The 72,089-nt window shown below is 32.3% G+C and overlaps 1 protein-coding gene and 1 long non-coding RNA gene across 2 annotated transcripts; one reads left to right on the top strand and one right to left on the bottom strand.

Moving 5' to 3' along the window:
- The first annotated feature begins 20,005 nt into the window (after positions 1–20,005).
- LOC121125745 (uncharacterized) lies at positions 20,006–45,062 on the top strand. Its single transcript, XM_040720945.2, has 3 exons — positions 20,006–20,368; positions 39,603–41,061; positions 42,543–45,062. Exons 2-3 carry the CDS (start codon positions 39,697–39,699, stop codon positions 42,732–42,734), a joined length of 1,557 nt encoding a protein of 518 aa, XP_040576879.1. The 5' UTR covers positions 20,006–20,368; positions 39,603–39,696; the 3' UTR covers positions 42,735–45,062.
- LOC121125746 (uncharacterized) lies at positions 44,569–45,715 on the bottom strand. The gene is made up of 2 exons (XR_005866746.2): positions 45,551–45,715; positions 44,569–45,499 (listed from the first exon to the last, which is right to left on the bottom strand). It is a non-coding gene; the product is annotated as an uncharacterized lncRNA (long non-coding RNA).
- Positions 45,716–72,089: the final 26,374 nt, after the last annotated feature.

Raw genomic sequence — 72,089 nt, 5'->3', positions numbered from 1 at the left:
CTGCAATAGTTATTTATTTATGCTTAGATGTTCTGTCTTCAAGAATAAAAGACCAATAGTAACAGCTCTAGAAAAAATAATCTAGAGTCAGGTTGCAACTACAATATGTGACTTTTTGGATTTTATTTGTTTTTAATCCTTAGCTATTCACCGAAAAAAATACTGAAATGCATATCCACTATCCAAACATTAATTTTTTTTTTTTTTTTTAAATTAAAAAATCCATTCCAATTGTTGGTAAAATTAAGATTTTTGGGGAAAAAAGAAGGAAATCGACATCTGTTTATAAAAAACATCGGGGAATACTTTCTTTGGTCTCAAAGACCATCAATAATCCCAAGTGCGTAAATGAATTCTCTAGTGGGGGGGGGGATGGCATAAAATATTTATTTCAACAGTAAGTGGTGTGGTTTCTATTTAGTCAAAGCAAATGCACCAAATATCAAATGATTGCCTTCTTTCAGGCAATCATTAACGTCTGTAAGAATGACTTTTATCCTCTCCTGTTAATTGGTGATCTTAATGTAGATCTATATAAATCAAATTTTCGCTACCCTAATCTTGAAATATTTACGAAACTTATCATGGAACTTGACGTATGTGATATCATTGGATTTTTTAACGCAAAGGATAGTGTGTCTTGGAGAAGTGGGAAGAAGTCCTCACGGATCGATTTAGCTCTTGCTTCTTCTTATATCCGGTCAAAAACAACTAATGCACTCTATCGCCCTCATCCTGGATCTGATCATAAAATGATTGAAATTGATATTCAAGAATATCATTCAAAGAAACGTTTTAAGACCTCAATGTGGGTAGTGATAGATAATATTTTTATCAAAGAACTAAAGTCAAATTAGACTCATCGTTTTAACTCTACTTTTCATCCAGCAAAAATAGCAAATGTGTTGGCCTCTACTGTTAAATTCACAACAATACAATTTATTATAAGAGAGCTGTATCATTTGAATAGGGGTTTCGAAGATGTTTTATATAACGGATCTCTCTTTCTACGCTCAATTGTAGCAGAAACTGCCAACTTATATCGTACTTCGGAGATTGCTGAGATGGAGTTTAAGGAACAAATTGTCTTAGAAACAAACGCATCTAAAAGATTAAAAAAATTGTTTCCGAAAAAACCGATGAACTACCTTAATCAAGAAAATAATTGACGAAGGCCAAACTATCACTTACCCACAGATAATTTTAAAGCTCTTTCATAGGCGCTTCCAAAAGCTTGTTGGGGGTGAAAGAACAAATTTTCCTCTTTCTAAGTTAGGAAAACATTCAATCTTCACAAAAAATGTTATATCAAATTACATAACAAAGTATTTTAAGGATGGAAAAGCTTCTGGTCCAGATGGCATTGGTCGGAATGTGTAGATAAGGTTGTTCCCTATTTAGTTGAACTGTGGAAGTCTATGGAAATTCGGGGAAAGCTTGCACAATCCATAATAAGAGGCCGGATAGTTATGATCCCAAAAAAAGGGAGGGGCCTGCCGATGTCAACAATTGGAGACCAATCACGGTGCTTAATGAGAGCTATCGCATTCTTTCAGGTGTTCTTCCCAGTAGAATAGAATATTCGTGAGATTCCGGTCACAATGCTCGAACGCGTCGTCGAAAATTGGTGGGAAAGAATGGACCATTAAAGGCCAGTTGCGGCCAACATATGAAGGGGATTATTTTCTAGAAATAGCTGTAAAGGATTGTTTTTTCGGTTCATAATAAAGTTTTGACATAATATAATATTTTATGTGTTTTATTTCTACAATCCAAAAACCGCTCGTTTTGAATCACCCTTTATTAATTGAGGCCCGGTTTGAAAATCAACTATAAAAAGACGGTTGTTCTTCCTATTGGTAAATGGAACCCAAGTAAGACTATTCAAATTGTCAACTATTTAATTAAGGACACAGTGGAGATATTGGGAATTGTATGGGATTCAATAGGTGCCTCTATTTCAAACTGGACATTCCTAAAAAAACATGTGTGTTCTTCCATTAACCAATGGATAAGTTTCAATCTTCAAAAGGGAATTGACCTCTATAATGTCTTAATCATTCCTAATGTCCTATATAAGGCAACAACTATTCCCTGGCTCGCTGAGAGAGCAATTGAAGAAGAATACTCCTGCCTTAATATGTTTTTCCATAGGATATATTTATCCTCAATCAAACGACCTAGATCTATTATGCGTGGATGACGACTATCTCTGCTCTCAAGAATACTGCCTAAAGTCTATCAAAAAGTTCTAATTGACCTTTTAAGACATCCAGAACCTGGTTGGGTAGCTACTATTTCCTCAAACCCGATGTACACATGGGTTATGCTGGGAACAGATTTTATAAATGATCACTTGATGGAATTATCTCCATCTTTAGTGGCAGTACATAGGATTATTTGGAAAGATACACCCTCATTTTCATCCACTTCCACCATTGATGTGGTGCGACAGAACTGTAAGATGAAGTTTTATTTTAAAAACCTCGTGGAACCAAAACAATTAGAATGGTTAGCCTTATCGAGAGGAATTATCTCCTTTCACGATTTGAGCGACGACTCAATGTTCAACTCTGGGAAATTTTTTTATCCACTAAAGAGAGCTGCAGACAATCACATGATGCCCATTCCATGGCATTTGAGAAAGTTTAGAGCATTAAATTATAAGGAGGAAGCTGACAGAGTTTGCGACAAGTTTTTAAAAATATTGGGTCTGTCCATGTTGTGGAAGAAGAGAATAATGTGTTCAATTTCTAAAGTAAAAGATCGAAAGCGATTCACTTTGCAACTTCAAAACTCTTCAGGATGTATATTCTTCAATGCTCCTTGCAAGGACTGTGGAAAATTGTTTAATACAATTATTCATGCTTTTTCGGACTGTCCTTCACTACATACACTGAAAAAAAAATCATATTGTTTAACATAGCAGGAATAAGTGATAAATTCGTGACTGCTATTCTTTTATTCGGGCTCACTTTAAATATGTCGAGTGCTCCTACAAAAACTCGTGCCATAGAGTTGGCTCTCTCGAGCTGTAGAAGTAGGATATCAGAGAAGCTGACAGAAGGCGGCGTCCCTATCCAAAATGAAGAATTTAGAGCTATTTTTATTTCAACTCCTGCAAGATACTCTGTCTTTGCTATTAAAATTCAGGATTCTTCTAATCTAACGTAGAAGTACACGGGGGATTTGATACGCTACTGCCCATATGGTTCGAAAGACAATATGACATTTCTTCGCCGTCTAATACACATCCACAGACGGTGTAAAAAGTTTAGTGTATCTAATGCTTAATTGTTGTCTTTTTGTCTCCATCCTAAGTTTTTTTTTTAGTTGTATGATTTTGATGATTTTTATTCATTTGTTTTCTACCTGATTATTTTTCAAAAATTCAAAATCCACGGTTGTTCATAAAAAATTTAATTAGTATTGAAGAAAATTTCAAAAATCCACGGCTATTCACAACAAATTCACTTTTTTTGAAAAAAATTTCAAAAATACTTCCCTATGCCATTCTCAAAAAATTAGGATTCTTTGGAAAAAAATAAGAAAAAAAAATTCCAAAATCTTTCTCAATTCTCAAAAAATTAATTTTTTTTTGGAAAAAAAAAATTCAAAATCCACGGTTGTTCACAAAAATTTCATTAGTATTGAAGAAAATTTCAAAAATCCACGGCTATTCACAACAAATTCACTTTTTTTGAAAAAAATTTCAAAAATACTTCCCTATGCCATTCTCAAAAAATTAGGATTCTTTGAAAAAAAAAAATCAAAATCCACAGCTGTTGACAAAAAAATTGAATCATAAAATTTTTTGGAAAAAAAATCAAATATTTTACAGGTGTTTTTTATATCTAATTGGATCAAATTGAAGAATTTATTATAATCCCCTAAGAAAATTATTTAAAATTCATTATTTGTCATATTTTGAAACTTACGAGACATTTTCTCTTAATCAAAAAAGTTACAGGAATAATTTAAAGGTTTTTTAAATCTGGAAAGAAGTACCAAAAAAGTACATTTCATGGGGGATTTTTTATTTTATTTAAATCTTTCAAGGCAAAAAAAAGACTAAATTACGTAGGTGTTGTAAACAAATTTTATAAAAACTACATTTTATACCACAAAAATATAAATTTTGGGCTAAAAAGATCCTTTTCATGTTTGGTAAATTAGCTATTAGAAAACGGGTTGGGCTAATGCAAGGTGGCCTGTATTTAGCCTGTTTGGCTAAGTAATGCCGTACCTTTCCCCATTTTTTTTTTTTTTTTTTTTTATAAACCTAAATTTATTCATGTAAACTACAAATTATATATTAAAAGGCATAGTTAAATCATCCAGCAATACTTCAATTAATTAAAATGTTTATAGGATCACTATTTAAAAAAACTATAACGAAAAAAAAAAAAAAAATTCAATAAAGAAATTTCAACATTCTACTTTTTTTTACGCTTTTATTTGCCTTTAAAACTAATACATTTGATTCCCGGATCAATGCTTAAAAACAGTTGTCCCTGTTAAAACATAAAATATATCCAGTACAATAATAAAATAACTGAACTTAAAGCAAACCAGAACCAATACATGTAAAATAAAATAAAAACGTTATGAAATAAAATTAAAATATTGGGAAATCATAAATAAAAAGATAAATGTGTTAGATTAAAAAAAAGTTATCATTACAATAATTTCATTCTTATAAGGGTTATGAATTAGTGGGAAGGGAGACTTTATAGCATCTCGCTGAATATATTGCTGTTTGGACCTTGGAAATGATTGTCTCTATCTCCATTCTGTTGAGATTGTTGGCTCCCGTTGAGACAACCAATCTCAACCTTGGAGAAGAAATCTTCATAGTTTTCTGCTACGATCACATTATCCGCAGAAATTAGAGGGACGATGAAGGAACATTAGAATAATAGGTGATTTGAGGTTTCTACATCCTCTTCACAGAAGGAGCACAAAGCTGAATCAGAAGTCGATTGTGAAAATGGACGATGTGGCCACTCAATATTGCCGCCATTTCTCATCCATTGTGGAAAAAGGATTCTTGTGAATCATCTACAAGCTAACAGGATTAAGTTGAGTTCCGAATCTCGAACATCTTCTCTAAACTATTTTAGAAGCAGAGTTCTTAATTTTGTTTGCTACCAATTTTTCCCTATGCAGGCTTAAGGCCATTCCACTCAGAGCAATACTTTACTCCTTGAAATATTTTTCACCAGTATCATATTCTCATTTAAACTCTCCATCATTGATATTGATATCTTAACTATCTTTTCCATGCCTTGAGGTATAGCTATTTATGAGGCCTTGCCTTGTACATGACTGACTGTATTTTTGTCTATCAAGGCTTCTATTTTGAAATTTTCTGGATGACTTGATGCCATTTTACTACAAAATATTACCGAATAAAGTTGAAATGTGGTATTTTCTTTAGTAGCATATATAAAAATGTTCTCAAAATGTTAAATTGAATGAAAAAAAATACTACTTTCTAGTTTAAAATATGTCTGCATTTGATTTAATATTCACTTTTTAACCTAATTCGGACGAAAAAGCTTAAAATTGCGGATTTTTACTTTTAACATAGTTCAAAACGTGCTCAAAATGTTAAATTGAATTATTTGAACACTTACTTCCGACATAAAAGCATATATTTTGCATTTATTGAATAAAATTTACACTTTTTAAGGCCTTTCTCAACCGAACTTCGCCCAATAATGTTAAAATGTGGAATTATCTTTTATAGAATAGAAAAGAACATGCTCAAAATGGTAAATTGGTTCCTAACTAAATACATTTTTTTTTAAATATATACCTTCTGACGATAAAGCTTGAAATAGGGAGTTTTCATGTTTAAAATTCTTCAAAGCCTGATTCTTTTGGTAAATTTAAAGATTTGAGCCCTTATTTTCAACATAAGACATGTATTTTTCATTTTTCCTGCTACATAGGTTAGACGATACCAGCACAATTACACTGATTAGGTATGAAAAATATGTTAAGTGACTATAAGCCAACTGACCCTCCTACAAGTGTAGTTTAACTTCAAATGTCGTGATGTGGCCGTATCTATATATGGTGTTTGGAAAAGTCTTTGACCACCTATATGACAATAATTTAGGAGGTTTTGTAAAGTTATAATATAATTTTCCAATTATATGAGGTAAAGCAGGATTTTTTAGCTAACAGAACACAGTGCTATAATTATGTTATAAGTCGAATAAGATTAAAAATATTAAATATTCGTACATTGTTCTGCACCAGCCATAGCAACTCTGACATTTTAAGAGGCTGAAGGTTAACTGTCATACAGTATATAAGGGGAAAAATCTTGTGGAGGATGGAAAAAGTCTCAGGGATTGGCCTAGAACTTGTGGACCAATAAAATAAACAGTATAAAAACATGAATTTCTAGCCCAAATACTTGTGGCCTCTTCAGTCCTTTCCAATATGGTGGCATATTGAGGCCAAAGCCGGTAGAGTCCACTACAGCAACATCAACAACCTAAAAGCGTCTGTATAGTCACATTGGTTTTCCAGGACTTACATTCCTAAATTATGATGTACTGCTTTCCGGCTGTAATTGAAGCTGTTGGACATCAAATTCATAAATAATAATCTTGATAATGTGTAAATAAAAAAGTATTCTTAGAATTTTCCTGTACAACCTCATTCTGATCTATTGTGCATGGTTATTTGTAGCACAATCAAAGTGGTCAAAGGCTTTTTGAACACACGGTATGCACATGAACAGTAGGTACTTTCACCATAAACAGTTATGCCTCAGGAAAGTATGCCTTAAACAATTTTGCCTAAGGGCACTTCACTTTAAAGCCATTTGACCTCGAGGATATTTCCCCTTAATATGTATATAAGTAAATGAAGTTTATACGTCGTTATGGTTTATTTTTGGTTAAAATTGATGTTCCCTTTGAACTTTTTAATCAAAATATGTCATATATATATTACTATAAAAAGTATTAAATGGTAATATTCTCTTGGTATAATGTTGAAATTTCAAATTATAGTATCGAAATCTCACTATGTAATGAGTTTGTACCAGAGACAAAAAAGATAATATACTTATTAATTAATATAATAAGAAAAATAAACAAAAACGACAACGATTCCAACGGAAGAAGTGATCAAATATGATTCAACATGATGAATAATTCATATGTTAACAAAAAAATCAAAATCATGGATTAACGAAAAATCATAAATATGAGGCAGGTTTATATATTATTAAAGCAAAATATCCTTGATGCAAAATGGACAAAGAGCAAAATGGTTTCAGGCAAAAGTAATTAACACTTATTTACCTCGTGCTTGACGTTCATACTTTCAAGTGTGCCGTGATATCTGTTAGAAGATACCGGTGAAAGAGTCATTGTGGGTCATAAAACTTATCAGAATATATCCATTTTTGGTTTTATGTCCATCACTCAGAACAACATGGCTTCACGATCTTTCCATAATTCCATAGATAGGAAGAATTGAGTAAATAACAACTGATTGTGGACAGTTTTTCTCTGTCTCATTTCGTACAAAAAGTTGAGAAATAACTTAAAAGCAACGCCGTGTTGTAAATTTAAAAAAAATAAAAAATGAAATATTGACACTCCAATGAGTACATAATTTTCAAATTCATATGTATGTTGATATTAATAACACAGGTAGTAAGTAAATGAAACATTGGGACAATTATGTATAAAAATCTCTTGCTATACCTATATGTACATAGTAAATTAGGATGGGTTGTTTTAAGGGGTATTTTGATCAACTTTTTTGAATATTGAGAACAGGATATTAGTAAAAGTTGAGGATTTATTTATTTTGTGAGGATGGCTAAATCCATTTCTGTCTCCATCGTATAGGCAATATAATCCAATTCGTTTTATTAGGAATAACTATATACTATCAGACCCTTTCTGATGATTAATTATAACTATTATGCCAGGAAAAATTGATATATCAATCTTTCGCGGTTGTACCATACCTGTAGATAAAAATAACACAATATTTACAGAAAATACAAAGTATTATTTACGGAACGCAACATTTTCTTTTCAATGATGACAAAACTTAAAACATTTGAATATTATTATTGGCTAAAAATACAAGTCAAATTTCTCTAGTAAACAAATATTTAACCACAATGGGTAGTAATTGTAAAGCAAAATATTTATTGCTAATAAAGCTTCAACTTAATTGGAGAGCCTTCAAAATGCATTCAATCATCCTGAAATTTGCATGGAGGAGCATGGGATTTTTGCAGAGACAAACACAGTTTAGTAATTCGAAAAGGACAAAAGATTATTGTTAACTATTCAATTAGGATTAGAATAGAGGATTAACATAGGAGTATTTCCTGTCTATATTCTCCTCAAAATCCCATTCTTAGGCATGAAATAGTCTTTCATATTATTACGATTTCTTCATCATGGGTTTCTCAAATTCTGATTTTCGACCCACTCATCTGTAGATTCAAAATATGATAGACGGATAAAATATTAACTAATTGATATAATGAATCAAATATACACAACTAAGTTGCAAAATTACAGCATATTTTAGATATATGTAAAATACGATTTGACATATATCTACGATTGCATGCTAATAGAAAGATGGAAACACTTTCCAGGAATTAGACTAATGACATATTATTCAGTGCGAGTTGTAACGAAAATTATATATAATTCCATCAGGTAATTGTTTTGAATATAAAATCCCTTCTGGCCCTCATACAATCGTAGATTTCATCCACTTGGTGTTTGTTCCATTCTTCCTTTCCTCACATGTCATCAAGAAAAGATTATATATATACATATATTGTGAGAACTAAAAAATTAGAAAATTTTAAAATCCGTTTTCACTACTACATATTTTCATTTTGTGCCACTTTTAAAACCAAAATTTTGAAGCCATTTTATTCAATATGTCCCATTCTGAATGATGGCTTCAATATGGGGACGAACAGAAGCACAGCTGGCCTTGATGAAGTCCGGCGACAAGTTGTTCCACTCCTCTGGGATCACAGCCTTCAGGGCATAGACATAAAAGTGAGAAGTCTTGTTTATCTTGCCCTCCAAGATGCACCAAACACCAAAGTCCCAGGGGTCACATCGGGTGTGGACGAAGACAAAAAGTGTACCGGCCAGGAGGCAACCATGTTGGCCCTGTAGAAATGCTGCCCTTTCTAGAACATATGTGCCGTAACGCTGCCTTAGATAAACACATAGTTGTCCCTGGGAACGTGCTCTTCAACCAAGGCAAGACAGAGTACCTTAGGACCTTGTAGTGTAGATGTCCGTGTTAACTTTCTTATTGGCCTAGAAGAAGTAGGGAGGCATCTTGCTGCCGTCAGACGCCACGACCCCGAGGACCATGGTCTGAGCCGCAAGGTTCCCTCAAACTGAGCTATTGATTCATCAGAACAGCGTCCACTGTGAAGATCTTCTTGTCAGATATCTACTTGTGCGCTGATGCACACCCTCTGCCGTTTTTCTTGTGTCCGAAAATTTTTGATCGTACAAAAAGAAAGCAAACATCAATTTTTAGCCTTTTGTCGGCTCTTTTTAATGGCGCCAAGTACCAAATTGTCAGACTTTTAGAACTGATGATAGACGCCCTCGAAGAGGATTCTAATTTTGAGTCCTCACCCTGTATATTGGTATTATAATTAGTAAAAGTCATACGAAATCGTCACTACCACTCAGCTGGACATGAACCATAGGGGCCATTTCGCTGTTGACACCACTAGATTGTACCATGGAACATAGCTTTAGGGCATCGGGATACTAATGTCCTGTCTATAAAGTATAAAGTTCTGAGTAAAAAATTAATAAACAATAAACTTTTATCATTATAACAATTACATTTAGGAGACATTGTTCACAAAAAATAATAATATTAGTCGGAGACAGGGGACAGCTGAATCACCGGACGCTTGCAATAGTCCCTTTATCTCAAACATACAAAAAAGAAGCCCTTCCCATAGAATGGAGGTTTCAATTTTATACTAAAATGGGCACTCCATTGGATGTATCTACCCCCCAGCATCAATCACGGGCTTGATTCGGTCCCGGAAGGAGAAGTAAGCATTGGCAAGGTGGTTCCTTTGCATGTTGGTCACTGTCTCCTTTCTCGAGGCAATCAGAGAATCATTGATGCATTAAATGTTCGACTTGTTTTAAACTCAACGTAGCCTGAGACAAAACAATCTACCCAATTAAGATCCAGACTTCTGGTGGCCACATTTTCTTCCCAATGTAGTCATAGCAGAGCTCACCCAGCCACTTCAGGGACCTATTTGAGACATAAGAGCCTCCAGAAGAGCCTCACCAAATTTTTGCACGGTCCAGATAATGTCACCAGTCACATTTTAAACCTTAAACATTTGAAATATCCAAGTTATTGTGTACGCAAATCATCGTCATAACGGATACCAGTTTCTATGGAGCAACTGTTGCCGTTATGCCCAAAACTTTACTAAAATTTGTTGATGCAACATCCTGTCTGATGCATCATAGCAATATAGCCGGCGCATGCAAGGGCCGATTTGATCTTAGCACCCTATAGAGCACTCAATTTTTTTAAACTAACACACAATAAAGTATAAAAAAGTTAGTTTCAATAAGTCGAAATAAAATATGTCTATTGATCGGAACTTAATTCTTATCTTTTTCAAAATTGGCTCCTTATTTCATCTTTTCATATCTATGTGCATGTTGGCTGATATATCGATTCAAAATCGAAAAAACAATATAGTTGGTATGATATTCCATATTATCATCGTAGCGGTATCGGAAAAATATCTTAGAAACGTTGAAAGTCGCTCCGATATGATACAATCAGACAAAATGAGGGAATGGAGAAATAAAATGTTGTTAATTTTTGTAGCCAAAGAGTGTTTGATTCTACGCGCGGACACTTTGCCAAAAACCTTTTTACCTTGAGCCACTTTTTTGGAAAAAGTAATAAATATATATTTGATTAATGGATTAATGCTTCAATACTATGTAATTATTGCAATGATTAAGTGTTCATTAATTAATTATAGTCTCTGACTCTATAATTATCAAGAGGGGTTTGGTATTGATCAAAAAACGTGTACTATACAAGCAATACAAGTCCCTACTAAAAGAAATATTAAAAATAGTCACCCCAGAAATCTAAACATCGATAGCTGACAAAAAAATCACCGTATATTTATGTGTTAGCGAGATAATGCTGTGACTTATTGGGCGATTGTAATGATTTATGTTAGAGTAGTTCTAATAGCAGGCTGAGTCAACTGAAAGTGAAATGAAATCCCTATCAAATTTATACATATTGCTTTCGAACTCAGCCATTTTAATTCTGTATTAGTTTAATCTCTGGAAACCTCCAATAATAAAAAGTAGTGATGGGTCATAAGCTTGTTTTAGAGCTTCAGTATATGATTTTTATTTAGTAAAACTCATAGAGTAGCTCCACGAGCCGATTTGCCTCCCGAGACGTCACTCATAAAAAGCGTAAGTGAATGACATCTCTTAAGACCGATAGTAAAGCCGGCTGAGGTCTACGTATTTGTCTGTTGTTGCTCATTTTAGCCAAAAACATTCAAAGACTAGAATTTACGGTAGAGCACACAATCTCCGCCTAATTGAGTTGTGTATTTCAATTTGTTCCAAAATTATGGTCAATTATGTATTTTCTACGTGTTGTGTCACCTTGAGCTTCATCTCTCAAAATTTAATGCCCTCTTACTAAGACCATATATAATCAACCTTCATACTAAGTTTGATCAAAATCGATCTGTAACTTTTGGCGTAATCCTTGAGACTGACAAACAAACAAACAAACAGAAGCAAAAACATACTTCGTTGGCAGAGGTAATTATTAAGTTTAGCGGGGGAAAAAAAAACTTACTTATTCAAAATTTTGGAATAAGAATTCAATTAATTTACATTCATGTAGAGATGGGGAAAAACTATATGGAGGTGGAAATATACGCGATACGGAACCGATATCTTTTAAAAAAAGGATACCAAGTTCGAATACATTACCAAATTACACTACTAATATCTCGATCGCAATCTCCTAGAGCCCCTTAATTTTCAGATTACTTACATCATTGAAGTATTCAATTATTGCATGATTTAAATCCTTGGTACTGTAGATTCATCATTTAAAACTATTCATCTCATTTTTGCTTGTAACTTGTACAATATGTTTATATAAGTTAGAACATTTACAAAATCCCAACAGTTACACAACATACACTTCTTTACGAAATGTTAGGAACGGAAAACTAGAGGATACGAATTGAAAAATAGGTAGCGAAACTACCAAATGGATGAAACCTTCGACTGTGGGAGGACCAGAAGGGATTTTATATTCAAAAACATGACCTGGCCAAACTATGTAATCACTCTTTTGTAGACCAAATAGATAAACATTAGTAGGAAATAAATCCGTTCAAAGTAATGGATTTATTTTTAGTATACCTATTGGATTTATTGTGAGGATGACTAAACCTTATTATTCACTCGAACGTAGAGACAACATCACCTTTCTTTTATTTTTATGGTGAATAACTATATATTGGATATTGACAAATATTAATGGCTATTATGTAAGTGATAATCCAAAATATCTATAAATAAAAGTTTCACATGAATTGGAAAAAACCTCCAAAATAACCTCAATTATTCTGTAATTTTCCATGGAATAGTCTTTCACATTATTCAAAAGTTCCTAACTTTCCTATTTCCCTATCATCGATTTCTTTCATTCTGATTTGTCAGAAACAAAGTAAATAATATCTCCATCTGATGAAAGCATCCTCTTGAGAATAAAGTGAGATACTTCATCAAATCTCGATGCTTATTTCTTCCTACATCTTCAGATGTAGGAAGAAATAAGTATCGATGTTACATGAATTGATGCTGGAGGGGTTGTTACACTTTATTATATGTATCCACTACAGGTTTCCTTAGTCCTAAATGAATTGAGGAATTAGTAAAAATTTAACCTGTTATGAATATGATATATATATCCCCTAAAATTAACGACCAAGTTCTATGAAGAACAACCTTATCCTCAGCTTTTAAATCTACACCATCCATGGCAAATGCCTTTGTAATTTTTATTTAAATATATATATAAAGTTTATAATACAATTTGTAACTGAAAATATGGTGAAATTGGGATGGTTATAATGTCCGTCCTGATAAAGCATTATCCACATATTGTTTTAATTTAGGGGGGCTTTTGGGGTGTCTGACTTAATTTTTCTAGACATAAATTGGTTAACGGTTTTTTTTCATATAATGTTCAGAAAGAAATAGTACTATACATTGATGCAAGTTTTGTCTATGCAATTTATGGGTTGAAATAAACTGTAAATTCAAAGTCTTTGGGGCGATTTGGGGAGGGGGGGGGGTATGACCCCATTTTTTGGTTTTGGTTTCTTATGATGTCCTGACATTTTGACATTTTTTTAAAAAAACGGTGCAGGGGCGTTCAGCCATGCAAAAAAAAATCAATTTTCTAGGTGACATAATTAATGTCAGGTGGTCAAACCTTCAGTACCTTATGGGGTGAAATCTTCCTTCACTCACTAGTGTTGTGTCGATTCCTATTGTCTCCCTCCAGTTCAGTCTTAAGACGGGTCTATCTCTCCTTGATTTTTTCTTTAAAATGTCGCTGGTTTATCATTCCAAATAATAGATATAAGATATGTATTAAAAGCATTGACCCTATATTGAAAAAATATTCGTTATATAATTCAATATATGGGAATTTTGGAAACTTAAATGGAAATGTGAGGATATAATGAGAACTTATGACTAAAAATAGTGTTGAATCAAGAATTTTCAATATTGAAGGCTAGAGAGAAAAATATTATAGATGAAAACATATTTTTTAACGTATCTAGGTATGTTAATAAGGCAAAGTTTCTCTGGATGAATGTTCGGATGAAAATAAGGGTTTTGATCTAAAAAATAACATTATAGTCACGTTGATGAAATCTAGAAGTCCTTATGCAAGCCTGTATACAAGGAAAGCTGGTTTGATTTGTATTTGTGAGTATGTATTTATAAAAAAATAAAAAATACTCAATGTGAAATATAATTAAGTTTAGCAAGGAGCGTGTGTGTTTAAGTTGGTATGGCATAGCCAGTGAGCGCTCTACTTCCTTGCTCATCATATCATATTAAATCTTAATATTAATGAGGTAAATCATTATTGTATTCTTGCTGGCCCATGTTTTTTTTGTTTTTTTAATTGGTAGTCTGAATTTTCTTTTTCTGACCAGTTGTCATTATTATTTAATGCCTGAGTAGTGAACTTCCTTACTTACTACATTCAAATATAGTCAAAACTGGATTGAACGTTGGTTTGTCCTCATAAAAGAACACTGAAGATTTGTTGTGGATTTACAATTGTAAGTATTTTTGGACTCAGAGTAGAATTGGGGATCGAGATTGGAGAAATTATAGCAAATGTACTAAGTCCTTGTTCATATCCTTTTCTCCTTCCTCCCTTGTCACAGCTGATTGTAGCTGATCTAATGAAACGTAACGAACATTATTCTTTCTCTCCTACAAAACATTTTTCAAATTGTCAGGGTTACCATGTGGATTTACGATTTATTTTTTAAACATGCCCATTCTACACTGGATTTTTATAATTACTTATTATAATTCTTTCATTCTTGAGAAGAGAAAACGTCGTTGATGTAAGTGTTGAGTAGTTACGTGTGAGTGTGATAATAAAAAACAAAGGGTAACACTGAAGATTTCTTGGGGAGTTATATTCTATATAGTTAAAACTAAATTTGTCATTAAGCCGAACACTAATTACTTCAAGTAATGCCAAGTCGGGGGCGTCTGCAGGAGGAGGAGGGCTGTATCCCCTCACATTGCCTCCAAATGGATAATTTTTTTTGAAAAATTATCGGTCTGTAAGAAACAAAATTAATAAAAAAAAATGTAATTCGATCAAATTATGTAGCAGAGGCAAAAAATTGAGTTTTTTCCTAAACAATTCCTTATAGAATTCCATCTTGTAGATAAAAATTAAGAATTAGAATGGAAAAAATTAGATATTTTTTCCATTCTAATTATCGTTATTGTGTTGTCCATGATCGATAAAAAAATTGTAAATATAAGAAAGTAGGAGATTTGACCCTGGTTAAACTGACAAAAGTGTGAAAAGAATATATAGGCTAGAAACTAAGCTTTGATTATTGTTTAATAAGTCTTTTCTAGGGTTAAAATGTGTTTTGATTATGATTTTTAAAGTTTTAATCCTTTGTCTTGTGTCGTTTAGCTGAGAAATTTGAATTTTTGAGCAATTTTGCCCAAAAATGACCGTTTTTGCGTGACAAATTTTTTGGAAATCCCGATTTTGTAGACCTTTAGAATCTACAATGTACATTTAAAAGATCATTATTTATGTTAAAAATGATAGAAAGTGGGCAAGACTTTAAAATAAAACTGCCATTTTAGTTGTTTCTTCCATAACTTTTGTGCAATGCCCGTTTAAAAAATATGTGTCAAGTGACATTGACTAAATCAAGTTCCAATTTGTCACAGAACAACTGTAAACTCTCAAAACCATAGATGTTTGACTAATTAATTCATTTGTAGAGCTTGAAAATGCTGAAGATATTTGTCATTTCCATCAGATTAGACATATCTTTACAAAAATGAGTATATCTAAAAAACCATTCCATATTTTTTATTTCTGACTTCAGATTTGAATTAAGCATAAAATTTTGGTTTATGGATATGTATTACTTTTGTATTAATTCGAGACTTGATATTTTCCCAATTTTGACAGTTAAACCGGGGTTGAATCTCAAATCATGTAATATTTTACTATTTTTAAAGATTAATAGTACATATTACATAGATTTAATTTAAATATCTGTTTTTATCATTTGTATCAAGAAGTTTGACTGTAGATGTTAAGTTTTTTTTGTGTTCTTAAAGCCATTTGATGAAGTTTCATGAAGATTTATTAGAAATTTGTACATTTTATGTAGTAAGAATATCAACATTGAGCCCTCAAAAGTGCATCTCCTTCAAGTATGATAGAATTTATAGCATCAGGGAAAAAGGTCTATAGAAAATATTTTACCTTACCTAGTCGGGTAGTGATCAAATACTAATTTCCTCCACTGTATGTGTGACTGGAGAAACGGTGATAGCCAGTGTACTTAGAAACTCAGTATCTAATAAATAATTAAGAATATTTGCAGTAAATATTCTAAAATATTGTCCTTTTAACGTCTACGCAACATTTAAAAATCACACAACCTACTCCTTTGAAAATTCCCAATGCAAAGTACAATTTGAAGTATTTGTCATTGGAAATATATAGAGTGACAAAGTTTTAGTTGATTCAGTAGTTGATTATGAGTCAACTGTTGTCGGGGGCAAAGTTATCTTATGAATTGAATCTTGTTAACTATTAATATTTATCGCTTATTAGTTATCTGTAACAACTAAAATGTTTAAATATCGCAAGGATAGTTAATGCCATCCTTATGCAATTTTGTCAGATGATAGATGAAACATTCTGGTTGAATCTTTACGCTTCAAACAAGCGCTAAAAGTATTGTTTTAAAGAATGAATACCGTTATTTGATAATTGTAATAATACATACATAATGTTATTTATTTTTGTATCTCAAAAAAATACGTAGAAAATAAAATTAAAAAAATAATTAATAGAAGTTGTTGCACATACGTAGAACTACAATATAAAATAAACAAAAATATTTTTATCCAATCCTAGACCAAAATTCATGATTTGTTTGAATGAAAAAAGATGCGATTATTATGTCCATAGAAATAAAGGATTAAATATGGCATAGATGTTTAATGCTAGCTTTATAAAATTTCATCAGATGATAGATGAAATATTTTGGTTTGGTAATTTATGCTTAAAAAATATATATATATAAAAAAAATGAATTTTATCTTTGAAAAATATCAGCCTTATTTTGGAAAAAAACCAAAAGCAGAACAACTATGAGCCATTTTGGACAATAATTTGAATTATTTAATTAAATCACGGATGGATATAGCCTAAAGGGCTTCTTTTAAAATATCTGGGCAATACAAAATTAAATAAGCGAATAGATAATAATAGTAAACATAAATGATAATTGCCTCCACGACCTTTTCACTCAAAATTATAATACGTCATAACTCAAATGTACGTCATACATAAAGTTATTGTACTATTATATAAGTATAAAGTTTTGTAAATGTATGATCCCTTCATGTTTTCTTCGCTTATAATCAAGGTTAATAGAAATACAAGGTTTGACCATCATGTAATCGGACTTGCTTGAATTTTCAATCTGATGTATTCTACCGACTGCTGTAGATTTTGACAAAACACGCAACCACTCATAATCTATGACGTCACTATTGCTAGAATTTTCAATTTAATGTATCGTACAAACTACTGGGCAAGAAAAACAGGTTTTGACAAAACAAGCAACCACTCATCTACTATGACGTCAATATTAAAAGCGTGGTGGAAGTCAAACATCAGTCCTACACGCATTATGGTAAAACCTTGTATTTCTATTAACCCTGCTTATAATAATAAAACCCTTCAGCAATCTATAGTTATCTATTGTTTTGGTCAGCTGTAACGGCCTCACATCTTCATATCATGTTATTTATCTCTATGTCTTTAACACATTGATACTAAATTGAATCACGCAACTTTATCTCCGAAATGAAGATAAAAAAGACCCAAAGTCAGTTGGTAGTTTTGTTATATAATTATTGGTATTAACCGGCATTGACCGAAGTACTTAGCCGTCTGCTAAAAGACAAATTTTGCTTTTATGATTTATAATATAACTCTTCAATAAATTTTAAGTGTTACTCCCCGTTTTTTATGAGCATATTCACACGTAACTACTCCAAACTTATACAGCAACAATGGAGTACCAATATTAAAAGTTTAAAGAAAAAAATATATAATATGATGTGATGACTGATGTACGCTTTAGTTTGTGAAACGCTCACTGACAAAAACATTAATACGACTATATTGGTATTCCTTAAATCAAAATATGTTTCTGATAAACAGCCCCTGATTGTTTTTCAGACAGACAAATTTTGCTCCATTAAAAGATTTAAACAAAGGGAAAAACCCCTCAACGACTTAACGAGGGATCAACTTTACCTTATTTAAGTAGATACATGTGGGATTGGACTAGACAGCGATCAACGGTTCTAAATAAGAACTGACACAACCCTAATCAGACCCCCCTTGCAAGTTGTACTAAAACAAAACATTAAAAACTATTTTGTAAAAAATAAACATTTTAAATCATGAATTATGAGAGAATAACAACTACGTATGCGTCGGTGCAATAGCTGTCGATGATTTGACCTTATTTCTTTCCCTTATATTTTTATTGTTGTTGTAGATCCGACTCCTCTTTCCTACAAAGTGTGGACATTCAAGACGAGGAAGGAAGGTAAGGTTTAGTAGTTTTCAATTCTGATTGGCTTAAAATTAGAAGCTGCTACATGTTCCTCAAGCTAGTCACACAGCAAGGGAGGGGGGTGAAGAGAAGGAGTGAGTACCCTTGTAAAAAGAGAGGAATAGGGGTGACTACGTTAGGAACATATTCCTCCCTGTGTTTTAGATTGAATTGTTTATTTTCCCCTTGACTATAGAGACTAAATGGAAAAGAGGAGACAAGATGGTTGAAATAAAAAGTAAACAAGAACTATGTATATGAATGATGTTCAGGATTCACGTAACCTCGATCCAAAAAAATAGTATATTCATTTGTTGATGATTAGGCTTATGTACTTTTGTTTAAAATAACTTTTATCATTTTTTTTAGAGCATAATTATACTTTGGATATAATGAATTATTGTTTCAATTAATAATAGTTTAGGTTTCTAGTTAAATCTGAAGAAAAATACATAACCTTATCCAAAACGTTGACTTCCACTAAACTAAATTAGATGAATCTTAGTATAAATTCGTGATAATAATGAACGGCGCAAAGGAAGTTGAAAGTGCATTTACGAAGTTTTAGACGAATTAGAAATAAGAAAAAACATTCTTGATTGATATACATTAATCCTTTATAGTCTCTTGAGTAGTAGCTAGTTACATACAATATGCAGAAGAGAAAAAAAACTCAAGTGAAAGAGAACAGTAGAAATAATAGTGAAAACCAAGGTTAAAAGAAGTACATATATATTTCTATTAACCTTGCTGGAAACAAAAAACAGCAACATGTATATAAATTAAGGTAACTCACGCAACCTCGATCAAAAAATTGATTAACAATCACGCGAGAGAAAAGATAAACTAAGCGCAGTAAAGAATGTTATAATACCTAGAAGGTTTTTAATTACTGACGTATAAATATAAACTATGTTTTAATATTATAATTTATTAGTTATTAATCTTCGCATTCCTGCAGCTAATCGCTAGGTATAAATTGTACAGTGCGTGGATGAGAGAAGTCCATTGACTATTACGTAGCCCTTAAACATCCACTAAAGTGATAACTTGCAACTTTTTTACTTTTGTAGTGAGAGCGCTCAGCCAGAGACTGCGTTTCTCCCACAACATCAAACACGCCACACAGAGTGCATGACAACATAAAAAGCACAATGTAGCATAGATAGGAAAACGTGGAGCGCCTTGCTGTATGAGACGCACATTCTCATATTATTCAATTGATGTATTCTACAATGGAATGATTTGTTGAACATCAAAAGAACATTTTGATCTTTTCGTGACTGGATGGGATCCCGACTGGGATTGTATCATTATTCTTCAGACAAAATCTCAATAGGTGGAATATGGAGATATTAGTATACAAAAAAATATGAAAAAATATTAGGTGGAAAACGAAGAAGAAGAATTATGAGGGCGTGTGTTTCCTTTCCTTTTTTTATCATCTCCCTCTTTTCCATGTTTTTACACACACTCGCTTCAGCAGTTTCCCTTCAAAATAACAAGCTCTGTATGCTGTGTCTATGTTGATCTCTCTCTCCCTCTGTCCCTCTCTTTGTTCTTTGCCTCCTCCCTCTCCTCTATGCCTCGCATTCAGATATATGAAAGCTGTAAAAATGTGTGTTTATATTCCTTCAGTATTTCCTTTTATCTCAATTGGACAAGTCGTTCATGGAGTGTCTCTATGAGCACACAGCCTCAGTGTCGATCTATAATTTCATCCGTGATTTGATTTGATGAAGATATATATTTAAAATATTATTTATTATATTCATCATAAATAGTAGTGGAGTGATGTTATGATTCAACATCAAGAATTACATTCTAGAGGTCTCTGATAAAAAAAAAGTAAGTTGATTTTTTTATACTGGGAGAAAAATAACCCCTTATTTTTATAAAATACATATATACAATAATGACTCATACTGGGAACCATTACAAACTCAATTATAAGAAGTTTCACCCATCTCTGAGAGAAGAATGTGTCTACTACTATTATGGGAACCCATTCAGGATGCAGTACGGATATTTTGGTATTAATTGATTTGCTCTGCAATACAGATAACTTTCTATGGCTTATGATTTCATTAAGATTTAAGGAGCACAGGGAATCAGTTGTTAAAAAACGACCTATAGTGAGCAAACTTGTGAGTCCTTGTTTTGGGGATTCTCTGCCTGCTCAACAGTTTTGAATTCCCATTGCCGTACTTTGTAACCAGTTCGTAGTTTATAAATATGGAAGCTCCTTCTCCATAAGGGACTGTAAGGACATTTCCCACCCTCTTCCACAATAGCACCTATTTTGTATAGGCCATAAGTTAAATTTGTAATTTGTGTCTTCAAATCCCTTCTCCTGTGAGTTGTGGGATTACCTAAGGCTTTAAAAAATGTATGAAACCAAACAGGGGCGTCCATGGGGGGGGGTAAGTTGAATCCCTTCGACCTAATACTGTAGCAGATGAAACAATATAATTTTTGTTTTAATAAAAACAACGCCTATGCCGAAGGTCCTTTTTCGAGTAAGGATTTAATTTCATAGTTAAATGAGGAATATGAAAACCAACATGTGTCATTGGTTTTATCTATATAACATTGTCCTTATAAATTTTCAGATATTTTGAAGTCAAATTTTATATATTCACACTTTTGGGGGGAGTTCCATCCGTATTTGCATGGGTCCCAAAAATATAATTTGTCCAATTTCTTATGTATTTATAAACTTGTCAAGGGGATATGAAATTTAGTGATGGACTTTTGAGTTATCTAATGTGTAATTTCTCTACAAATATCTTAGTTTACTGATTCATTCATACTGCTCTATATTGTAGTTATATGTGTAAACATTGCGTAATTATTCGATAATATTATTTTTTGGATAAAAAAGTGGTTGATAGAATCTTTGTCGTAATATAGAAGTTTCAATTGATAAAACATATTTTTTGTGTGTTACAAACACATTTTGCCAATTTTTTTTTACTTTTGTTCTCTCTGAAGAAGAAGAAAAAAAAATCGTGTACGTATTTTAACAATGGTAAACTTTGCAATTTCAAAGAAAAAGAGTCATCAATTATAGATTTCCTTTATATTATTTAGAGATTATTATAAAAGTTGGACCTTGAACCTATATATATAATGTAATATAATTATTTGACATTGCCATGCACCTAATAAAGAACGATTTCAATACATTTTGATTGTGTTTACTGAGTGCTACCTCTATTTATCAACCAACTCGATTTAAAATAAAAATCTGATTTTCTCATAGACTTATCACCTGATTCTAATAAGAATTAATGCCAAATTAAACCACAATAAATATTATTGACTAAACTGCGTCCCACTCAAAGAAGTCAATGGTGTTGAGCTCCAGTAGGCTTGAAGGCAAAATCGTGGCCCAATAATGTGAAGAAAAAAAAAAAAATTTTATCATCATCCCCAGACTCTTCTAGTTCCTTTCTGACTCTCCAGACAAAGGACCTGTGAAGTTTGCAATCTCAACCTTTTCTTGTCCTGTGCAGATTGCAGCAAATACACCTTTCCTAGATTGTGGAATAAATACTCCGTTGATCGATGCCAATTTTTTTTAAACTGACACTTCTGGCTAGCTGCCAAAACAAAAAACAACGTCCTACCTGGGCATACGCTCAAAATTCAATATTAAACAACATCCGCTCCCTGTACATATTAGGGTTTCTCTCTGGGGATCCCAGGATTTTTCTTGGGTTTACACCTTTTCCCCGGGAAATATCGCATTTAATTATCAAAAATTAGCTGTTTGATCACTTAGTATTTCATTTTTATTGTTACGGAATTCAAAGAAGAGAGAACCGGTGACTCTAAAAAACCAACCCGTGTACTATTAGTAAAAATAATTAAAATGAAAATTGATTGTATATGAGTAAAACACGTTTAAAAGGGAAAATCTCATCTTAAAATATAAAGATAAATACTAGAATATGACATAATTTATTGTTTACTAATGGGATCCGTAAACTTTAAAATCTGTGCGTGGTGATCAAGTTCTTTATATCCTAGGCGAAGTTACTTTGCATTTAATTTTTTTTTAAATGTCTCTAAAAAAGGTTGATTTTGATTGATTTTTGGTTAATTTAGTTTCTAATATTTATTAAGATATTTAAATAGAATATGCTAGAATATAGATTAAGATAATATTCCGAAGAATAAAATTTAATCGTTTGTTATGTTTTTTTACAAAAATAAATAATAATACTTTAGATTTAAGGGGGCTAAAACAAGTTTATAGATACTTCATTATTATAATTGATTAATTGATCTCATAAGCGATTCATTTTTTTCCTCAAATATTATTGTAATCCACATTCACGAAACTCAACAAGCATATTCTATTTAAATTTCTGAATAAATATTAAAAACTAAATTTCGGTGCTGAATACATTTTTTATTAATTATATTCAAGATATAGGATTGAATAATTCATTTTTCAAATGCGGAAATGTTCTTATCAATTTATATTTTTAAGGCCTCCAAGAGCTTGTTCCTCTGACATCTCATTATCACTTTCATAGTTGCCAACTATTCCTTCATCAGAAACAGAATCATGGATACCCTCAACGAGCTATGGCTCTAGGTACTCACTCTTGTAAAAAGTTGCGTGTTGGTTCTAAAATAGATGGCTCGCTTCCGATGGAACTTTTTGCTAAAAATATATTATTACCCCCCCAAATTTTAATAAATGGATAAAGTTAAGCAAATATTTCTGAGTTCCAAACCAATTTGCGATAAATGGTAGGTTTTTTTAACAGTTCATGTCTGTCTCTTTATTGTATCACACAACCTTTCATACGAAAATGAACAGAAAAATGCCCAAATTTTAGTCCTAGCTATGGAATTATTATCCAATAAATATTAATAATTGTTCATTGCTTAACAAGAAGGAATTCGAGTTTGCTCAATCAATGTTCAAAAAGAGAAGTAGCTCGAAATAAACACGAACATATATGCTGGGTTTACTCTGTTATCGATCCTGAATGATAATGAAAAATGCATGTCTTAAATTTAAAGAACAATTTGCAATAAAGTGAATAAATGTGCAACTCTGTGATAGCTCTACTAAATATCTATGTATATATATTCCTTCTATCTGGGAGTGGCAAAAGTAGATAAGTTATGATTAAATGCATAATAATATGGGTACAGGTATAGATGATTAAAAAAATATTATAATGCAAGATTGAGCCTAAAAAGTGTTTTTTATTTTTACAATCTGTTATCAATATTTTTACAGAGATAAGGTTTAAGTATGAAGTAATCAGAGTCCTACACAAAGACTTTTAACTATCTTGCTTAGAAACATAAACTGTAATACGTCACTAAATATCCCCTTTCAAAATGGGAATTAAATCTCTGGGGGTAAATTCTACAGGGAATGAATCTACTAGGAATGTAATTATTATCAGTCACAGTATATTGATTGCCTTCATAGCTGACTCAGAGGCAGAGAGATTTCCCCATATATAATTGTATAAAGTAAAATTTCACCGAGAGAAAAAAACAAAGCATGAAAAAGGCCGAAAATCAGTTAGAAGTGTTGCCCGGTACTTTCACCTTTAACTATTTTGCCCAAGGATATTTTGCAATTATCTATAAATAAATGAGGTTTATGCGTCGTTATTGTTTATTTTTGGTTGAAATTGATTTTCCCTTTGAATATTTTTATCAAAATATCTAATATTTATTACGATAAAACGGATTAAATGTTTGTTTTTCTATCGGAATGATCCTTTTGAGCTCATATTTTTCTTGTTTGTCAATCCATGAGTCTTTTGTAACATGACTAATCCAGCGGATAAGTGATTATCTCTTGCTTCTTGCATTGGAATCATTGTATTGTTTGTATATTTTTCTTATTCTACTAATTCAAGGACACTTCAAGGAAATACGTAGGTAAAAATCCACTTATCTAGGGAAATACGAAGGAATTGAGGACTTAATGATATAAATGATGTTTTAAACTGCAATGCCACTACTCACCCTGCAATAGCGATACGGAAGCAGTCCCTTCAGCTCTCCTTCAACCCGACCATAAGACATAAACCCCATGACCGTGGTTGTCAATGTTCCAAATCGTTCTATTAAAAGGAGACTGTTTGCCAGATCCAATTTTGGATGAGCTCCATATTTGTTTGAGGACTGCAATGGAAAAAGAAAAGACAAGAGAATATGTAAAAACAGTATGTGACGCTATATTAACAGCGAAAAAATGGTATACAAAGTACAGAATAGCATCGAGGCTCTACTTCACGGCAAGAGTCTGTCACGATGAGCAGTCACTGTAATAATTGAATGCGAGAAACTAGAGAAAGTGGTGTGAGTGCTGGCTGAGGATATTCTCAAAATATTGGGAAAGCACCAATGCAGCACGAGCTACTGTACAGCTTCTTGCCGGACAGCCAATATGTGACTTTGAGGATAGCGTCTAAAGCAGTGTCAAAGTTGCAGATTACGGTGGCGAAGAGAGCATCCTTGGTATGTCTCAAGAAATGTGGCCTATGTCGTAATAAGTGAACTTGATTTTAAAGAAGACCTTTCCCAGAGAAAGTATTTAAGTTCATGCAGCGTTGGTTTTTTATAAGTTGTTCATTTATAGAGAAATCCTTTTACTTATTAATTCATCGGAACATTTTTTAGAAACTCACGAAACCCCTAGTCTATTAATTGTATGTGCAATTATTTTGTTATTCCTATTGGGGGTTTTATTTGTTTTAACTGACTTAAATTAATTTTTGGTGCGTGTTTATTATTGATATATATATATATATATTGTATCTTCCTCTATAAATCAATTGACAGTGATACGAATTCACCCAAACAACGTTCAAGAACAGGGATTTGGAGAAAAGAATAAGAAACATCGAAAATTGACAAAACATTACATATAAATATTGCCTATAAAACATCCAGTTTGTCATTCCCATTGATGATGTCAAGAGTGACTAAGTTATCAAATGGTTTTATGTCAGCTGTTGCAGGGTGAATTTATATTTTTGTTTGTTTTTTCTGTAATATTTTAAGATTTAATTGTATATATATATGCAGTCCATCAAAACTATGACCGTAATGGGGAATTATATATTCGATTCTATAATTGTGTTGTGTCTAAAAATAAACCCAATCATATATCTGGTGCGTCAGCGTTTCATGTTTTAGAGTTATTTATTTAGTTCTGTTGAGAGATGTGACATTGTTTACTCGTTTTTATGCTTAGTTGTACTATTTACGCCATTTAGGATTTGGCTCCATTTTTGATCATCTATATAAAAATTGATAAGTTTTGACCATTGAGGTATAAACATATGGATGATATTGCAAATATTAGTTCAAATGTATACTCATATATAAATAAGAATTTACTAGAGTTGTTGAAAATATGCTAAAACAAAAGAAACTGCAAATGAACATTGTAACCTTGACAATTTGAATCGTATTTTGGAGAAGAGCTGTTATATCATTCTATTATATTAGTTCCAAGTTGCCATGAGAAAAGTACGTAAACACAATGTATCAAGCAAGGACTTAACAATATAAAGAATTACCCAGTTGTCGATCCTCAATTATATTCTTGAGTCCTACAGGGATTTACTCCATCAGTTTACTTTACTTCATTCATATGTACTTGGATGTCCCCACGTCAATCATTAGAGAATAATGATAACAGATCCGAAAAATAAAATATAACACTAACCAGAGTGTAACTATAAAAAGTCTAACCCCTTTATTACTGCCTGTAATAAAGAACATGCATTATTGTTACAACAATCAAATATCTTATAGGTAGAAGTAGTGGGCTGATTCTTATATTTTACCATAGGGGGGAGGAGAAGAGTAAATCATTTTTTTTTTTTTTTGTAAAGCAAGAGAAAAATAATCCATTAGCCTGCAAAAAGGTAGGAGCAGCAGCTTCATGATGAGGAGAAGAAATGGGTTCTTCTCATTATTCTTGAGCGTAGGGAAGACGAGTTGAGTTAGAAGTTTCCGTCTCCATTACTCTGGTAACTACTGCCTTACTTGACATACAATAATGTAAGACAACATAGCGGATTGTAAAAAGACATAAGACGAGACTAAAAGGGACGTCTGAAAAGTTTCCAAACTCAACGTAAAGATGGCAGGACACGTAAATAAAAGCTAGTCACGTCTATCTAGCATCTGTTGATAGTTGCTCACTAAAGTTTCAGTCATTTTGGAAGTGCAGTTGCTATGTAATAGTCGTTAGAGGGAGTTGATGAGATTGTTTTGGTGAAAATGGAGACAAAATGGAGTATCGAGCTGTTATTAAATATATATTACTTATTTTTTTGAAAGTGTAACCTTTCAATAGATTCAAACAGTAGCAGACATATAATGGCTTCTTGTGTTTAAATTTGATGTGTCCAAGTTCATTCAACTTTGAGTAATAATAGACCTCAAAACAAAGAGTGAACAATTATTTTGCTCAGAAAAACGCTGTGTACTATTTGTACGGGTTACATCCAGATGGGAGCATCGCTGGGTGAAGTGTATAGAGTTACAAGGAGACCCTGTTAAAAAATAAAATAAAGAAATCAGAAAAAATGTTGTGTATCTTTGTTATGTCGGAAATTTTTCAGACTACCCACGTTTTACCATTAGTCTTTCATTCTCGAAGAGAGAACATCTAAGCACAAAGTTTTCACTAGTGCCTGAAAGACGAGGAGTAATTAACACTCGGGATTTGTCTGGGAGCAAGATGACGTCACTATATCACATTTAAAAGAGTGAATTATATGAGGATGCGACATAATATTTATGAATTGTATAAAATATGACCTAAATGTGTGTGATATTTTTTTCTTGTTGGTAATCTGGAGAGTTTTTTTATTATTATTTTATAACTCTGTTATCGATTTAATAAGATTTACATATATTGATAACACAAAAAAACATTTTGATCCCTGCTCTGGCTATTAAACATGCTTAAAGTGTTGTCTTATAGTACAAAAAAAATAAAGAAGAAAAACCAAATCGAGGAAAATAGCCGTACTTTTCAAAACTATGCCCTTTGTAATTAGTGTTATTGCAAATATCTCAAATTTCTCATTACTGAGTGAGTTTGAATGAAATTATATTTGATGTTAGCAAAGAATCATTCTTTCAAATCAGTACTAACCAGCCCTTACAATCTTTTTTTAATTGATATTTTTACTATTTAACGGTTCTAAGGACCGATACGTCCGTCCTTCAGTCCAAGCTATTCTTCAGGATTTAAGTATATAAAAACGAAAATAATAAATGATGGCTGGAACGTATAATAATAAATTGATTTAAACTTACTGTATTTGTATCTTGAAAAAGGCTATGTTGAACAGCTGAAAGGACATATTTACTAACTACCTCATTTCAGCTATTGTAGTTACACTGTAAAAGACCGATATGGACCGGTCCTAGGACTGATAATTTTTATTAGGATCCAACACTAGTTAGAAGGAAGAAGAAAAATCAGCTGACTAACTTGTAATAAAAATATTTATTTTCAGTAAAATTCATTCTTAGAACCAGGGCTTACTAACAGGCCACCTTGCTAGTGCAGGGTGGCCTTATCTAGCCCATTCGGCTACGTAATGCCGTATCTTAAATGCCGCATATAGATAGGCAATTTTGAGCTCAAAATATAATTGTTACCAAGGTTTCATATGTCGAATGGACATTGAAAACAAATATTATGGGTGGTTTTTAAGTAAATTATATTTTTAAAAGACAAATTTCCAGATATTTCACTTCCGGAACCAACCAAACTATTTAACATATTCTGTAAAACACTTTGTGTCATCTTTTTTTGATTGTATATAATTTTCCCTTCTTCGAATCTATCATTAGTGGCTAATTTAACGATGCTCGAGTCCGTCTAAAAACAGTTTTTGTGCACTATATCGAAGAACAGTTTACGAGAACTATTTATCTTATGATCTTATTGAATCAAATGCATTATATTATTCAATTGTAGTGTAGATTGTATGGGTGAAGTAGCTTTTTTTATTGCAATAATTCTGTTTTGTATCTGTGATCGGTCTCCTCTTCTCTCTCCTGAGGTTAGTTCTTAGTCTTTTTGTTTTAACCTGCCTCTTTACACTCGACAATAACAGTTATTTAAGCAATCATAGGCCTGCGCTTTTTTTTATGTCTGTTGTATGATGATAACGCATATTTTTTAGGGGAATATGTACCTATTTGACTGAGTGAGTGGCTTAGGAGAAGCGTGCTGCACTTGGGACATGTAGCTGGGGTGTTAGTGGTGGTCGCTAATAAAGAGGAAGAAAATTGAAACGTGTAGTCTGCGCTTTCAAGGCTATCATCATATCATATATGTGTGTTTTTTTTTCTTTCAATAGTCAAGTAAGGGAGTTTGTACTTTTTCAAGAAATACTCAATACACGCACTCTTTTCGTCTTTCCTACTTATCCTCCAAGTTAGTCAAAATAGGGCTAGATTTTTCCTTATATTATTATCTCTATTAATAATACAAATTTGCTCTCCTGGGTTTTTTCAATAACATCTACTATAGCTTCCGTTAATCTAGAAGGATGTTCCATGAAGGGAGTTAAGGCATTTCATAATTTGACCCTGATATAGAATTTGAGTAATCAGTGGGTTTGATACAATTTGTCTGAATTGAGTGACAAAAAATCTTTGCTAATTCTCGTGAAAAAGTATTTAAAAAATAAAATTGATTTAACTTAATAGAAATCTAGCGAGTAAAATATAATTTGTGTATGGATGAAAACGACTGAATTTTGTTTATAGAGCGTGTATAGAGTGCTCCCTGATGTAAGTCATATACATACTTTATATTTAAGAAATCATAATGTAGTCGTATTAATGAAAGATTGGAGGCGTGTGCTTGTATAACTAGAAAACTGTTTCTAATTGTTTTTGTCATTGGTCTTATTTATGATTCATGGGCGTATATTTTAAGATTTGAGTAAAATATAAACTCTGCTATATTAAAATGAATTTTCTTGTTTTTTATTTTTGAACGCTCAAAAGACTAAAGTACTCATACCATTTTATTAAAAAAAATAATTATGTGACTTCTTTCATTCTTGAGGCGAGAATACTTATGAATTGATTTAAGTATTGAGTAGTAACGTGGTAGTCTGCTCATGAAAAAAAGCGAATACCACTGGGGATTTCTTGGGGAGTTATCTTATATATTATTAAGGAGAAATAATGGGCTTTTAGTCGGTACCTAATTAGTCCGTGCAATGCCGGGTACTGTCACTAGTAGTTCATAAATGAGAGATGGAATTGAATTAAAACAATTGTCACGTCGTTACCTTAATTGTATCACGCAATCCTAAGTCGATCTTCCTTATGGTCCTAGAACCCACAAGAAGTTGTTGACGAGGCGATTTGGTGGGGTCCTCCTTGATCTTCTTCAAGGTGAACAAGAGCTCTCCGGATTTCTCTTTAAATTATGCCCCTCACTTTTGCTTTCCTGGAGAGGTCTTCTCCATCTTGGCCGTCTTGAAAACCAGGCTCATGGATCACTTTACAATCTCCATATTCCTCGCCACTCCAACTTCATCATGGAGGAGATGTTCTTCCTTTTGGCTTTTTGCTCACTCGTGATATACGCAATGTTAATTATGATTTATTTACGCACAAAGGATGGTTGAACCAGAATGTCAGCAATAATCCGAAATCTTTCTATATTGATGATAAAATTATCATTAATTAACAGTCCACGTTTTTCCGCCGAGTATTCTATATTTTGCAAAAATGTAGGCACTGATGGGGGCATTCTATTCAAGAATGATGCCCTCTTTATCTGCCAAAATCATAAGGATAGATGGATATATAAAAAAAAAACTTAATAATTTCATAATTTTTTATTACTAAAGGATAATTAATGAAAGAGAGAGAGAGAGAAAGTTGAATTTCAAGTGCATCATTTGATAAAAAGATTTTTCTTTAATGCTGTTCATTCAGATACACCTTGTAAATGTGGATTTCACCTCTTAGAAAAAAAAAATGACTGCATTCCTCAAAATAAAATAAAATCTCAAGTACCTAACCTTCTATAAATGGCGCCGAAGTAGATAGATGAACTTAAAGCATACATTATTAGCTTATGAATGGATCTACAAGTATTATTAAGTACATTGTAAATAAAAATGCGTTGTTTCTCTTCAGTTGTCACACAAAGTAGGAGGTTAATCGTAATTATTTAGGCAGTTTCTCAGGAGTAAGAGTTTTTCCTTGCACTTAGTTAGGCTTGACCTCCTCGATTATCCTAACTGTAGATAAATGGATAGCATAATTTCCCCACAAATATAGATTCAAGGCCAAATTCTATTGAAATGTAAGATATTCAGTGAAACCTGGCCTAAAGGTCACCTGTTTTAAGCGTGTTACCCCCACAAAGTGGTTATATCCAGTCTTCAAAATAAGAATTGTACTGAGGACTCTGGTAGAAATTGATATTTACCCGGGCATTTTAATAATGAGGCACAATGTTTCTTAACATTTACAAGTAGTGTGATAATGTCATTTTATTCCCCCAATACTTTTATATTGACTTTTTTATTCTTTGAAATACCTGATCTTGAAAGAGTTTTCATAGAGTGAAAATATTAGAAAAACTTGTTTCTATATCTCCCGTAATTTATCTGATTAATTTCTCCTAAACTCGTAGTGATGCCTGGATGTGGCTTGCATTTATATTAGAGTTGCATAAAAGAAATCGAAAATCAAGATGGTAACTCTGACAATTTGATAGATGTGCTGGAGGATGCTGCCATGATGTTACATTAGATTAGCTACAGACAAATACGAGAGTACAGTTTCACACCATATCTAACTAGGAAATTGACAAGAATTACTCTGATGTCGATCCTCAATTCTACTCCGATTCCAAGGAGGATTTACCATCATAATTGCTCGACAAATTATGAGTGTTGCTCTCCGTCGTTCATGAGCATATGTACTTTATTCTTAGATCCTCAAAAAACTCCTTTAGAAAAGAAAAGAAAAAAACATTGTTCAGGCCGGCACATCCAAAAAAAATATCAGACGTGTTAGGTTCATATTTTATGCAACTCTAGTTATTATTACAAGAACCTTACACTTGGATCTGCTAGGCTTGTGTAAATCTTTTAAATTATGTGACTTCAAATCGCGATCCTGTTTAGAGATGTTTTATTATACGAAAAAATCGAGACATTTTCAAACTTTCTCGAGTATAATGGAGTAATTTCGAATTCTCGTATGTTTTTGTTTTTAGTAGTAAAAAGGAATGGATTTTTCATTACATTAATGATTATCCCCATTGCAATCGAAAACGTGTTTACATCACGCTCGGACTCGACGATTTCCATTATTTATCCACATTTTCCACAATTGACCTTCAACAGTCTGGTACATCTTTAACAACAAAATTACGGGAACGATCTTGACAAAACCAAAATTGCGCGTAACTGGCTGTTACATTATATCGACGATAGGTATATTCGTTCTGGCCCGAACATTCCACCATACATTAATTTCTAATGTAAAACAATTCCTTTACAACTAGTCGATGACGTCATCTTTTATTTGACACTTAATGAAAAATAAACTGAAGATAATGGGATTGATAATTATTTGTCACACTTACAAATATCTTTAGTAGATCGTATTTTTATGTATGATTTCATACGAGATGGCCCGAACCTCGGAGGCTAACTTATCCTGAAGCCTGATATTTTTTAGCCTGATCCATCTCTTAACAGAACCATCAATACTATTTATAGTTTCAGCCGCCTGGATTGTATTTTCGCCTTGTTGAGTGATAAATACTGAGTCAAACAATCACAACACTATCAAAGAAGTTTTTTTAGTAAGGAATCTTATCTTTCTATTGCCATCTAGCGTAAACTGATTGCTTATTCAACACGAGATAATAAATACTAAAGTCATCTATTGGACAAAAAATTTAGTGCATCTATTTTTATGAAATTAGGCATTAGATCAGCGGTTCCCAACCTTTCTGGTGTCGTTACCCATTTGTTAAGTTGCAATGACTCCAAGGATAATATTACTTGGGTTGATCCTCCTTCATTGCATTTTTGGAGCTAACTAGATTATATATTAAATTAAAGACTTCCCAATAGAGACTACATAAATATAATTTTTCTACGGAAATTTGAACTTAAATACGCTATTATACTAGTATCTACCGATACATCGTGTTTTAATATACATACAACCATAAGAGGTAAATACTAAATGGTGATGCAGGGGATATTAGAAGGTAACCACTTAAGAAATAATTTATAATTGCCTCATAACGATATGATTTTATCTATTATTTATTTATTATCATTGGAGACTGATGAGTTTTTCATCTTCTTGAGACGATTCTCTCTAATGGCGATATATATGTGTGATGTGAGTATCTTCCCATAAATGAATCGGATGAAACTGATCCTGTAGTAATTACACTGGGTTCTAAGTCTGTCTTCAGAAATGCATAATACTAATATAATAAGTACATGATCCTGAAAATATAACAAAAATTTAAATTATTTTTAATACAGCCAAGTTCATTCTTATGATGAAGTGCTAAACTGTGAGTTCTTCTAAAATGAAGGCAAGAGTTATCATTTATTTCAAAAAGTCCAAGTCAACCTATAATATATTTCTCCTGATGCTCCAAAATTCATTTCCGTCTTCTGGACCTCAAATGAGCAGCATCTTATAAAAAGTAAACCTATGTTATTTTGTTCTCCGCAGAAGAGTAGGTAATTTATACTGTGTAATACTCAAGTAATGAGTGCATAACTAACTCCCGTAATGTTTAAAGTATTTTATTTAATTTACCATAGCCTTCTTCTAGTAGACATTATTTATCACCTGACAAAATATCTCTTAAAGCTGGCTTTAACCATATTGTCGTGATTTACATATCCACGTATATGATAGACGCAGAGAAGTGGGAGACGGGTTTTCTATCGAATAAATCAAACAACTCTGTTCCTATCGAATTAATATTAAAAATACTGGCATCACAAAAATAAACATAAAAAACTTCATCAAATAAAGTTTTGATCTATTTGTAAAATCTCCTTCAAATCTAATATATGGATTTATACATTTTTCCGCTATTGATTACGTGTGTCCTTGTTCATGGGGCTCCGCAGGGGGAAGGCTGGATAGACCCCACCAATAATTGAGGACTTTTTGAGTTTTACTAGAAAATGTAATATTTTAATTTTTCAAATTTTTTTCTAAAAAATTTAATTGTCTAGCTAAGATTTTTAAAAAAATTCTACGAAAAATTGAATTTTTCAGATTTTTTGCCAAAAAAATTAATTGTCTCTGAATTGCTATGGATTTTTGAAATTTTTGTCCCAAAAATGTAATATTAGAAATTTTTTCTCAAAATTTTTTATATTTTTTGTAAATATCATTTTTTGTGAACAGCTCATTTTTCAATTTTTTTTTGAGAATAGCTATAGATTTTGAAATTTTTCTCCAAAAATTTAATGTTAGAAAATTTTTTCCAAAAAAAAATTATCTTCAATTTTTCTTCTTCAAATAATTGTCATTTTTTCTCAAAAAAAAAAATAAATGAAAAATATAATTATTATATAAATAGGGATGCCCAGTTTGCTACTTTTTTTAGAGCTTCAGTCTACATTAGATACTCGTATATGCACAATGATAAAACGTAAATCATTAAAAATTTTAAAGGATGTTGTAATAAACAATTAAATAACTATGTAAGTATGCATAGATTCGCTTGTTCCCCCGCTCGCTCTCCTTCCAGATAGATAAATGGTGGTATATATAGACAGACTGTTTGGCCTTGAGTAAGGTATTATAGGATCGCGCGTCGTCATTTGCTACTAATTTACTTTTATCTAATCCATCAGCTTTTCATTCGCCAGATTGCAAAAAATAAATAGAGTAAAATGAAAAACGAAAACGTTTTCCTCCTACAGACTGCCAAACGGCCTTTTCATATCTTTTTTGCTATAGTGACGTGAGGTAAAAATACAAAAGAAAATTGCAGACCTCTACCCTCTCATTAAAAGAGAGGAAAACCACGAATCCAAGCTTTTTTGCAGAACAATACATACATATAATATCCTCTCCGCAAATCACATTTTTTAAGAGTCATTTGTGTACATACAAGTCGTTTTGTGCAGATATTTGCATGCTCTTCTTGTATCTATATGTTTTGCAAAAGATTATAAATTGCAACTTTGCATTGAATGTGCATGCAGTGTAGTTAAAGGCTCTGTACAGAGTTATTGATAGCCTATGTGCACATAACTATGAAAACACAGATTGTTTGCTGTCGTGTGATAATTTATTCTAAATTCTACTAAAGTAACCATAAAAACAATCTTGAATAAAAGTAAAAAAAAAAAAAGAAGTAAATCCCATATATTTATTAATTAGAATTCTTATACCCTCTGATCAAAAAGAAACCGTTATTTTTTCATTTCAAAAGTTTTTTAAAGAATTTTTCCCTAAATTGATTTTGTCTACCAATTATTTGAAATGTTGGAGAATTGTGTAGAGTACAAAAGAGGCCTTTAACTTTTTAATTGTCAAAGACAAACTAACAATACATAGTTTTATGCACCTGTGTGTACCAACATAATATAGACATCAATTCTAAATGAGAAAATAACGATTTATTTTTGATCAGACCTCGAATGAAAGACAAATTTCAAATTTGGTTGGGGAATTAAGATACCCAAGAATTCGGGCTATAGTTTAGAACCTTTTTGTGATTTGAGATGCTTATATTGACCCCTCCAAATAGATCTCACCTATCAATTTCTCGTAATTTTATAATGAATATCAATTTGGTATACTTAAAGTGCAATTTGCGAATCATCGAAAGGATTAATAGAATAATTTGTTGATAGAAATTGATGATTATTCCCCGAAGAATAGTAATGTAATTCAAAATCCACTTTAGCTTATTATATGTAGAGAAGTAAAAAAAACACATTTTCACGTCTTTAACTCTGAACTTGCTACTCGAGAATAATGTCTTTATATTTGTCCAAAGCTGTTTGGGATTTATAAGTTACTACAGACTCGAGTAGAGTTAGGGCTCGACAAAGGGATTCATTTCTACCCATTAGATTAGGAGTAGGATTTCTCACAATATTCCTGTATTAATTGTAATACTTTAATGTTTACTTAATCAGTGCAACTCAATCTAACCAATTAAAGGCACATTTAAAAAATATATATATCAGGATTATAGCAGTAATTTTAGTGTGTGCTTTTTTACGTACAAGGAAGTCATATTTATTCAAACTCGAAGCACTGATCAGTCTGTATAACTTGGATGTACTTGTATCTCATATATAACTCCCTTGATAGTGAAAGCTTGTGGATCTCATTGATTTATAATATGGATATTGCTATGAATAATAATATTCTCCTGACACGGATATTCATATTTAAAAGGAATTAAATTCCTCTGCACGTAAGGACCTCATTTAAAAGAAAATCTAATATTTTTATACTTTGAGGTGGTTATCGATTTTCCTTGTTTTTTTCCCCCTTTATAACTGCTGCAAAAGGGAAATGAAGGAACACACTCTCAAAACTGCAATATGAAGCTTTCTCTCTCTCTGTGGTATGAGTAAGCAGAAATGACTTTCCTAGTATATATTGTACTCATGGCCTGGGTGCATTTTTCCTCATCTTATAAAAGTGCATATTTCCGAGTGTGTTCTGAAAAGTTTCCGACCTCAACGTGAAGAGGGTAGCGCTCTTAAATAACAGTTGCTCACATCTATCTAGCGTCTGTTAAAAGGTACTCAGCAAAGTTTTGGCCTTGCAAATAACAGTCGTTTGAGTAGTGAGATGATGTGAGCGTTTTTATGAACATTGACAAAAACTGTTTTTTTTTGGGGGGGCTGGGAAAGGGATGGCAACTGTTTTTTGAGATTCTCATGGAGGGTTTTTAATGGATTATCTTCTAAAAGGAAAAACCATGACATTAAAATTATAACTTGACATGCGGAAGGCATATTTTCATCAAATGAAGTGGCATTTGACGAAACTTAGTGAACAATAGTTTTGCAGGTACTTATTTGGACGGTTTACAGAGATGGGAGAAGGATTCTTCTCTCTATGGCCTTAATACATTTTCTCCTTTCCCCAAAATCCTATTACATGCAGCTTTACTCAGTAGTGCCATATGTCTCTCCCCCTCTTTCTCCTCTTGCTTTCAGAAATCCCCAAAGCTTTACTTGCATCCTTTATTAATCAGGATGTAGTTAAAGGTAGTCCAAATTACCTGAACGACACTCAGTATATTATAATTTTATATTTAAATTCATATCCCGGGTCGTTCATGTTTACCTTACTCCTATGCTTTGACTGCATCCTGATCAGTAAAGGAAGCAAGTAGAGGTTTAAAATTTGATTTACATGCTCGCATAATACAAAAAAATAATATATATATATCATTCAATGTGTCCCCCATCTTCCCCAATCATTCGCGCGATACGAGGCCTAAAGGGTCATATTTATTTTATTAAGAATTTTTAAAACAATTTATATCAGAAATAGGCAATAGTGCATACTTTAGGGGGTAAGTTCATATCACGGCGACCGATTAAATAATGAGCAAAAAAGGAGAAAGAGCACACGAAAAAACCGTTTTTCCTTTTCTAATTTTGAAAGGTAGTTTTTTTTCATTACAAACTACTCATCTTTAATTATATGTACAAGTCCCTATAAGGCTAACTCCCTTAAATAAAATTTTCAAAAATCCATAGCTATTCACAGAAAATTAAATTTTTTGGGAAAAAAATCTGAAAATTAAATTTTATATTTAATTTTTTGAAAAAAACAATGTTTATATTTTTCGCTCTGCTACATAATTTGACCAAATGACCTTATTTTTAAGAAAATAAGTTTTAAAAGAAATGTACCCATATTTTTACGTAAAATTTTATCAGCCTGAGCAAATTTTTTTTAGCAAAAAAGCAAAAATTCCCTAACTGGAGGGGGCTCTACAACCCCTCCAGCCCACCCCCTGGAGACTCCCCTGTCCGCATATTTTGTTAGTCTGCTAAAAAAAAATCGGAAGAGAGTTTTGAAACACCCAGTATATTTACTTATATTATTGCAATGAATACATATTATGTAATGGGCTTTGATATACTGTTTGCAATGAACGAGGGAGAGGAGTGGACCGCAGGTTCCCTTTGATGATTTCGAAAAATAATTAATGACCTAATAAACTTTCCTCCCCCACGCATTATCATACGCTGGGTCCATTGTGTGTTCCATTCCCACACAAAATAATAGATTATATTAAAGATGTATCAAATTTATTTTATTGTAGGATGGTCGTTTTGAGGGGGTTGAACGAATTTTTTGAAATCGGGGAAATTTGTGGTTTGCTAAAAAAAAATTTGTCTGAAGGATGATATCGATTGACTCCCCAATAGTCAATACCTATACATTTTAGAGTTTTTTTTCTTCATATAATTGATCTATTGTTGGGGAAGTTTATCCAAGAATTAAATGTCATCGGTATTTTCAAATAATAAAAGTTACAAAATGAATGACGTCATTTACTCACCAGAGTTGTGTTTAAAATCAAATAGGAGAAGTATAGTAGATACTATTTAGGGCAGATGTGGGCAACCTTTGAGACGGGGAGTGCCAACTTAAAACATTTATAATCAATGAGTGTGCCACGCTCAACAGTAATGGTAAAAGACATACACAAACTACAAGAATATGCTCTAATTTTCGCGTGCCATAGGTTGCCGACCCCTGATTTAGGGTCTTGTAGGATTTGTTCACAGCTGCGTAAGCTTCTGTAGAAGGAAGAATTTAAAGGATCCATGATGGGATTCTAGGAGTTCCGTCATTGGGTCTCCGTGGAGTAGGATCTTTAAAAAGGTATAAAAATTATTCCATCATTCTCCTTGTCAATGTTTTGAACGTAACCTTTGATGCATATGCAATTTTTTTGTCCAATAATGAATTCATTCATCCTGGAATGTATATTATATGAAAATGTCGCAGAAAAGAAGCTAGTCCAAATAAATCCACGCCACGTTGGAACCTCTTTGCTGAAATTGGACTTTACTGATTTCTCATATATTACTATTTATCAACTCAGCCAATGTGCAGAGTTAATTAAATTACTACATATTCCTGCAATAATACATTTCCATATTGATATTTTAAGGACAATACGTATGTAACGGAAGTTAAATTTTTCTGCCGCATCAAGAAACCCTTAGCAAGCAAGGCGATCTGATCTCTATCAGCAGATATGTCGTCATTTAATGTTGCCACAGTATATACTTTAATTTTTGATTTACACTCACGAGGATTTAAACAATTTTCAGATCCTTCATTATGTATTTAAACTTCGGACATTTCCTAGGCCAGTTGGAGTAATGATAATATCATAAAGTTTACTAATACTTAATCAGTGGAACTCTGTCCCAAAAAATTAAAGTCATTTCTTTTCACGAATTGTTCAATATTGAAGAAGAGATAATTCGAATTCAACAAATCAACGTTCAGAAAAACACTGATTAGTGGGGACCTCGAAAAATAGACACCTGACAACAAATTTAAGTGCAGATTTTTGTGTTTGTGAGGTAGTTTACCATATTATTAATGAAAATGTGGCCTTATAGAGGGCACTTTAAAATTCAAGGCATTTTTCAAGAGTCACTTACAGGGATGAACGGATTTTAAGACCCGTACTAAGCACCAATAAATAAAACCTGACATTCCCCTCATGCCACACACTCTTGGTGCTATATTGTATTTTCTTAGATCAAATAGTCAGAACGCAGTACCTAAATGTGAAGCCCTCACTCAAGAATGAGGCGCCCACAGACAGACACACTATGAATGATTAAAATAGATAAATTGAAATTGTTGTTAGCTTTATAATGTGCCGCATAGACTTAAGGGAATTTTAGTATAATTAGTAATTTGAATTGAATTATTTCAAAAAAGTTTTATTTATTTATGATAGCCACAAATTTGAGAATGATCATTAACAATTCATACTTCTTTACACTTTTAGGTATGTGTCGAATCTCTGATTTATTTTTGTTTTGAAAAATCAGAATGTAAGGATTGCCGATTGGTGAAGTGAATGTAATTCCTGGTGGTTTAATATGAGCAAAAAGTATTTGAAAGATAAATATGCAACCTCACTCAATTTCAACAATAAGCCCTTCTCTGTTGTGGAGCCCCTCTCTGTTGCAGAGCCCCTCTCTGTTGTGGAGCCCCTCTCTGTTGTGGAGCCTCTCTCTGTTGGAGAGCCACTCTCTGTTGGAGAGTCTCTCTCTATTGGAGTGCCCCTCTCGGTTGGAGAGTCTCTCCCTGTTGGAGAGTCCTCCCTGTTGGAGAGTCTCTCCCTGTTGGAGAGTCCCTCTGTTAGAGAGCCCCTCTCAGTTGGAAATACCCTCTCTGTTGGAGATACTCTCTCTGTTGAAGAGACCCTCTCTGTTGGAGAGGCCCTCTCTGTTGTGGAGACCCTCTCTGTTGTGGAGCCCCTCACTGTTGTGGAGACCTTCAAAGTTCAAAACCCAGTACCTCAATCTTCTCAGGGTTATAATAGCAACAGCGTTCGAATTAATTCTTATAAATATGGACCCTCTTTTGGAAAGTCAGACTTTACGGAGGAGAGTGCTCAATGGGAGTATAAGCCCTTTGAGCCCTCTAAAACATCACAAGCCGGTCCATACATTCTTCGTAGTGATTTAAGTGGAACGCATCCAAATATTTATCCTCGAGTTGCCCTGGTGAAGAATCCAACTACCGTGGAACCCGCTGCTGTCCCAGTCCCTCATTCCCCGTCCTTTCAACTTCAAACGAAGCAACTAACATCATCAGTCATTCAAAATCCTGATGGAAAAAATATCTGTTCATCTGATAGCAGCAACAGCAGTAATGACTCCTCCAGCTCATCCTCCCCCACATTGTCTTCTATCTCAACATCTTTGTCTTTCAATTCCAAAATGGAGGTGACAACCAATGTGTCAGGATCAGTGGGTCTTTATTCGTTATCCCATGATGATTGTGCAATTCAAGGTCATTATAATCAAGAAGAAACGCCTCTACTCCTACTTGACTCATCTTCTAAATCCGAGGCCTTTCCGAGTAGCGAATCCTCATTTGTAGTGACGGCGGCTAATAGTTCGTCCATTGAGTACAAAAAGCAATCATCGTCACCCTCTACTTCCTCATCCACAAACATGATCTCAAATCCAACATCTACTTCTTCAAATAATCCCCCCCTCTCAATTACAAAGAAACAAAAAACACCCAAGAGCACTCCTAAAGCACAACAAAAAGTCAGCTCCTCCACCTCACCACGAAAGCGAAAAAAGGAAGATAATCTTCTCCCAAAGAACAGCAAATTTTCCAAATACGAAATTGTTGACACTTCCATTGATACGTTTAATAAACTCCTTGAAAAAATGCCCAAGGAGCAACGAATGCTTTTCAAGGATAGTAGAAGAAAAGGCAAAAATAGGGTAGGTGGGATTTCTGACATTAGATTGTTCACAAATTGTTGACCTAGAATGTAAATTGTATATTATTTGGAAGTGGAAATAATAATTTTCTACAGGGGGCGTGTAAAAAAAAAAAAAAATACATCAAAAGATAGTGAGCGTGAAAAATATGCCTGAGATAATTTCATAGAAAATATGGTAACATAGAATTAGAATAACTAATCATTAGTAAAAGTATTTATATTAGTGTTGTCTGGGCCTTCTTATTTATTCGGTCCAGTCTTTAAGACCGGCCCGGAAATGGGGGTCCTTGGAAATTTTTCTAAAAATGTGGATGGTTTATTAAGAATAATAAACTACAAGGCATTCCATATATCCTGCAAAAAAGACTCATGTTCTCATTAGATTAGAATATAATATATTCTTACTTAATTATATAATTTACTCAATTATATAACGGAATAAAGGAAAAGCACCCTATATAACGTCAAGAGGGATTGGTTTTACCTTCTTTAAGGACCGATAGGTGGGACTTTCACTGGACTGTAGTCCTCAGTAAGGTCCGAAAAAACACTAATTAATATAGATCTTACCAACATGTACCCTTTATTTAAATTACACTCCTTCCAATTTCGACAATATTCACATTCTTAGTAACGTCAAATTTGCATTTATGACATTATTTTACTTCCTTTTTTTTCCTTTTATCCGGTATGGATATTTTATACTACTCACAAGCAAAACAGAGATTACTTAAGAGCCCTTATAACTAAAGAATCCTGGTGCATTTCAGGTACCCGAACTTTCGCACCCAGGTCCGAAATCAAAATTAGACGGTTTTTCTTTTCTCAAATTTTATAAATGTTCAAATAATACTTTTTGGAATTATTTTTTTTACATTTTTGAAATTTTTCTTCTTCAAAAATCCACGATTATTCACAAAAAAGGAAGTTTCAAAAATCGACAATTGCTCACAAAAAATATGTAGAGTTTCAATTTATTGGAAAAAAATCTTTAAAAATCGACAATTGTTCACAAAAAAATTAAATTTTAAATATTAATTTTTTTGGAATTTTTTGCTGTATGAAATAATCAGATGATACAGTTGTTTATCTAGATAATTAGAGAGGGCTACGTTTGATATAGATCATATTTTTTTAATAACTTTGATTAAGTATTAAGCTATAATAAAAGTTTTTTAGTTCCGGAAAATCCCTCGGTTCTTTTTTATGATTTATAAAATTTCCATTAGGTGAAGCAAGTTTAGTTATACCGTAGCCAAGTACTTTGGATCTGGGTCCTATCTCTGGTTCAAACAGCAAATAAGGGAAATTAAAAATTATAATATTCCTAGAAAATAAGGTAGCTCCAAACTGAACTTTTATGCGCACCTCTAGATTTTTTATTTCCAATTCCAATTTTTCATCACGCGTCGTAATGTGTGAGCACAAATGCTTAAACTCGTTCCTATATCCTTATTAAAAACATGTTTTTCATTACAGGGAGCTGCAAGACGAGCCCGTGATCGACGTATAAAACAACATAATCATCTAATGATTCAAAAGAAAGAGGTGTGCAAAGAGTTACGAGCTAAAGAGACGGAGCTAATGAGGTTAGAAGAGGAATGTAAAGTATGGGCAAATTTGGTTGACACCATTAATTATCACGTGGATCGTATTAAATCAAAACTATAATCGATGATAATGAACCAGCCTATTTGTTTAGACTAGGACATGGACAAAAAAAACATAACATTATTGTTAAAAAACAAATAATAACAGTATCAGAGCATTAAGTCAGCTGATCCATATGTTATGAACAGTGTAATTAGGTATATGAATATTTTTTTTTCTGCTGAAAAACAGGGCTGTTACTACGATTTTTGTACGGAGGGGGGTCAATTTTTGTCAATTTTAACCCAAGTAATTAAAAAAAATATATACTGACCAGAGTGATTATTATTGTTCATTTCTAATTTTGATTACATTTTATGACAAAAAACGCTGACAAATTTGTCAGCAAAACAGAAGGCTGTAACCCCCGCCCCCTTCCCTTCCCCAATAGTCACGGACCTGCTGAAAAAAGCTTGTATTTTATGTGTTTTTGTTCTAAATAGAATACCCTAGGAAAAGTCAAGATACTTAGAGACAAAGGAGACAATTTTCCTACTACGCCTGGCAGACTTGACATTAGTAAGATATGTATATTTTAGTTTATATTTCTTCCTGCGTGGAGTGCCCGAGATATATAGTTGTTTAAAATATGACCTGAACACTCGTGAGATTTTTTCTGTTTGGCAATCTGAAGAGTGTTTTTTTTTTTTTCAAAGTTGATATAATTATTATTTAAACTCATGAAGAGAGAATATTAGAGGGATCAGTAGTAGTGCAGGTGCTCATTAAAGACCTATAGTAATACTGAAAATGTGTTGGGGTTATAAGTCTAAGTATCTGTTGGACTCAGAATGGAACTAAGGATGTAAAATGGAGTAATTCCTATTCATGTCGTTGAAAGAAACAATCTGGGATTTCTGGTAATTTCCTTGCGTTCAATGTTGCTCCTAACTAATGAAATATAACGTCATGACAGCTAAACTGCTCTCCTTCCAAACACTCTTCAAATTGTCAGTGTTACTATCTCATTTGTAGATTTCTTAAATTTCAGTATTCCGGGAGGTCATATTTTATACGACTCTTACGATGATATATGGGAAGACGGACTTTAATTGGGAGGACCAATCAAATTACTTTTCACTCAGGGACTTTATGGAGGCAGTTTTTGCAACAAGTGTTACCTAAGTGCCAAACGCCCTAAGATTATTGTTCGATTTTGAGCGCAATAATCTTTCGTATCCCCCATAACTATTTTGCATTTAATAAATCAATATATTATACAATCACAATTGTGTGTCGTATGTTTCCTTTGATCAAAACGTTTAACTTGAAATTAATTATAAAATTACAATTATTGTGATTTTATGTATTCATTTATTAAACACACAATAGTTATGAGCCGAGACGAAAGATGGTGCTCAAATCTGTTGGTCAGAATTTGCTTTTAGGGCTCTGCATCAGCCTAAGAGTTCGAACTAGTTGAGGCATTTCTATAATCTGCTGTCTCCGTATAGTCTATTTTTGGACTATATTGATAGGGTTGTGTAGGTTTGAGTCGATCACGTGATAGGAATGTCCTATTTGGAACCAAATTAATTCATGTTTATTATTTTAGAAAAGGTGTGTGACGTCACCTATTTACTTTTTCTAATTTGTATCGGTCCAGACATTGGTGCTTCGACTCACTCAGTTTAGACGGATGAATAGTCGGTCCGGCGCATTCAGTCCAGACCGACCCAAGAGGGAGGCAGCATTTATATAGATACAAAACTGTCGACATTAAGTCCGGCCTCCCATATATCTAATCAGAGCCATTTTTGTGTAGACCCATATTTATTCGGTTTAGAATTGTCTTGGGTATCTAATGTCGTCATGCTTGATACAGAGTCACGCCACGCCCTCTCTGTTATTTGTAAGATTGATGATAAATACGTCTGTGTCTCTAGGTATTTTGCGAAAAGGAAGTAATTATTGATTTATCTGCATGACTTTTTTTTCTTTAAAAAAAAAAAAAAAAAAAAACACTTTATAAATATGAAAAATTTCCTATGATTTGTGCTATACAAAAAGTTTTAGAATATTATTTTTAATTGTAATTATTGTAATGTTGTCAGAATCTGCGTTCTTTATTAATATATATTTTTGTAATGCTTAAAATGATAAATCAACATGTGATAGAAAGTGCAAAGCAATTTTTTTTTTTTAATTTATGTTTCCTGTTCGGTTTTTTTTCTTCTTTTTATAATTTCAAATTTCTTATAAAATTTAATATTTATTTTTAAATGAGTTTGCTTTGCACGCGTGCGTCCTGTAAATACAAACATATTATTATTATATGTGATGTGGTGTTATCATCTGTGTGTATTATTATTTTGTTGTGACGTTTGAAATAAACAGTGATATTAATAATTCTGAGGTTATTGTGGATTAATTTGAAGGGTAAAAATAATAATATAAAAATCGAAGAAGAGGATTCCGGTTGTGGCAACCTGGGAATGTGCTTTTATTTTCCGAAGCTGTCATCTTTATTGTTGAGGAGGGAACAATAAGTATAAAGTTATAAGTCCTTGATGGACTCGTAGCAGAATTGAGGATCAACATCGGAGTCTATATCATTGATAGATAGATACAAAGTGATACTTGTGTTAATTTACTTAATCTCACGGCTGCTAGCAGCTTATTGAATTCCACGTCATGACAAATAAGCTTCTCTTCTCCCAAACATTTTTTAAATAAATAGGGAGAACACGGAAATTTTTGGTTTCTTTTTTTTTTAAACTTCCCGTAGAATATTTGTTCCTTTTCATCTTTGAATTTTATCATCTCTATTGATAGCGCCACGAATTCTAACATGAAAAGTTTGTTTTATGCTCTAAAAATGTTTTTATTATTATTACCTTTGTTTGACTAAGAGTATAATTCAGTATCAATAATAGATTATTTCAGACTCTTTGCGTAGGGTTATGGATCAGATGGCAAATAGTCGTGAGGATGAGGTTAGTAGTATCATTACCAGAGAAGACAAAGATATGATTATTGAAGAGTTTTTGAAATTCTAACTTAAAAAATCTTTTATTTTTTTTCTAAACCTGTTCTCATTATTTTTGAAGAGAAAACAATAAGGGTGTAATGTATTCGTGTCTCCTTCCCTCTTATTCTCTTATTTCTCGGATTGTCTTGTATATATATATATAAATATATGTTTGTAAAGTACTTGTATTAATAGTTATATTCTATAAATATAATTAATATGAATTCCTATTAGACAAGCCTTGTGCTATTCCTCCACGTCTTTCCTCTTCTCAATTCTTTCGGTCCTCCTGGGTTCCTTTGTGTAAATAGTTTGTGTCTCCTCAACCTCGTCAAGGCACAACATAGGGTAAATTAATTACTAGGTGGTAAAATACGAAGAGTAACACCGAAGATTTGTTGCAGAGTTATAAGTGGCAGTCCTTGTTGGACTCTGAGAAGAATTGAGGATAGTTATCGGAGTAATTCTCGGCTATATGTCCTTATTGTGTACGGAGTAGGATTTGTGTATATTTCCTTACTATATTTGTAGTAAAGTTGATGAAACGTCATGACAGCTAAGCTGTTCTTCTCGCAAATATTCTTCATATTGTCAGGCTGACATCGTTGATTTTGAATATATTTTTTAGCTTATTGTGGGGAATCATATTATTAACATCAATGGGTCTGCTGTTGTATGACATAAAGCGTTAAAAGAAAGTGACACATCAAAGACTATTTCGTCATCTTTTTTTAAATTATTTGAATAGACTCCGAGATGCATTTTTCCCGCTAGGATGTGTTCATGAAGCAACAGCAGAGTAGGTAAATAAATACTAATTTTCAAAATTTAAAAGTAATAAATAAGACTGGATAATGGAGGATTTACGACTTCTTTTTCACTTGCATAACTTATAGACACTACGGCTAGGAATTCTAGTGACTATTACTCAGGAGAAGGAGGGATACGAGAGAAAAGAATTGGAGATTTACTTGGAACTCCCTGGATCCCAAAGACAGTGTGTCGATAGGGATTTCATACAATGGATCTTCCTAACAAGCAATCACATGTATGATATAGGGATTCACCCAATGGTATCATTGGGATATCTAAGTCAAACGCCTTCATCTCCTCTCTGTAATGTCAGGTTCCGTTTAAGGGATCTTCCTTCCTGACTCCCTGGATCGGATATTATCTCTTTGTAGTGAAGGATCCTTCAGGGGATAGATGCCCTTCACATCGAGATCTGCGATCTCTGTCATTTCTCACCTCTTGACTGATTGTCTCTTTCTTCAAGAATACATAATTTCCTAAAAAATCTTCTACGGGCTCATCATAGACTTCCCAAGAAACAGGGAGCTTAATAAAAAAGCCCTCAAACTTAATTAAAGGCCGTGTGTGACTTTGAAACAGAGAGAGCTACTCACTATTTCCCTCCACCCTCAACTCCTTTATTGAAATCCGTGTGTCTATTGTAAGTGAATACTTCTTCGTCTCTTACTCTAAGACACCTATTTCATTGATCAGAGTACTTCAGTGTCCTTGATGTTGATCCTTTATCTTTATCACATTTATATAAAATCCATTTATTATGTAGAGTCCCTGATATACGGTCTACATGGACAATTATAGAAGATGGACACGCTCAGTCCTAATTTCCTTATTACTTGTGAGTCTCTTTTCTCACTCAAAAACAAATGGAAGATGATTCTAAAATCTTAAAGGTAATATGCCTCTTTATTCTCTATAGTTTGGACTGTAAAGCATATGATATTCTGCTATCACATATAAATTGCTATTTTATCTTGTATGAAATCATCCTATACAATATATTAAAAACCAAAGACCTTCAGAAAGAAAAATACAGCAAGGAACATGAGGAGAACTGTGGGTGGACCATCATAACTTTTTGAGTTCGATCCTCTTAAATTCAACTCCACTTCGTCTCCTCTAAAGAAATCTTTCTTTGATAAGAGTCGTTGAGTGTCCATTACAATTGTTTCAATTTCCTAACTTATTGAATAGGGAATCATCTTCTACACTGCTTCCCACATATAATACTCTCGTGAATATCTAGGATCTCCATACAAATAAATAAATTGAATATCATTAATAAATGTTTACCATAATAAATTGCTTATTGAAGATTATAGTTTAAATATAAGGAAATTTTAATGTAATGGTTTCAATTATTGATTGGGCACACAATAAAAAAAATTGAATATCTAATGGATTTTTCTACATTGAAATTTCCGGTTCATGAGTTCTCGCTTATTTTATTTTTAAATCTTAATAATTCATTCGGCTTTATTTTGGATATGCAAATCTTATTTTGTCCTATATCTCAAATGGATTGATCGTACTAGATGAAGAGGACGGGCTAATTGAAACAATGTTGTCACCGAACACGAGGGAATATTAAGAATGATATAAAGATAAGGAGAATCATAATCCTGTAAATAATGTGTGATAAATTTTATTGATCAGGGACTGATTGAATGAATTTTGAAATGAACTCAAACTTTTCAAATATAATGATTAACTAATTTTTATCTAAAAATACATATATCAGCTTCTAATTCTTCATTAATTTTTAGAGTCATATTGAAGAAAACTATTTTTTGGGGATTCTAATTGCCACACTTTTTAATACAAGTTGGATTTTGTATTTGCCTTCATGTTTTGATTCTTGCTGTTTCTTTAATGTTTTTGCAAATATTACAAGTCTCAATTTTATTTATCTATTCATAATTAATATTCTCTCCGGGATCTTTTGTAAGTTTATAAAATATCCGGGTTTTTTCGGTACACAACGTAAAAATAGCATAATTAAAAATAAATAAATAATTTAATATATGATTTTGGAAAAACATATCACCTTAAAAAAAGCCTAATCAGGTCACTTGTCTGCATTTTTTAAATTAAAATAGGGTCATTCTAATAATTAGTTCAATTAAGAAATGGTGTATCAGTTTAAAAAAATACAATTTTTAACAAGGTGGCATATGGAAATCTAAATAGTGTCATAAACAATGACGTAAATCCTGTGTGTTTTTTAGCTGCCCGTAAATTTTTAATTGTTAGTATAAAGAAGGAATTTTCTTTTCCTTAGCAGTTGTTATTATTAATTAACTCCTGAGAACTAAATTTCTTTTTCTAGTACATTCAAACATATTCAACTACTGATTGATCATTCGTCCGTGCTCTTAAAAAATCCTGTGGATTTGTTGCGGAGTTATAATTCCAAGTCCTTAATGGACTCAGAGTAGAATTGGGATCGACATTCGAGTAATTCTAGCAAATGTCCTTGTTTATATCCTTTTCTCCTTCCTCCCTTGTCACAGCTGATTGTAGCTGATGTAATGAAGCGTCATAAGCATTGTTCTTTATCTCCTCCGAAACAGTCTTCAAATTGTCAGGGTTACCATGTTGATTTTCGGTTTCTTTTTTTAACATGCCCATTCTACACTGGATTTTCATCATTGGTCATAGAAAATATTATTTCTATAAAGATTAACATGTTATAAATTTTAAAGAAGTCCTTAAAAGCAGTGTCATAGTTAGCTTTACTGATTAATGGAAACAATTACTAGTGGACCATCGTTAGTTAGGTTTTTAGAGCTGGATGGGATAATTAATAAATAAATTCCTGTGATTGCAATTTTTATCTGCTTTTAAAAGGGTTTGGGATCTTAAACTCTCACTCCCAAATTTATCCAAACCTTGAGTATTTATATTCATCAACCCAAGTTTTCTCTCTTTTTATATGTTTGAATAGGTATTATTTATTTTTATTTTTTACTACTTGATCTGAGAATTAACAATGTAGCAAAAAGAGTATGTAGCTATTGCTCCGTGCGTAATATTTAAAAAAAAAATGAAATATGATTTCTTATATATAGGGGTATAAATCCCAAGCATTTTTTAGCGTGCAATATTTATCCTCCTGGAAACCTAAACAATGTTTTTTATTTTCTCAAGTTGTTATATTTATTCTTAAAAAAATAACATATTAACATTACGTAACTTGGGGGGGGGCATGTAAGTGTGCGCATCATAAACATAGATTTACTCTTAAGGATTTTTGGTGGTATTCTCTGGAGTTGCACGAAGTTAATAAACGTCGTTGAACATACAATGTGTGCTTTAAAATATAGAAGACGACTATTCAAAATTCTATTCCTCAGTATTACTCATCGTTTTTCATGAGTACACTCACATGTAGTTACTCGATACATATATATTCTCTCCTCAAAAATGAAAGAATAATAATAAAAGATTGAGAAAAAAACAACAACTAGTATGATGTTATAACGGATGAGCTACTTTAGTTTATGGATGACTACCTGGCGGAGACTAATGTCCATATGCTCGATGCTACATATCATTCAAAGAGACAACTTTACACTTAACCGCTTTGTTTACAATAAAAATAAACAAAGTACATACGCCATTAACAAAATTGTTTAGTTTTTTGAAAAAAAAAAAAAATAGCATTGTGTAGTTATCATTGTGAGATATTTCAATTTGAAATAAATTACATTTAATCAATTCACTTCTTTATTAAACTTTGAACCCTATTGATACTTCACATACCATAATACTTCTTCATAGAAAATGTTAATTCAATACACTCACTATTTACAAAGTTATTAAAAAACCTCATCGTTTATAAAGATTGAATCTGTATAAAATGAATCTATTCAGATAAACTCCTCCACAAAAAGATAGAGAGATTAAACTTTTTTTATCAATTTTGGTTTTCCCTCATTAACTTAATTGTTCAAACACCCACCCACGCGAGCTGCCACTAGTGTTGTGTCAGTCCTGATGTTGGACTGAGGTCTGCAATCCCGTCCATTTTAGTCTCGGTCCAGTTCAGCACTGCATATCGGTCCTACAACTTACAAAGTTCGGTCCTTGATGACGTCAATCAACTTAATTTTTGAATGAGTTCTAGTACTGACAGTCTTAAGGACCGGTCCTAAGAATAGACTGGACCAAATAAATAACAACTGCCACATATATAGCTGCCACTGCACATAAACAGTTAATTATTTTTTTAATTGATTAGTCATGTATTTTATTACCAATGTTGAAATAGAGTATTACTCGAAAGTCGACTCAACTTCAATGATCAAAACTAGAAATATTGGAGTATATACTCAAATATAGTCCACAAAAACTAGAATGGGTACTCGGTAGAGTGTAAAACCTCTCCTAAAATCAAATAAAGTTATGTATTTCATTTTGTGCCTAAGTTATGGTCAATTATGCATTTTGTACGTTTTGTCTTACCTTGACCTTGACATCCTTAAAATTTACGGCCTGTTACTGTGACCATAAATAATCTTCGTACTAAGTTTGCTCAAGATCTATCTGTAACTATGCGGACAAAGAAACAAACAAAGGTAAAACAACTTTCAACTTTGTTCCAGTGAGTATTCTTTTTGTAGTTTGCAAAAAGAAAAAAATAATAAATGGGATTAGATCTGGAGAATAGAAGATTGGAAAGCCATTCGTAGCCTAATCTATACAATTTTGCCATTGTTTCCGAAGGTTTGAAGAAACAACATTTTTTCAATGTTGGCCGTTTTCTTGCAACTTAATCCTTCAAACACTCCACCAAGGCTATGTAATAATCGATGTTGAGTGTCTTACTCTTTTCGGGGTAATCAATAAATACCATGCACATCCCAGAATACTGATGTCATAATATTGCCAGCCGACTGTTGCGACTTCCACGATTAGGATTCAGTTCATCGCGTGCAGTCCACTCGGTTGAAATCTTGATTAAACTCTGGAGTGTAGTGATGGAGACATGTTTTATCCATAGTATCATATCGTCTAAAAAATGTATATATTACGGTTGAATTTGGCTAAAAAATGCTTCGAATCCTGAACAAATTGTTGCTTTTAATTGATTGTGAGCTGTGTGGAACTCAGATTGCTCATAGCTTTCGCATTTACAAATATTCATGCTCTATATGTCCAACATGCTCCTCTAAAATCTGTCGATTAACTTCAATTTACGATCCTCATAATTACTTTTTCGCCGTAACTGACTCTTTTGGACGTCCACTGGTATCATCGTCTTGGACGCTCATTTTGCCTAATTAAAAACTTAGCAAACGATCTTTCAAAAGAAGATTTCGCTGGTACAGAATCAGAATAATGTTTATCAAGCCAAGTCTGGGCTTCAACACTATTTGCTTCACCAAAATGCTTCTAAACGGCCAACACTAATACCGTTCGAGAAATTTACTAATCTTGAGCTCAACTTATTTTTTTTTTTTGGCAAATTATTGCTGCTCGTGTTCATCGAAATAATGAAGAAAGATATTTTGAAGATATGTGGAAAATAGATGTTCTAACAATGTAAACTCCCGTGCAGAGCGTGTTCAATCGGATAAAGGGGATAAATACGAGATCTTTGGTTTATATTAATAAAAATTTGGAGAGAGCCCACAGACCACATTAATGTATACCCATAGATAAACAATTATTTCATTTCGAGTTGCATTCCAAATTCTCTAAATATATGCCATCTAAACCGGGTAGGTATGACATTAAGATTTTCTGCCATTGTGATGCATCTAACGTTTACCCTGTCATGCTAAACTGTATATTGGAAAACCAGAAGATGGGTCAGCCCACGTCAAGTGTATAGGATATTAAACTCGTATTTTATATGAAATATATATTTTCTGTTGATTAATAAAATAAATTAGAATTCTTATTTAAGTATAATATTATTGAAAATTTAGATATTTTATTAAAAAACACTATGATAAAGTCCATAATTTTCATTTTAACTTACATTATAAAACAGATTCAACTTTTTAACTTCTCTGATTCACTATACATACATACAAATTCTTAATGATCAGTCTAATTCGGGAATAAATGAATTTTTGTGCACCATAAATGGTTTTTGTGAAACTTATCCCTTTTTTTAAATAGTCGTTTCTTTTTAATAATCTTCTTCAAAAGCAAAATATATTTTCATATTTATTATATTATATACATGCATATTTGAAAAATCATTCGGCTTTGTAATTTGATTTTTATCTGAAGGTGCCTTGCCGTGACTTGTGGGGGAAAAAATGCCACTAAGCAGACAATTAAAAAGCCTCTTGGTGAAACTTGAGGTCCAAGAAGACTTTAAGTTGTTTTTTTTGGTCTGCACACCCATCCGAAATAGTAATATATTTTTTTAATATGGCTCAATTTTTCCTTTAAATGATTTACAAGTCGTTTCTGCTATAAATGTACGGCTACAACATCGTGATGGTTGTTATCAGATATAATAGTGCAAGAGTAGTGTCATAACCTACCATTATTTTTATAACAGTAAACCCAAGATTGTATTGCTGCCTGTGCTTTATTCCAATAAAAATGTCTGAGCTGCATCCTGGACAATAAAACTGTAATTTTCTACAAAATTCATCAATTACCACAACTTATTCGTTCGTAATTTCTTCTTTCTTTAAGAAATTGCTTTGGGCCCTTGCAATGCAGTCGTGTTTGGCTAGCTTGACTGCTTCTTCAAAAAAAAAACCCGCTCAATAAACTCTTGTATTGGTAGTACTATAGTAGTTAATTTCACATCTATCAGTGGATACACAATGTAGAAATTGTACCTCATAGATGTTCATATTCGCAAATTTATCAAACAATATATTTTTATGCTTATCTGTAAGTTTACAGCAATCACAAGTACAAAAGTAGAACGAAGCCATTCTCGATCCTATGATCATAAATTAAATCTTTTGACGAAAAATGGTAACACACACCAGTACTAACACATCCTTCTGCCCGAAGGGAAGCGAATTTTGAAGATCCAATGCTCAAATTTGGGCTTAGATCTTTAAATTGCCGATAAAGTTCTCTTAAATTGTTCAGAATTAATCGCTTATGTTTGAATTTCTCGCCAGTATGCTACCGTACTACAACATAATCTTTTTTACCAGGTAACACTCTACTTAAATAATCAGAACGATAAAATTTTACCACTTTATTTTTTAAAATCAGGTGCCAATGGCTTGCCCTCCTCTCCTCTTTCATCAAGTAGTTTAATTTTATGATCTGTCATTCGTTGGGAGCAATTGAAATTCTACATCGTTACTCTGATGCTCATAGTCTTGGCAAAAATTGTTAAAATCTGAATAAAGTACTTTGAGTACGTAATTTCTTTGTTATGACTACCAACCTATTGACTCTGTAATAGTATTATTTTATAAAATATCTAAATTTTCAAATATATTTTACTAAAATAAAAATCCTAATTTATTATATAAATCAACAAAAAGTATGTAAAAAAAATAAATCAGTTGTGCTTCAGTCATTTATGCATATGACTGGAGAAGTTGAAGCCAAACTATCAAGCAAACTATAGATAATCATGTATTATAACCTAAGAAAAGGCGGTGTAGATACGATGGACAAAATGCTGGCCTAGTACAATGTAGATCAACGAGCAATGCACTGGCCTTTGGTATTTTTATAGCTGATCGACGTCACTGCCTTAGCGTCGTTTATCATCTAAAGGGAAAGCAACGTAGGGCTAAGGAAAAAAGACCAAAGATTTCTAAAAGATTTCGCAAAACAGCTGTGCATGTCTGTAATATAATTTTGTTCTAGAAACTCGTCTGGTTATAAGAAACTTTTATCTTCAAGCTGCAGTGGAAATGGGCTTAGGGTAGTACACTGCCCTACCGCCAGAAGGGGCTGCAGCTAAGCCAAAAGTACTTTATGGAATTTGGAGCTACTGCAATTATTGGCAATTGTTATGTCTGCCCAGATCAGAAACAAAATCTCCGAAAGGTCGTACAATCTGCATTACTTGTTTTCACTCTGTTTGTGACAAACATTCAGAAACAATCGCTATATGTATGAATTGTTTAACTATCGAAATCTACCTCGAATATTTTATAATGTATGTTTTTTCCATCATTAACTTTTCTTTTCATTAATCATAGTTGACAGCCTTATTATTAAGGTAGTCAAATTGACACATGTTATTCTTGAACATAGATTCCATCTATTAATTTATTTTTCTTTGCCTCATGTCTTAACTGGATTAAAACTAGATATTAAATAACTCGAACTCGAAAGATATAATTCGACACCAAATCATTGGTCCATGGACGGGTACCCAGAACATCAATGTACATCATATAAGCCGTGAAAAGAATACCTAGGGGGTAGTTACCTGTTAAATATATATATATATATTTATTGCCCCGCTCTAACCCGGGTATTTGTCACATATTTATCCTTTTTGATAGATCATTTTGAGGCTTTTTCTTTTTGTATGAATACTTGTATAGACAAGTGATGAGTCATCACTTGAATATAGAGTATTCCAAGGAGTACACAAAATCTCTTGTATCCTTGGCTATCACCATAGACGAAAATAATACTTTAATGGAAATGACCAGACTTTTTGTAGTTGGTAACTGAATGTATATTTTATTTTATTTTCTGAAACTGTTGTCATTATTTTTTACATATTCGTACATATGAATGACGAGAGTAATGCACATGAAGAGTTACAAGTGTAAGAAGTCCTTGTTAGACTTGGAGTAGAATTGAGACTCGATATGAGAGTAATTACCACCTATATAATTGCTAAATAGGATTGTGTTATTCTTGCTGCTTGCAACTAATTTAATGAGACACGATGATATTTTTCAAATGATTAGGACGACCACGTTCCTTTATGTTTTTGTTTTTTTCACGTAACGGTGGATAGTATTAGTGTTGTTTTCAGTCCTTATATAGGACTGAAAACTGCAGTCACTTCCATTTAGGTTTCGATCCGGTTCAGTGCAGTCCTGCATATCAGTCCTAAAAATATAGCCATCACTTAGTGTAATCAGTTTTAGTACTGACAGTCCTAAGGAACGGTCCCAAACATCGATAGGACCGGTCCTGAGACTCTACTGGACTGGACCGAATAAGTAAGGACTTGTAAAACAGTAAATAGTTTTATTTTTATATGTGACTATCACTCATCATCAGAGGGCTTTTCATAGTTATGGTCCTTCAAAAATATAGATCGCCAAACTGACTTAATTGTTGAACTGGGATTTTATCAAAATAAATATATATTTTTCTTTGTCTGATGATTCCTTTACTCGAACGAGAGATCAACTTGAGGTCATGAATAACATGACATGTATGTAAATGATTATTTGATGTAAATCTTTGTTTATTTAAAATATGTATCCATTGGTAATTTATCAAAAATCAATAAATCCGATTTTGCATATATCTGACTATTATTAATAGTTTAGGAATTGGGATGGGTCAAAACGACCATAGAGAATGTAGAAGGTGTGTAAATTTCGTCTGTTCCAAACAAAAATGTCGTCATTTTCACCCAATAAAGAAAAGCGGGCCTTAAGTAATTGCAGTAGGAGAGTGCCCGCACTTCGAATAGGTTTCATGCATGACTTAAAAAATTAATTTATCATACAAAAAAGTTCATTGTAGTAAAAGGAGAAAATGTCCATTTAAAAAAAGTAATATTAATAAGGAAAGTAATATTATTTCTACAAAAGCTTCATCCAAAAAAGGCTTGATCTTTACTTAAAAAAGTGATTCAATATTTTCGCCTTCTTAAATAAATAAAAAAGGGCATTTGATTTTATATACAAGTCATAATCTTGAAAAAAAAATCAAATTATCAATTTTAGGATTTAGGCTTCGCGAATCAGTTTCTTCGACTTAAATAATTTACTTTTAATTTTTTACTCTGAGTTGTTAATAATAAAATATTTTTTATACAAGAGTGTCCAAGGGTTCCAAAGCCATGTTCCTGGGTACACTCAAACGGTGGTAAAATTCTTGTTAGTCATTATTCATATTTGAACTAAAAACAATGTTTTATTCGGATTTTTACATGTCTTTGACATTTGAGAAACAAAGTTCTTATTTTAATAAAAGTCAAATTTGACAAATAAGATTTTTAGAAAAGTGACAAATAACCGTTTTTAGAAATGACAAACTTGACTTGACCCATTACTAATTTCAAAATTGTGACAAAAAAAAGTTGACTGAAATCTTGTCGTCAAATTTGTCAAATAAACGACATTTTTTTGTCACTCCCCCGTAGTTACGGCTCTCTTCAAACAAAATTAGGTCAATTTTTAGCAACGGGAAAACTAGAACTATACCTCATTACCCTATGGACCCTTCCCAATTGTCTGTATCCTTTTTCGTTCCCTCCTTTTTAAGGAGATAACATCTCAGTACACATAAAGTAACTTCAATTGCTCGTGCTCATAAAAGACGTATATGTTGGACTCAGAGTAGAATTAAGTATCAATAATTAATATGTTAAAACATAACACCGAAGGTAATGTGCTTATACAGATACATGAATAAGCATTATAGTTGAAATTTTTAGCTTCAGGGTTGAACTTACATCAAAATTCGGGGATTTGTACATTTAAAAATAAAATCTGGTTAAAATACAAAAGTCAATTAGTTTCTAAAAATGGAATAAATTATTAATTCCCACATATGATCTTGTTATACAAATACGGGGAGGGATTTGGGGTTATTTCCTTCTTCTTGTAACTACAAGCAGCTAATTTAATGAAAGTAATAACAGCAAAGCTACTCCAAAACATTTTTCCCATTGTCAGGGGGATCACTATAATTTGCAGTTTCTTTTAGCATACTAATTCCAATTAGGGTCGCACTAATATTAGCTGCTTAGAAGGTCTACTTCAGCTGGAAAATTGACTTGTTTTCGATTATATTGAAGAAAAAATTAATAAGAGTTGATAAAATAATATATATACACAAAGTCTTCATTATTTACTAATTTATATTTGAACTTATTTATATCTGTTTGTTTTCTTGTGTTATAATTAATTATGAGTGATAATTAAAAAAATATGATAAGGGAAGTCTTTTCTTATTTTTAAAGAGATAACAATAATTATAAAGTAATCACTAATGAATGAATGACAAAAAGTAATAGTGAGGATTTGTTGTGGAGTTATACTTACATGGAACTTCTGGATAAGAAAGAGCTATCTACCTTGGGCCAGATACATCTTCGTGCTCAACTTTGTTTTCACTCAAGACGGAGAAGCTCCGTGTCATTGCACGCTAAGACCCAGGCCTTCCCAATAGACAATTTGCGGACTTTTACGACCCCAAAATATGGCCACCATCCTCTCCAGACGCAAACCCCTTGGACTACTCCGTCTTGATGCATCTGGAGGAAAGGGTGTGTGCTACTCGTCACGGGAGTGTTCAGTTACGAGAGGCTTCCATCAAAAAGGAGTGGACCAAGCTTACAATAATAGAATAAAAGTTGTACTGAGGACTATTTTCAGATGATTTGGCGATATAAATGTCCTCACAAAACCTCTTGTTTGAATTTTACTCTTTGTAAATTGAAAAAAATAAGATATGTACGACTAGATAATATCAACTCTGTAGTTATTTGGATACCATCTTTTTTTTTCTGTAAACGAAAATTTGTACGATTTACAACCCTATTAATGATGATGATAATAATTCCATTGACCTTTAAGAGTGTTTTTGTTTTTTGCATGCTTCTATATGAGCAAATGACTTGAAAATATACCTATAATCTATGAATTGACTTGACGGATACCTATATATGAGTAACACATGCATATATTGGAAAATCCAGCATGATAAATAGTACGAAAAAAAGATCTCTAGTATCATTATTACTTTTTTAATTTTCTTCGACAGTCAAATTATAATTAAAGTACATACGTATATATATATGTAAAGGTCAAGATTCTAACAAATTGTTTATATATTATGTATATTGTAGGGTTGTTGTCCCGAGATCCCGTTTTCCCGGGACATTTGGAGGTTGTACACCAACGACAAGTCCCTGGTAATTCTCAAAATCAATTATTTCATACTATTAGATTCATTTAATTGCATATAACTAATTAAATTGAAAGTAAAATACATAATATTGAAGAATTACTCGGTAAAAAGTTATTTTTTTTTTTGTATTTTGGTAAGATTAAACACATTTTGTTTGAATTGTATTCAAGATAACTAAATAATTATTTTATCTTTCGTATCCCAGATTTTTTTTATCAATTGTTATTACATTAAATGTTCATCTATATAGTTATTTCAGCTCGAAATATGCCTCTGAATCGAAATTATACATTAAGAAAGATACTCTTTATACAGAAAGGCTTTTGAAGATTTTTATGGTCATTTTCGTGGCCCATGGCTTAAATAACTATAATGATTTTGCCTTATATTCGGCTGCCTTCCCTTCAAAACTTTATACTTCTTCAACACCAACGAACTGTGCCATATTTCAATTTAATTGTTTTGAAATGATTGCATCTTTATTTATGATAATGAACAGCAATGAAATTAAAGTATCTAATAATTCTCAAGAATGCTGGACTAATCCATTTGGTTTTATTGAAATAAATAAGAAACTTTTTTTATCTTATTTGATGAAAAAGTTTTGAGCAGAATATGAAATGCGACAAGACAAAGGGTAATAGAAATCTTTTCAGTAATGGTGGGTTTCTTAAAATTACTTTTTTGGAATGTACATCTTTTCTGTTTGATGATTTTAAGAATAAAGACGCTATTATTAAGAGTTACTTTTTTCCAGAAGCATGCTTAAAAAGCGGATAATGCCATGAACACTCATTTAGAGAGTAAACGTGGAAAAGACTTGGGTGGCTGTGATATCTTTTTTTTTTACTTATATCATCTGTATCATAATGTACGTTCAATTATTGAGCATTCAACGTATAATTGACCTTTTTTTTTTTTTAAATTTTTGGAATATTTTTTTAAAAATATGACGCGCTCGTCGTTACATTGTTATTTTTCTGGATCAATTATTCATGCAGTTCTTAGATATTTAGTGCACATTCAGAAATGATCCTTGGAGAGACAAAAAGACTAATTTTGTTTATTAATATAGATTATTGGGATCCCTAAAATAAATAGATCAGGCAAGAAAAAAAAAAACCTTATGACATTCCTTACACAATGTACTTAAGGCCAAAAACTTTGCCTATGAAGATTTTTTTTGTTTTCCTATTGGTTAAAAGCTTAGCAATGATATGCCAGAAACAGTCAAAAAGAAAGAAATTAAAAAATAATTTCTATAGAATAAGCAAGTTACCAATTGATACTATTATTTTACGTGCATCAGGTGTTATTTTTACTTTAATTGGTCAAACATTTTAGTATTATAATTACTCCATCCGACCTATAAATTTTCTTAGAAATCCATATACATTAAGAATATTTTCTTCTCTATGAACAACCGGGACCCAAACTTACAAGCTTTATGTTCAAAAGATTAATTTCTCCCAAGTGTGTTTTCCATTGAGCTACATCGTTTGATTTTTGTTTCTTACAGTTCTAGCAATATACTACATAAATTTAACCAAAAAATTGCATGATCCATTTTCCTCATTCCTTCAGTCATCCGATACCTGATACCAAAATAGTATGGCTTCGATACAGCATTACTACATATAGTGGTACAAGTATTTATACCAAAAGCAATTGTGAGGCAGTTTGGGATATCAAGGTCGACAGTCTTAACAAAAATCTGGAGGCGTTTGCAAGCCAATGGTTGACTCCAATGACATCAAAAGGTTGATCGAAGCCAATCCAAAGAAGTCCAAGCAATGCCAATCTGAAGACTTTGGCATCTCACCCTCGGCAGTTTCTAGGGCCTTCAAGAAGGAGGACAGGAAGAGCCTCGTGATGAAGGAAAAGTCATTGCTCACCCCTAGAATAAAGCCGGAATATCACCATCGTTCGAAGGCCCTTTGAGCAGAATTGATGTCGGCACCTACTGGTCGTGCCATCACTTTGAATGACAAAAAAGAAAAATAAGAAAAATTGGACAGGGGATCCAGTCTTTAATCGCCAGAATGACCGCTTCATTTTGTTTGGAAACTACAACGAAGGGGTTGACATCATCACAGCAACCAAACATCCACCAAGGATTCCTGGCTTTGTAGCCTCATCTGCAATTGCAATGCCTTTCCTCCAGCTACGTGGCTAAGATCATTGGATCGATGAAAACTTACCTGAGGGGAATTTATTGCTCCAGCAGGATGGAACACCTACTCATACCTCCAATCTCATGCAATACTTTCTTCAGGAAACTCTACCCTTCTGGCCTCATACAGCCCAGACCACAATCCCTTCGACTTCAATTTGTGACCACATGTCAAGTTATATGCCTTTCACGTTCGACAACCAAATATGGCATCCTTGAAGGCCTTTGTCGAAGAGAAATGGGTTGCAATTACTGAGGATATGATATTGACCATCTGTAAGGACTTCAAGAAACAATTGCCGGCTATCATTAAGGTTGACGGAGGACGCTCATGGAAAGATTTTTAGAAAATTTCGGAAGAAAATTACACAGATAAGCCAAAATTAAATTAAATTAAATCAAATAAGGCAAAGTGTTACAATTATTTCGTTAGACCCGGTAATAGGCAATGTTGGTAAAAATAAACTGAAGTTAATGGTCACGTATGATAGATGTGGTAACTCACTTTAACGTGTTTGAAACGATATTATTCTAAATTGGTTCTAGGGCCCCTTTGTCATAAAAACATTGCCCACTCCGGTAATTCAAAGCTCCTATCCGACAAAATAAAGCAGCCACATAAACATACCCACTAAGTTAAAGGATTAATCTATCTTTCATGAATGAACAAGAAGGCAAAGAAATGAAGAATTTAATTTAATTGAAAAAAACTTAACTACGAATGTATTATTGTACTTAATTAATTAAAAAAAGCTAATAAACACATAATGTGAGGCAATTTAGAGCAATGTTGTTGAAATGTTGAAAAAACACTTCAAATACACAGTAATTAATTTTTATAAAAATACTGTATCTCCATTACACTTGATAATACAAGGTATTTTAAAAGAAGGAATAATTAAAAAAAGTCATTTTTCTCGATATTTTTCAGATCAAAACACATATGTACATAAAGGATCTTTTTTCGGACGTTTGAAGGTTATTTTTTTTTTTGTTTAGAAGAATTATATAAAGTTCTGTAATTTTGTCATTACAAATTTGCTATATTATACATATAATTAATCATATGCAAAAATGTTCAATTAGCACAATATTTTCACTATCAATATCATTTATCAAGAATTACATTCATACCCATAGTATGTAGTATAAATGTACATATATAAATACAGGGTGCCTCATGTTTGTTTGGACGATACAAAAGGACTCAAACTCTGAAACAGTTGCAGGGGGGTATACAAGGGGTGGGGTGGAGGGGTTGTAGCTCCCCCAAATTAAGGATTTTTTACTTTTTACTGGAAAATTTTACTTTATAATTTTTTTTTTGAATATCAAATTTTTCCATTTTTTTCCATAAAATGTATTTTCTGTGAACAAATGTAATTTTTTGATTTTTTTTTAACAAAATAATTTTTCTGAGAATATCTATGGATTTTTGAAATTTTTTTTAACAAAATATATTTTTCTGTGAATATCTATAGATTTTTTTTTTTTTTTTTTGTAAAAGCTGTGGATTTTTGAAATTTTTTTGTGAAAGCCGTGACTTTTCGCAATTTTTTTCTCCAAAAAAATTTATATCTGAAATTTTTTGTGAATAGGTGCGGATTTTTGAAATTTATTCTCGAAAAATTTAAGTTTTGTGTATAGCTGTGAGTTGTTGAAATTTTTTCCAAAAAATTAATTTTTGAAATTTAAATTTAGAAATTTTTTCTGCATAAAATTGATTTTTCAATTTAAAAAAAAAAAAAAAAGAATGCGGACACCCCATGGACTATATCAAAACTTATTCAACAACTAATTCGCGTGTATCTTTTAGTTGGCTCACTTTTTTGAATATGTAATCTGGAGAATGAACTTTCTTTTCCTCGGCTGTTGTCATTATTATTTAACTTCTATGTAGTGAACTTCTTTTCCTAATACATTAAATTATTTACAAAAATTGTTTGATCATTTGAGTTTGCACATAAAAGATAGAGAATAACTTTGAAGATTTGTTGCGGTGTTGTAATTGTAGGTCCCTTGTTGGACTCAGAGTAGAATTGATGACTTTGATTTTCATGGGAGACATTCTTGACAATGGTCTTGTTTATTTCCTTCCCCCCCCTGTCCTCATCACAGCTGATTGTAGGTGATCTAAATTTCCTGACAGTTAAGCTGTTCTTCTCCAAAACATTGTTCAAATTGTCAGGGTTTGATGGAATTCATTCATCATTGAATGTCGGTTTCATTTTTTTAACATCCCCAAAATATACAAAAATTTCATTACTCAGTATAGTTCATTTTGATCTTTAATCTTAATGATACCATCCAATCACTTGAGGACATCATTGCAGATGGAAGGGATGATGTAATCATACATGTTGCTCCAAGCAATCAGCTGATCGACGTTGCCGTGGTAGATGGGGACACAATGTTGTACAACAGGGAGTTACTAGCTTTTGTTCCCTTACGAATAAAATAATATCTATATTAAAAAAATATATTATTTTTAATTGAATTTTGTCGATTAATGTTTTTCTTCTTGGAAATCAAAGCAATACTTGTTATGAAGGTCGTACTTGACGACTTCCATTATTTTATCCATATTTTTTACAAATTGGGCATCCAGATTGTAGTGCATCTTTGACATCAATAGAGTTAATTCAGAAAATATATTAAAGATATCACTCATTAATAGATAGTCCAGCAAGATGATTTTACCGACCAATTGGGGACTCTAGAGATAGTCTTAAGTTGTTTGTTCTGATATGATTCTTTGGTGATTTCCGGCTTGAGAGGGAAATCGAGCAAGAGTCTACAAAGAATAAAAGAATCAGTAATAATATAATAAAAACTAATATTAGTTAAATATATTAACCAATGGGATAAGACAAAGCCCGAGTGAGATAAATCCAGGAAAAGAGATTCACCTTCCTGAGTTATTTAATCTCGTAGATACGGTAGAGAAATAAGCGGCTAACCACCATCTTTTCACAACTTTTCATTACGTAGCCAACATGGCTAGATTCAGCCTACACAATCCCCGACTGGGTTTTTTACTAGCTCAGGGATATCGTGTCCTTTGAGCCTTGGAAGAAATGCTCCACGGGGAATTAATTATCCAAATATGTGCATGTGAGTTACCCTGTCTATTCTTTTTATTTAGAGTCATGAGAAATAGGAACACACGCATTAATAGAGTCATAATAATTCATTACTAATTAAGTCGATATGGAGAATTTTTGTATATGTTTTGACAGAAACACATTCTACCTTATCAGTAACTAAAATAATGACAAATCATGGCACTTATTTGCACATATGTATTAAGTTCTCATAGAATCAGAATATTTGGTGTCTCAATGCATTCTGGAGTATAGTTCTAAATATGTAAAAAGTTATGCTTATAAATAAGTGAGTTTATTTATTGATATAAAATGAAGTCTGAAGAGATGAAGGAAGATAATTAATAATGATTTATGTATTCGAGACAGTTAATTAATACGAGCATACTTCCCTTTTGGATCCACTCGTAAACTCGACTATCTAAAGGGAAAGGAAACATACAAAATGGTAGATATCATTCTGTATTTTCCTTCTTGCCAACTATTCATTATCGTTCTGATATTAATTCATAATTATAATATAACATATATTGAATTGATTACTTAATCATTGACTGAGTTTTAAATGGCACGAATTCTAGACGAAGGTCTTTGTTAAAAATACATCAAAAATGGTTCTACTCTTTTTGGTTCCTAATATGCAGAGGCAGCCTATTTAAATTATACAAAAGTCAACAGCTCTGAGGAAAATATATTGGCTCTTATCTTATATTAAAAAGATAGTCGTGATAATGAAGGATTTGGTTTTTATTGTGACATAAAATGTGACGACCTGTCGTTATGTTAAATAAAGAGAGCAAAAGTTAACATGGTAACCCTGACAATTTGAAGTATGTTTGGGAGAAGAGCAGGATAGCTGTCATGACAGTTTAATTAGATCGGCTTGGATGTACTACGAAAGGATGGAAGTTAAACCCATCCCTCTCTGTATTTAGCAATGATAAATATACAGGAATGATCCCAATATTGACAATCAATTCTACACTGAATCCAACAGGCAATTACACTTATAACGCACCAAGACATCTTTAGTGTTACTCTCCGTCATTCATGGGCACAAACACTCGTGGTTACAGTTTGTAATCAAGAATTAAAGAATAATAATAACAGCTTTAGAAAATAAAAAAATATCCTCTTGGGATTGTAAATACAAAAAGTATGGTAATCGTTCTATGTCATATTATATCATCTGCTATCCTTCTTTTTTTTTTTTCTCTACCATGCCAGGCAGACTATACGTCATAAAGATAAACGTAATCACTCTTTATCCCTGCGGTGAGTCTCCAATGGTGAGCGTATATGTAGTCCGCCTCTTATATTTCTAAGATTATTTCATTCTACGTCAAAAAATTGGGCGTGCTTTAAAATATTTTTTTTTTGAAAATTTGCTGTCACGATATTAAGTAATTATTCAATCATACCTGACACCCATGGTCCAACTACTCAGTGACCTTTGATCTCTATCTCCATTCTTTATTAACCCGGAGTTTTTTTTTACAATTTTAAGATATATTTGGACCTCAGTCCCACTGCGCTTTTTGACTTTTCTGCCTCCACGATGAAATTAAATGATATAGAGCGGTATATATCGTGACAACTGTCGTTAATAATATATATAGATTTGAGTAGTTTGTAATAAAAAAAAAGAGCGCGAGAAGAAGGTGGGAGCGAGACATATGATTCACCTGATTAGTGCAGGGAAAATATTGTAATAACATTTAAATTCACATATATTTATTTTTAATGAATTTTAAAAACAATTTACAGCAAAGATATGTTATAAGGCATACTTCAGAGGAATAAGTTCACACCAAAGCGACGGATTAAAGAATGAACAAAAGAGACGAAAGAACACACGAAACCACCGTTTTCTAACTTTGAAAGGTAGATTTTTATTACAAAGTATTCAACTCTCTATATATTTTACATTTTCTTTAGCACGTCAATACCTTTACTGTATAAGACAACCTTTCCTCAAATAAAATTTAAAAAAAGGCAGATAATTATAATTAACACAATTATTGCGGAGAACACTGATCAGGAGAAAAGGAACATCGACAGCTGATAACAAATACAATCATCTCTTCTGTAGTAAAAAGAGACACAAAAGCTGGTTCTTATTTCTTGCTAGTTAGCTAGATTTTCCAAGACCGTGCTGATGCGTGGTCCTAGACCACTACTCTATCCTTGGCGTCATTTGCTTTCTGTGGCCGGCACTTGTCGGTACTCTAACAAGAAAAAAAAGAAAGAAAAGGCAAAGAAAAAAGACAATAAAGAAGGAGATGAGAGACGGACAGAAAAACACGCAGAGAGAGTGCCTGCCACTTACTTTTCGACCGGCAGACTGGTCGACACGATCAGCAATAGAAAAAGAACCCCAGAAGATGAAATGGGTTCGTCTATAATAGTGACAAGATAGAGAGAATGAGAAATGAACACCTGTCCTTGTTCCATGGGATCTGACGACTCTAATATACAACAACTCATAAATGACAAAAATGACAAGGAACAAGATACTTTCCTTCTTTCTGTTTACGAGCATCAAAAACAAAACAAGAGGATGCTATGATGCATACAACTGACAGATAGTTGTACCGGATTAATCGGAAAAGTAGGCAGTAATAGCCTATCTCGGACAAGACCCTGGGATGAAATTAAAGCTAGATGCCGGCATTCCTTGCTAGTTAGCCAATTCTCCTGACTGTGGAACAATGCTACATTAAATGTTGTATCTATCCTAAAAAGATTTCCCCAGTTAAAATAATCTTATCTTAATCTTTTTTTATGCAGTGTGTACGTTGTAAACGTTTATAAATATCTATGCAAGTAGGATTTATAAATATGCACTGTTTTACTCTACGTCTCTCTGTATCTCTTGGCCTCTGCATCCTTTGTTATAAATGTTATGTCACTAAGATATACAGCTCCAATAGCTATGAAAACAAAGAGGCTACACAAGCCTGTTAGTTTGAGGAGAAAACCTTGCACTACTTAAAAGATTTTGCAATTATTCCTTCCCTTCACAGAAATTCAACCTATTAATTTTATTAAAAGGGCGAGTTCATAGAGATTAGCTATAAAGTAATATAATGTGACGTCAGTATTGTTAATTTCGGCCATTTTTTTTTTTTTTTGGCCCTAATCAACCAAGTTTGATATTAATAGAAACACTTTTTTTATTTATAAATAGAAAATAGTAAACTATGGTAATTCAAAATGAGACCAACAAATTATAAGGAGTTAAACCTATAACATCCACCTAAAATGTATTTCTCCAATGGCTAGTTTCATTTATATCTGACCCTAAAATATATTAAAAATATGCTATGGTATCGTTATACAATCTCATTTTCTTATTGGTGAAAATAAATTAACTATTACAATAAAAAAAAAGATATTTTTCTGTAAGTGAAATCTACAATTATTATTGTTATTGTTATTTAAGCTGTAGAAAATGAATATAATCATTTCATATCATTAAAACTTTCTACAGATATCGAATTGACCTTTAGAGGCTTCTTTAAAAAATCAAGTATTTGAATATTACTACAGTTCAGTACCATGTTTCGATATGAAACAACTATATAGATGAAATAAAAGTAAATATAAATTGATACAAACATTTCAGCATTTAAAAAATGAGTTATTCATTATTTATCTTGATTACAATTAATAAAAATGTATATAAGCACCAAAAAATCGAATAAAATGAAGGACCTTACTATGAAGCTAATATATTTTTTATTTTATCTTCAAGTGTTTTATAATCCTAGCTGAAGTTATAGATTATACGTAATATTTAAATTAAAAAAAAAGGCATTGAAAAAAGGTAAATTTTGAATGATTTTTGGTCAATTTTGCTTTAATATTAATTTAGAAATTTATTTAAAATATCAACTTTTAGACTCCCTCTTTCAATTATGATACAATATATGACGTCAGTGAATACGCTCAATTGAGGAGGTTCTTGATCTTCTTTTTTTTTTTAAATGCCCAATTTTTAGTGAGGCAACTCTCACTTTCCCACCACAGCAGTGGTCTTTGGCAAACTCTATTTTAGCCCATGCAGTGTTTAATACGTAAATAAACACTTTTCTTACGCTGTCTGTTGAGGTTGATGATGGCCTCGCTCTTGAGAACGTTGCTGACGCCACAGGCAATCTTGCTGATTCGTAACAACGTTGCACTGCAGCAAGTATCGACCTAGTCTTGCTTTTTCCCATGTACTCACAAGTCTTAACCCTTTAAATACAATATCATGACAACACACTCCAAATAAAATAACCATAAGTATAAATACACGTATGCTTAAATGATTAATAAAAGTGAGGTTGAGGGGCGCCATTGTTGATATTTCTAACTCAACAGTTCTGCCACTTTTACCCAAATATAACATTACAATATCTCATATAATTGTGGTTTTTGTTATTTATTTGGTTAAATGGTTGTGATTTGACATTTGTTTAAAAATTTGGAAAAAGGGGTTGAAATTGATGAAATTTTGGAACAGTGGTTCCTCGGTCGGACAAGTCATTCCCCACTTGGCAACTCCGCCATTCCCCACAAGTTAAGAACCACTGCTCTATAGGTACACTTTGATGTACAAGAATAACCACTAGAGGGCCCTCTATCCAATCAGAGCCTGACATGAACTCAAATTATATCCACTAAGAGGAAGTCGAATTTCTGTCTAAAAATTCAAATTACTCCATGGCATTATTTATTTGTGATTATATACTTTGCTTTGAGCTTGAATTGTTCACATTTCATAATGTTTTCAGTCATCATTATCATTTAAAATGCTATTGAGCATTGTCACGATACTAGCGGCGTGCATCTGCAGACAAGTCTCACCGAACGTTAACATTTCTTATATTTATGGCCCCCTTAACACACCTAGTGGCTAAAAATTTGTGGCATAGCCTACTATCTTTGGACAAATATTCAGCATGTGGCCTTTATTTTATAACCTGGTTGCTAGCTTTAGCCTCGTCAAGCTGTACACATTTAATGGTCATTATTGGTCAGTTAATCAACGTTCAGAATACTAACAAGTTACTACAGTTACTTATCCTAATACTCTCAACTCAAAATTAAACACTTCTGTCATCGTCTTAAAAATTCTTAATCATTGCTAAGATCTCTCTTCTATCTAAGTTTCTTGTATCCATCTTTATTAGACACCAGCCCTGCTTTACCCAGAGTTATTAGGTGTTCACGAACAGACAAATTTTTCCTAAAAAAGCATAAAAGAAAACAGTTTACGAAAATATCAATATTACTAGCCATTTTTCATGAGCACACTCCCGCGTAGCTACTCCATACATACATGTTCTCTCCTCAATAATGAAAGAATAATAATAGCAGCTGTAGAATAAAAATAACAACACGTTATGTCTGATGTCCAAGGTAGTACTATAGTATCTAGAGCGCTACTGGCCGAGCCTTCGCTACAAACGCTCGATGCTACATACAAAACGCCTGCAATATTTATTAATATAATCATACTATTTATTCTTAGATCAAAAATATGTATGTGAATATGGTATACATTAGGGATCACAGTGTAAAGTGCACTCTTTCTACGTGTTTGATGCTACAGACCAGTGAGATTTCATTATAATGACTACATTGTTATTTTTTAGATCAAAAATATGAATATTAGGGAGCACTAAATACAGTGCACCCTGTAGACTTGCTCGATGCTACATTCAAAATTTCAAAAACATGACAATATTTGATATATGACATATATCAATGAGCAATATAGACAGTGCTCCCTTTATACACGCTCAATGCTACATGAGCTAGACCTGTAAGATTTCATTATTGTTATTTCTTCGATCAAATTGACTGTTTTTCTTTCAAATATGCATACATACAAATAATTTTTGCCTTAGTAATATAGATTATAATGTATCATTATTACGACACTCTATATACACTGTAGCTGGAATAATAACTTATGATGTAATTAACTTTTATTATTGCAGTAATGCTATTTATATTACAAAGTGTGGACCCACAGTTAACATTTAAAAAAAATTAAAAGAGCTAATTTTAAATGAATGCTCAAAAAACAGTGATATGTGGAAATATTAATAAGGCTTACAAATACCGTAATTAACTAAAATTGATGGAGGATATTAATTTAACTAATTCCCTTATACATAAAATATATAGGATATTTAAAAAATTGACTATTGTATTTCAGATTTTCCCCATTTTTTTATTTTTTTTATTGTCGTCACTATTCAACAAAATAAAACATTTTTGTGTTCCAAGATGTGACTTTAGTTCTTCTCTATTAGGCTCAGACTCTTGAGGGCATAGTTTTATTTTGGTGATTTACTTCGTGGATTTTAGATTAACAACAAAATGATATCTGAAGTATTCTACACTCTCAAATTTGTTTTTAAATACTATAAATACCATTAAAGCTATTAACATAACGTTAATAAAAACTTATTATATTATGTGGAAAGAAACATTTTATGAGGAGATTAAAAATAGTTCCTAAACTCTCATAAAACCATCGAGGCATGCAGATGACGGTTGTTAAAAGTGTAAAGATATTTATATTATCTATTTGATAACTTTATATCTCTTGGAATGGCTTCTATAAAAGTTTGCCCCCTAACCTACTAACGGTAGTTGAATGATTGGGAGAAGAATCATTAAGCTGTTATGACGTTTCAGTAGATCATCTGCCAATCAACAATGAGTAAAGTAAGTAAACACACCTCCCACTTTGTATCTGGCATGGATATATGTATACAGAAATTAATCCGATGTCAATTCTACTTTAAGTCCAAAAACGACTAACACTAATAACTGGGGTTGAATAAAATATGACCTGTCAGTATGTAAAAATAAAAGTAACCGCAAATGCAGGGGCGTGCACAGGATGTGTGCTGGAGGGGCTCTAGCCCCAGCCCAAAATTATTGAATTTTTGCTTTGTAATAGAAACTTATTTGGTCATTCCATATTTGATTTTTTTGTCTAAAAAATTTTATTAAGCAAATTCATTGGCAAAAATTTAATTTTCTGTAAATAACTATGAATTTTTAATATGCTTTTCAAGTAAAAGATAGTTTTTTTGTTTACAGCTTTGAGTTTTTGAATTTTTTTTTCGAAAAAATTTAATATTTGAAATTTTCTTCATAATTTTTTATTTTTTGTTGACAGCTGTGAATTTATGATTTTTGTTTCAAAAAAATTTAATTTTTTGTAAATGGCTTTGAGTTTTGGATTGATTTTTTTCCTAAAAAATTTAATATTTGGATTTTTTTTTCAGAAATTTTTTATTTTTTCTTAACAGCTGTGGACCCAAAAATTCAATTTTTGTAAATAGTTGAAATTTATTTCCAAAAAAATATAATACATGGAATATAATTTTTTAGTTTTTTTTTTCAAATATTTAATTTCTCATGAATTTTTGTACCTAATCAAATTAAACTTCATAGCAGCTAAGGTTCTTTTTCAACCAAATATTATTTAAATTGTCAAGAATACCACTTTCATTCTCGGTTTCTTTTATTATTCGACCTTCAATATACACCAATAACTCCATATTAAATCCACAGAGTTATTCTCCTCAACACTGTTTAGGTTGCAACCACAAAAAGTTCATGTACAAATTATTTTTCTATTGGAGCGTATCATGTTTCGAAGTGTTTAGTTAGAGTCCACGTCGAATCACGAGTCTTTTCCCATCAAGTCTGAAGTGGATTGCGTAAGTGCGACATGAGTCCGAGTTTACAGCTATTTTTAATACATCAAGAAAATGCATTGCCCATTCTGAGCTTCAAAACAAGAATACCATAAATGTTTATATACCGTAAATGATTTTTATTGTTTTGATTAATTTTATAAAATATAAGATGTTTTCATCCTTCAATATGCGAAAATACTTTTATAATGAATATTAAATTTACCCATTTATGATTAAAGTAACAAATATAAATTAATTCCAAACCTCAGAACTTATATGTACACATCAGCACGTTAACTCACTAATAGTAAGGAGTTGGGTTTTAATTTGTGGAAATGAGCAAATTCAATTTAAATCCAAGTTTTTCTAATTCCTACATATATTTTCTTAATGTACTAATCATACATAATTAGAAAATTACATTTATTTATAATTAATTAAATTTTGCTATTCGCTTAAAACTTTTCAATGAAAAGTTATTTAAAGAGAAAAACAATGAAAAATTCACCGTGTATAAAAATACCAAAGTTCCGCTTATTC

The sequence above is a fragment of the Lepeophtheirus salmonis genome, chromosome 10 (genome assembly GCF_016086655.4).
Source record: "Lepeophtheirus salmonis chromosome 10, UVic_Lsal_1.4, whole genome shotgun sequence".
Taxonomy (NCBI): Eukaryota; Metazoa; Arthropoda; class Copepoda; order Siphonostomatoida; family Caligidae; genus Lepeophtheirus; species Lepeophtheirus salmonis.
Note: the sequence above shows the minus strand (reverse complement) of the source record. Positions and strands in the feature narration are given on the sequence as shown.

Excerpts from the sequence above, each read along its gene's own strand:
- LOC121125745 (XM_040720945.2), top strand. The coding sequence starts at position 39,697 with ATGAGCAAAAAGTATTTGAAAGATAAATATGCAACCTCACTCAATTTC. Across the intron at positions 41,062-42,542 it reads GAAGAAAAGGCAAAAATAGG|GGAGCTGCAAGACGAGCCCG; the intron begins GTAGGTGGGATT and ends TTTTCATTACAG.